The sequence below is a fragment of the Echeneis naucrates genome, chromosome 1 (genome assembly GCF_900963305.1).
Source record: "Echeneis naucrates chromosome 1, fEcheNa1.1, whole genome shotgun sequence".
Classification (NCBI taxonomy): Eukaryota; Metazoa; Chordata; class Actinopteri; order Carangiformes; family Echeneidae; genus Echeneis; species Echeneis naucrates.
This window is the reverse complement of record NC_042511.1, coordinates 21,542,968-21,604,887: the sequence shown is the minus strand read 5'-3', so window position 1 is coordinate 21,604,887 and position 61,920 is coordinate 21,542,968. Positions and strand designations below refer to the sequence as shown.

At 40.6% G+C, this 61,920-nt stretch overlaps 5 protein-coding genes across 5 annotated transcripts; 3 read left to right on the top strand and 2 right to left on the bottom strand.

Moving 5' to 3' along the window:
• Positions 1 to 7,192: 7,192 nt before the first annotated feature.
• On the bottom strand, positions 7,193 to 8,651 carry LOC115048715 (lecithin retinol acyltransferase). Its single transcript, XM_029510423.1, has 2 exons — positions 8,166 to 8,651; positions 7,193 to 7,348 (listed from the first exon to the last, which is right to left on the bottom strand). The coding sequence occupies exons 1-2, from the start codon at positions 8,649 to 8,651 to the stop codon at positions 7,193 to 7,195; spliced, it is 642 nt and encodes a 213-aa protein (XP_029366283.1).
• A 968-nt stretch (positions 8,652 to 9,619) lies between these two features.
• On the bottom strand, positions 9,620 to 11,200 carry lrata (lecithin retinol acyltransferase a). Its single transcript, XM_029510111.1, has 2 exons — positions 10,667 to 11,200; positions 9,620 to 10,096 (listed from the first exon to the last, which is right to left on the bottom strand). The coding sequence occupies exons 1-2, from the start codon at positions 11,198 to 11,200 to the stop codon at positions 9,944 to 9,946; spliced, it is 687 nt and encodes a 228-aa protein (XP_029365971.1). The 3' UTR covers positions 9,620 to 9,943.
• Positions 11,201 to 20,205: 9,005 nt separating this feature from the next.
• fgg (fibrinogen gamma chain) lies at positions 20,206 to 23,588 on the top strand. The gene is made up of 9 exons (XM_029508681.1): positions 20,206 to 20,268; positions 20,368 to 20,415; positions 20,516 to 20,702; positions 20,894 to 20,978; positions 21,363 to 21,493; positions 21,890 to 22,023; positions 22,632 to 22,816; positions 23,006 to 23,283; positions 23,404 to 23,588. The coding sequence occupies exons 1-9, from the start codon at positions 20,206 to 20,208 to the stop codon at positions 23,586 to 23,588; spliced, it is 1,296 nt and encodes a 431-aa protein (XP_029364541.1).
• A 2,226-nt stretch (positions 23,589 to 25,814) lies between these two features.
• plrg1 (pleiotropic regulator 1) lies at positions 25,815 to 32,131 on the top strand. Its single transcript, XM_029504784.1, has 15 exons — positions 25,815 to 25,949; positions 26,177 to 26,283; positions 27,000 to 27,136; positions 27,359 to 27,409; positions 27,892 to 27,985; positions 28,154 to 28,244; positions 28,344 to 28,442; positions 28,541 to 28,633; positions 28,867 to 29,016; positions 29,112 to 29,213; positions 30,300 to 30,402; positions 30,487 to 30,595; positions 30,899 to 31,038; positions 31,235 to 31,428; positions 31,532 to 32,131. Exons 1-15 carry the CDS (start codon positions 25,941 to 25,943, stop codon positions 31,589 to 31,591), a joined length of 1,539 nt encoding a protein of 512 aa, XP_029360644.1. The 5' UTR covers positions 25,815 to 25,940; the 3' UTR covers positions 31,592 to 32,131.
• A 4,511-nt stretch (positions 32,132 to 36,642) lies between these two features.
• On the top strand, positions 36,643 to 61,379 carry dchs2 (dachsous cadherin-related 2). The gene is made up of 20 exons (XM_029501100.1): positions 36,643 to 38,373; positions 40,402 to 40,593; positions 40,714 to 40,945; positions 42,082 to 42,318; positions 44,333 to 45,361; positions 45,457 to 45,644; positions 45,971 to 46,070; positions 46,175 to 46,338; positions 47,203 to 48,046; positions 48,144 to 48,383; positions 50,213 to 50,347; positions 52,753 to 52,962; positions 53,325 to 54,170; positions 54,247 to 54,360; positions 54,620 to 54,831; positions 54,922 to 55,073; positions 55,714 to 55,844; positions 55,922 to 56,208; positions 56,602 to 56,743; positions 58,777 to 61,379. The coding sequence occupies exons 1-20, from the start codon at positions 36,643 to 36,645 to the stop codon at positions 61,377 to 61,379; spliced, it is 9,789 nt and encodes a 3,262-aa protein (XP_029356960.1).
• The last annotated feature ends 541 nt before the right edge of the window (positions 61,380 to 61,920 follow it).

Sequence of the window (61,920 nt, the reverse complement as noted above, 5' to 3'; positions counted from 1 at the left end):
TATAGAAGCGCATTAAGAAACGTGGCATGGCTCAGTAACATCAGTGGACATTTTCAGTAGATACAGGATCAAACGTAGGTTAGCCAGGCTTTTAGCTAAGATAGATAAAGATCCGCTCACCTCAACCTGCAGAGTGAGTTTTGTAGATTGCCTCTCCAATGACGTTGTGACGTGTTTCTTTTCCTCCCTGTGATATCCAGGTGATGGAAAACAGTAGAAACCGTCAAATGTGGACGGAGCGCAACAATGTCCGGTGCGCACTGACGCCGGTTTGGCACCGAGCGCGCGCCACCTGCCCTGAGCTGACACTTAATGCACGAGGCGGGCAGAGCTACAGGGAGGAAACGGTCTCCCTCCCCAACCGGCATCCTGAACCAGAGAGGTGGTGTCTGCTGCCTGTTTGCCAGCGCGGGTTGCCGATGGCCAATGTTAAGTTTCAGCCTCTCTGTGTGAACAGTAGGAAGGATGGAGCTAAGTGTCAGTCAGTAAAATTACAATACAAACACCGAGAATTACCTGTTTTTGGTGTCAAGTGCCAGAGCATTAATACACTTCATGATAATGAACTTAAATTGATCTGTGTTGCTGTGGCCTGGGCGTGTCTCTGCAGACCAGTCCTTCAGACAGCAGCAGACACAGCTCAGCGTTAAGTGCGATGTTTTAGAAATGCTCGTTTTAGCGGCCTTGATGGATCATTGTTCTTGGAGAAAAAGAGAGATATTGGACTCTTCAGTAAAGACGTGAAGCTCCCTCTGGAATATGTATGTATTTGTATTTGTATATTTGTATGTGAACATGCACAGATTTTGTTTTCACTGACATTTTTGAGCAGTGGGATGATGAATGTATCAATCTATCCACCCCTTTGACAGACTGCCATAAATATTGACATTATATATAGAGTGCATTCATAGTAATTATTTGACCTGTATGTTTTTTGTTGTTTGGCTAAAGAGCAAAACCTCCTATCTGAAAAATGCACTTCTAACTTTTTACACCCAGAGTGTAGTCCACCAATCAGAAAATTCTGCAGATAGGAGGCTTTGCATTTCGGCCTTCGATATGGAGTTTTTTTTTTTCCCCCTTGTGAATGTGTTTTCCTCTCTGAAGCAGATGGAAGTGTTAGTCATCTACCAGACCTTCAGCTATTTCAAGTCACGAGTTAAGAATATAACTGTGATAAGTGGTGCTTCTTGGTTATGCTAACCTCTGCAGAGTAAAAGAAGTGACCGACATGGAGGCAGAAAGGCTTTCCACCACAGTATTCGGGGGTTAAAGGAAAGATGTTTGATGCAAAACATAGAAGATTTCTTTTAAATGGCAAATAAGTAGCTGTTGATGCTAATTTTGGTTACATAGGCATCTTTAAAGACCACAATCTGTACAACTGTAATAAAGAAGTGACTCGGAAGTGGAAACTTTCACAGGAGACATCATGTCTCCCATATTAAATATGTTTATGTTTAATTATTTGCATGATTGAAATGTCATTATCAAGTGGCACTCAATTGATAGACTAAAATCTTTCAGTAAACACGTCAGCATCACTTTCAGTAATTGAAGCAAATTTGGTAAAATGTTAAAATCCTTAGTCGTTATTGACATCAACACCCACAAAGGATCATTCTTAGATAGCTGGCTTTGTGCAGCAGTGCGAGCATCTGAGATTGTGGTCAATGAGCTGTGTTCTAATTTAGCTGATGCATTTCAAACTGTTGAGCGTCTGGATGGTAATCGGCCTCATAATTTTATTACCACTGTTAGAAACCAAGGCACCATGAATCCATTAGAAATTGAGTTAGTGTCAAGAAGCCTCTTTGGCAAAAGCATGTTTGGCCCAGAGTGCAACAAGACAGATGGTGAAATCACAAGAAAAATTTTCAACCCTGAATAGACTGGCATGCTGGAGGTGTCCTACTAATTGTGAGGCGATAGATTGGACTGTAAATTGTGGCCTTGGTTTAGCACAAATGACAACAAGTAAATATTTGCTTAATTATTTTTTTTACCTCTATAAGTACAATTTGTGTATTTGACAATTTTACTTATTATCGAGTCACTTTCAGCATGAGGAAATCTGTCTTTTATCAGAATCAGCTACCAGCTACCAGCTACCAGTTGAAATTATATCTACATTACACTATATTTCTGTATTGTAAATAATTCACTTGTGACAAATTAATATCCTACAATATTGCTTTGTGACAATTTCACCTTAATATGCAAATAGCATATTAAACATATTTCCTTGTTTAGTTTTGTTTATATTACATTGATTCTGTTCAGAATAGAATCATATTGCTCCAGTTCACAGCCCTGAAATTTGAACACAACAGCACAGAAAATGGATTGTGTATTGATGTTGCCCGTCTTTGCCCCTGTGATGTCATTGGGTCAAAATTAAGCAGAGAGATTTGGCGAGTTCTCCTTGAGTGACCTCAACATTAGAAAAAGTGAAACATTGTGTTTGAACATATTTTCCATCAAAGCTGCACCACCAGGGTACAAAAGTCATCCTCTGCTCATTTTGACCCGCAGGACAAGGGCAATGTGAAGACGTCGCAAGGGTTACAAGAATCATTCCTCCTCTACAGACTGCTGAAGTGATACTTAAATACCTAAATGCGTACACCAGTTGTTTTTTTTGTTTGTTTGTTTGTTTCTTTTTTCTGGCCCTACACTCTGTCTGAGGAAGATGACAGAACATTTATCATTGTGAACCACAGAAACATTAAGATGCAAAGCTACACATGACTAAGAATATCAAGGATATTTAATCATAACCTATTTGGTGCGAGTATTGACTATATATCTCCTGTTCTTTGTCATGAGAACCCCTACATGATGTCACAAAAATTATCGTGTGTGTATTATGGCAGAAGTATAATTATTTTTCCTGATGAAGTGCATAAAGGGATGACGCTTACTTTCTATATACAAACAATTTTTACAGGTATTTTATTCTTCATTTTGACAGCACAAAGAGAGAAATGAGGGAGACAGTATTTGTGAAAACATCCTCAGATGGACCTGCTGCATTGGACCCCTTCTAAGGACAGTTACAGAGGTATTTTCAACTACCCTGTCCATTTTTTCTTACTGTACTGACCCTTACCGCTGTTACTCTTGGCTGCTATTAGAGATGTCTTTTATTTGTTTTTGTTTTGTGAAGGTATTCATTTTGTTGCACAGAGAGAAATCAAGACCAACAGAGTTTCATTGTACATCTTCTATTAAGACACCAAATATTCATTTGTTCAGGTGAAGGAGAGCAAAATTCATTTAACTGGACGTTGTGATTTATAATCTTGTTATCAAGACATTGTTTGGTTTTGTTTTGTTCTTGTGTGTGTTTTCGTGTTTCTTCATCTATGTCCACAGACTGAACGGAATATAAATGGTGTGATCATGAGCCATCCTCAGTCATTCCCACAGCAAATCTGCTGTCAAGTAACAATAATCTGTTGTTTTTCAGTCTCACACACACACACAAGGCTTCCAGCATTTGTATAAAAGTAATTTACACTTGTATTACCACACTGCTCTCCCACAGCAAGGGCTGGTAGTCTTTCTGCCTGCTGCCTGACTACTCCTACCTCCATATTCATCACAATTATTATATTTGCTGCTATGCCATAGCTACCCTTAGCATTTAATGAATCTGTGGAAAAGAACAACTCAAAGGAAACCGAGATTCCTCTTTGGAATCAGCAGGCCTTTCTCTTTAAGATTTTATTTATATAAGCTACAACTAAACCATGTAAGTAAATATGTTTGGGGGAAGCATAATTACAACAGGTTCTGTTATGCTGTTAATTCAGCAACATGGCTAGATGTCAAAATCTTGATGAATAATATCTTCAATCATGATGCATCTGAAGAACAATATTGCTAAAATGGAAGTGACAACATTTCATATTTTCAATTGTGTAAAACCAGCAACATTGCTTTACGTAGTATTAATAATTATTGTAAGTGTTTCACATCATGAGCATCATCACAGGCCAACAGTTTGTTTGTTAAACTTTGGTTTAAACTCAGACAATTTTTTTAAAAACAAAAGCAAAAACCTTATGAGCCAGCTGCTTGTATTGAATATTTTGTTGCATTTCACAGCTTTGCTAGCACATTCTGGACCATCTGCAAGTGTTTCACTGTGAGCGAAGTCCTCCAGAAATGCACTGCAGGTGCTGAGACAGGAGTTAACCTGGTCTGGACTAAGAGCTAAGTCCCACTCTGAGTCAAGGAAGGCCTGATATTTTTTTTTTTATGTTGTATACTTGATTAGCGAACAAGGCAGGAACAGCAGATGAGATCGCTGCTCATCAAGCATGAATCAAACGACATCACTTTCAAAGGGAAGAATGAAAAGTTTGATTTTGATACTGTGGATCAGAGACTCTACAGACTTTCAGCTTTTGGGAGGTTTTGTTGAACAGTAGCATTCCTTTATCCATCCAAGGATATGTCAGAGAGTCACCTTAGTGACAGCTGGTGAATACATTTTTCTGACTGACTGACTGACGTTCACCCCCAAGATCAGCTGTGACTGTCCCTTGATGAGTTTCTTTACTGTCTCTGGGAAATTCTTCTCAGGATTCTGGAAAATCTGTGACCTAAAATGAAATATTGCAAACAGTTCACTGATGGAGAAATAATCATTTAATTGAATTACTGTCTTCACTGCTGTGGGAACTATTTCAAATTGGGAATGGCTGGATTCTAATACCCCTGGAGGCTGTGGCCAGGGGGAAAGGTTTTTAAATAAGGAAATTTGGAGTAACTGCTATGCAAAAATGGTCAATACAAAAGTACATCAGCGCTAAGAAAGCAGCACAGTTTTGTTTCTTTGTGGATATTATAGGCACCTTTATACTCAGAGCAAATCAATTTTCTTTGACAGTTTTTGTTTGTGCTTGTATTGATTCATCCACCTCTCTTCATCTTTGATTTTTTTAGAGCACCCACCTGACCTGTGTTTGATATATAGTCTTTCATAGCTTTTACATCATGCAGGAACTGAAAATCGGATTTCCAAAGCCAGTAAGTTGTCACTCTCAGCAGACTCTGTGTAACTGCACTCTGGTGTAATGAGCTGAAGCCCACAAGTTCTATTAAGCAGACTCTTCAATCAATATGTGGTGTTTGTCTGGAGGATTAGTGCATTAGTGTGATGGCAAAGGAGCTATCCTTCATTAAAACTGGTCTTTACTTGTAATGCTCAGGTCTAAGGCAGACGTACATTTTCAATTTTACCTTTTGAGATTTTAGTTCTGCCCATCCTGGGCAGCTAGCAGATACACAAGTTGGATGAAAAATATCTCAGATGATATTGTTCTCTATATATAATGTTGTCTAAGAAGCATTAAGTAGCACCTTGAAAATAGATGTAGACACCATAATGGGTTATTATGGATGCGGTTCAGTTACTCTAACAATGTAAAATAGTGACATGGGAACAGATGGACTGCATCTCTACCTCTGTTCAAAGATTGTCTTTGGCAGGATAGCTTGATGTTTTTCTTCCCATCATCTGACTTTGATGGCATCATCAGTTTTAGTCTTGATTTCACATCATGCTATGATCGTTTTAAAGTTGCCTGCATCAATAGATGTGCATTTTTTAAACTGCATCATTACGTTGAATAAATGTATGGGGATATTTGGATTTAGATTCTAGCCGGTTCGTACTTAATTAAACTACACTTCTCACATTTAACTTGAACATTTGAAATATTGTGAATTGAGGAGAAAATAAATTTTACTCGATTTCATGGTTTTAAATCGGTTGTGCCATTGTAGCTGTAGTTTTTTCCTTTTCAAATAGAATCAAATCAATTTATTTCTATAGCACCAAATCACAACAGTTACGTCAAGGCACTTTGCAGGTGCAGAACAAACTCCTTATGGAGGTGTTAAAGAGAGCCAAAAAAGAATGGCGTTACATGAACGAGCGCAGACAGATCCACCACCATCTAACTATGATAAAGACTTTGTTCTATCAGTATTATTCATCTCTAACTTCGGTGTCTCCTCTGGGTAATAAAGTTCTCGCTACTCTAACCCACACTTGCCAATTTCAAATTATTGAATTCAAATCTTGAAATAGATGAGCTGACTGAAGAGTGATTTTAAATTATATTTCTATATTACCACGAAGCATCTGCTGTATCCAGTCAGTCCATTTGGTTGTAACTCCATTTGGTTTCTTTTCTTTCTGTGAATTCTCAGGGTTTATGCTAAAAAAAGCTTTATGAACATTGTCCAGTGAATAATGCTATTCTTGCTGCAGTTACAATGACAGACAGTTGACCACATTCTCTAAACTAATGAGCAGAATTTCACTTGGTTTTTTTGTGGTCATTTCTTCCCATGTCTGGAGTCAGTTATATGTTCCCATGGAACTTTAATTCATTTTAAATAAAAGTTTAACTGGTGGTAACTGAATGTAAATAACTTTGATGGCAGCGGAAAAGATGTAAAAATAGGTTGTTGGTTTTTTTGTTTGTTTGTTTGTTTTTTTTTTTAAATCAGCAGACACCTGGAAGCAGGGAGAAATTCATTTTTACTGGACTGGCAACCACACGTATGACAATATATAGATAGATATTATCCATCAAAGTAATTAGCTTATTGTGCTTTGTCCAAACTAAGGTTAAATTTGCAGCATAATGTGATTGTAGTACTTTATTAGTAGACTTAAATCATCTTTAAGTACCAAAATTTGACACTTCTGTAATATCTAGCTACATAAGTGATGCATGTATCATTGCTTTCGGTGTTTGTTTTTTTTTTCATATTAGTCTGATACTGTGCTGCATGAAGGTTTACTGTATTATGCTGTATACCATGAGCTGCTGCTGAGTGACAATGAAGTTGAGTGTCAATCTGGTGAACACAATGATGAGTGATAGTAAAAAATAGGTGTCTAAAAGAAAAAAAAAAAGGTCTTACAATAGCACCATATTCAGAGGAAAATCCCAACAAGGTAAATAATTTTTTTTAAAAAGTGTACATATGTTTTTATAAAAAAATATTTAAAACTGGTTAAAGAATGTCAAACACGCTTTCATGACATGTTGTTAATGTCAACACATTTGTTTCCCAGTGTCTTTCACAACACAACTCCTACACTGGGCTTCATTTCATCGTCCACCAGTTTTTGCTATTTAAGTCTTTACTCCTGAGGCTTTTAGGCCGCCATCCAGATGGTGAATGAGATGAGCAAGGTTGATAAAACAGTCAGTGGTGTCACACAGCCCATATACAGCATGGTTCCTACACCACATAGTGCAGTCAGATAGGCACTCATCCTGCTGCAGATGATCTTCCTCACTGTTGTGCAGAACTGCAGAAGAAAGTGTGAGAAATTGACAGATATTGATGGCAAAATAAAGCATAAACCAGTAGAGCGGTGATGGGTTATTGTCAAAGGAAATTTTCATTACTTCCAGGATGGCAGTAATTTGGACAACCAGCAACACTAGATGGAGCCACTTACGTTTATAATAAATGACATTAATTTTGATTGCTGTAAACAGAAATTACCGCTCCCCCACCCCCACAATGGAAATATTCTTGTGTGATTGTAATGCTGTATCCAGCATTAACGTAGTCAGTTAGATTAAAATTGCTTCGCAGTGAGTGTGAAACATCAACTGTTACAATAATCTGTTTATCACTAAATCTCTTGGAAATAACTGCAGGCATTTCAAAATCCGCACGTGCAATAACCCAGGGTTTTGCACGTGACCTGATAAACGCGACATTCTCCAGGAAACACAGATAGAAACTTTTGTGAAGAATTGAAGGGAGCAAAAGTGATGCTTGTTTCTCTTTTATGGTCATTGAAAGTACATTCTGCTCAACCATCCAGAACATATCAAAACAAATGATATACCACAAGTTCCTAAATCCGCTTTAAGTCAACAGTATTTTCTCCTGCTACACTGGCTCCTCGCTGGAAATCTGCTCATCCAAAAATTTCAGCTGAAGCCAGTGTCAAGCTGCTTTAGTCTGATGAAATAGATAACTTTCTAGGACAGTATCTCTGTGGAAAGTTTGTTTATAAGGCTCAAGTGTGGACTCAATCAACCGCAGCTATTGAAAATAATTTCTGTGTGATGGATGTGTAGGTTTTGTCACAGAAGAAGGTGAAGGTCTACCTGGTATGTCTGGTAGCTGATGGCCATGCCGTATCTGCAGTACATGACGTAGTGTTCACAGTTGTACCATAGTAAGCTATAGGTGACAGAGCCCAGGAGTTTCTCTGCCCTCCGTGCCACCTCGTCCCCGTCCAGCGGAGGCTGGCTGCACACTCTGTCCATGTGGTTGATCAGGATCTCCGAGCCATAAGCAAAATCTGCCACAGAGTCCACTCTGACGCTGGCGACTTTCATGATGACCCCCAGCACCAGGCGGTTATTTGTTACCATCTTGGCAATTGCAGATTTGTTTTTAGAAATCACAGGCAGGATGTCTGGAATGAGATGAGCCACGCGATTGTCGCCCAAATAAATACCAAAATGGGTGAACAAGGTCCTCGGGACTTCAAGTAGATCACCGCGCTTGTAAGGGGACAGATCATATTTAGGGTCCTCTTCCTTTTTGGAAGCTGCAAAGAAGAAGTTGAGTAGTTGGTAGAGGAACATGATGCCAATGTGCAGCAGAGAGCCCAACACCTGAGCAATTTATCTGTTGGAGTTTGGAAGGAGGAGCCATTGTTGTTAGGAGGATTAGATATTGGTCAACATCTCAATTTGATTTTGACAGAAATAAAGCAGCTTTCTCTAATCACTTTGTTGCATGGTAGGGATTTTGAAACTCGGGCCTTGTTTGTGGCGTATTAAGGTCAAGGGTCCTCATTAAGAAGGTTGAATTGGCAACAAGTTAAATCCTCATTTAAAAGGTCATAGATATTGAGTGATCATAAACAAATAAACAGCCTTTGTTAGTCGTGAACCCGATTGTTCTGCTACTTCCTAAAGTAGTCTCATCATTATTCAGCACTTTTTTGAACGTTATGTTTATATCAAACTTTTATTTATTTATTTATTTTATATAAAATAAGATTCAGGCAGTTTGATCATACTGCTTCGATGTGATACTCAACCCAACCGGTCGAGGCAGATGGCCGCCCCCCCTGAGCCTGGTTCTGCTTGAGGTTTCGGCCTCTTAAAGGAAGTTTTTCCTTGCCACTGTTGCCAAGTGCTTGCTCATCGGGGGATCTGTTGGGTCTCTTTAAATAAATTTATAAAGAGTTTGGTCTAGACCTGCTCTATATGTAAAGTGCCTTGGTGTAACCTTGTTATGATTTGGCGCTATACAAATAAATCTGATTTGATTTGATTTGATTTGATACTGCACATTCACATACATGCTGCCATGCTGTTTTTGGTGATTTTTACACAAACCCAATCTGACGATTGACAAAATACACAACAGCACAAAGCCATGCCATCATTTAGACTAAGACTCTGCTTCTATTTGCATTCTGGGAGAGTCACACTCACACAAGAGAGGAAGATAAAAATAGATTGTTTATTCAGCATTTGTCATATTTACATCACTATATTACTGACACTGTAACAAAATGGCACTTTATATACATTTTGCTGTTCAAAATATTGTTGCTGTCGATGTAACGCTGTATATTCAATTTTGTGGTGACTCAAATGTTCCCAAATTCAATCACTAATTGGATGTAATTCCAACTAAATGGATGTCCAAGTCAATGTACTTCACCACACCTTTGAAGAGACATGTTTAAGCCTCATAGAAACCTATTAATGCACATTCAATGTTGCCAACACAATAAAATGAAAGTGTTGTTGAAAAGCAGATTTATAAGGCATTGCAGGACAGGAGTGTAACATTTGGATGAGATTCACGGTCGGTCTCCTTTTGCCAAGAAAGAGTTAGTTCTTTGTGTCGAATCTCTTTTTTAACCAGCCATCCACAGAGTGAAGGGGATAAGGATTGTGGGTAGTGTAGTTGACGGTGCCATACCAAAACAGATAATGGAGATCATCCCAAGCAGTCCCGAAAGGATCACACTGCGCTGGTCTCTGATGGCTGATTTCAGACACTCGCAGAACTACAAAGGAAAGAAAGAAAGTCAGTTCACATTTTTTGGTAGCAGAAGGTTTCAGTTGTGCCGTCACCTGGAGAGAGTTTCAGCAGCTACAACTACTACCGTAAATCAGCCAGCAGAGTTAAAGCCAGTTCACTTGGTGCTGGGCAGCTTTGTTCTGGAGTGATCTGGGTCATTCCTGTATTATCATCAGTCTCAATGAGTTCCCTGATATCTGCAGCCGAGTCCAGAGAAGATGTGTGAGGAGCTGGGTGCTTACTGATTAGTTTAAGTAAGGGTAAGGGTAAATACTTCAAAGTGGTTAAAAACCAGTGGACACGTGGCCTCATGGAAGTCCAGCACAGGACTAATATTTGAAGACTTATTTGTTTTGATTTTTGTGTTGTTGTTGTTGTTGGATAGTTGTGTGTCCTGTATTTATTTAATGACAACCAATGAACATGGTTCATCCAAACAATCTATGCCTGAACTGACTAGACAGAGAGTTTTCAAAAGCATCATGTTATTGAAAATACCTTAGATGGTGTCTACGTGTATAATAAACAGAGGTGAAGATGTTTTTTGGCTCCGTACCTTTTCTGTTTGGCGGCTGGCTGCCTGTCCGTATCTGCAGTAGGTGACGAAGTGTTCGCAGTTGTTCCACAGCAAGCTGTAGGGGATCGATCCGATTTGCCTCTCGGCTCTCTTGGCGACGTCTTCGTTGGGAAGCACTTGGCTCTTCATCGCGACGTCCATCCGGTTCACCAGGATGCTGGATCCGTACGCGAAGTCCTCCAGCGTGTCGACGCGCACCGAGGCGCGCCTCCAGAGGCAGCCGAGGATCAGCCGCTCGTTTGTTATCACAGAGCTGATGAGCTTCTGGTCACCGGTGACAGCAGGCAGGATGTCTGGGATCAGGTGGGCCACTTTATTGTCACCTAAATAAATACCGAAGTGGGTGAAGATGGTTCGAGGCACCTCCAGCAGGTCTCCTCTTCGAGGGGGCGGAGGAGGGCCGCGGCGCGCCGGGAGCTCCTGCTGGTCCGCGCCCAGCCATCCGGACTCGAACAGCTTCAGGTTGCAGAGGATGGAGAGCTTCTCCACCACGAAGGTCAGCAGCTGTAGCATCCTCAGGCCTGTCCGGAGAGCCGTCTGCAGGCTGCTCACACAAACGGGCTTTTTATCCTCGGTGGCACGAGCGACGAGGGCACGAGTGACCCTGTGCACGTGTGCGTTCACCTTGCCATCACGTCACGTTTTTGTTGTTTTTGTTTTTGTTTTTCCCCCCCGCTTCATTTTTTTTCATTCGCACACGTGATAACGCTCTCTGTGGAGAAAAGATGATTGAGAAAATGAAGATTTATTTAAATGTTAACTACAAAGAGCTTTGAAAAATAGATACACAACACGCTTTAAAATCTTGAAGTGGAAGATTTTTACACATGTAGCTTAAAACCTTATGAAGGCTTCAGAAGTTTTAACAAGAAACAAAAACTTTACAGCTCTGTAAGAAGTCACTGATGGTGGATACTATCAACCTCAGCCCAGAAGAGGAGCTGACTAATGAAAGGTTTTCCGTTCCTGTGCTGCAAAACAGAGTCACATTTTTAATAACTTCAAATAAGTATTTCAGAAGAAAAGTTGAGATGATGGTAATGGATGGTATCAATATAAATCACCAAATCACCAAACCTTAGTCTATATCTAAATTTTCATTTATTTATTTTTCTGTCATATCTGCTGTCAGTTTTTTGTTTATTTTTTCATGTTGTTGTTGATTGTGTCTCCTCTGAGCAGTGGTACATCTTCAGGGCAGATTGGTGACCACAGTGGCTTACTATAGGAAAGTGAGGAGATGGCCTGAGGGGTGCTGGTTAGGCTGCTGACTTCATTCGAGGAAAACACATTACGTACAGGTTAGGGATCAAGCCAAAAATGAGGTCTGACGTTGAAGTTGCAGCATCTCCTCTGGAAACAGCTGTTAAAGTCAACGTTGGTGTTAGTAGCAAAAGTCCCTGATAGCTCCTATGTACTGATGCCAACACAAATCACATACCGTTACAATACAGGGCCTGTTCAGAGACATGGCTACTGCCTTTTTAAATTGGCTTTCGCCATGTGTATTCGTTTATTTATTTATCTAAATTAAACCTGAAGAAACCAGGTGGAGTTGAAGAGGAATGGGAGGTGTAGTTCTGAGCTGCTCTGTGTTTTCTCAGGCAGGTCACAATGTTTACAGCTGTCAAACCCCAATGCATTAACTGTATAAGTGTCCTCTAAAAGGGATCATATTTTAAAAAATGTGCATTGTGTTTTTTTGAAGCAGACTTGAAACTTATGACTGAGACTATAAACTAATTAGAGAAAACATTTACTGAGCTAATAAATCAAGTGAGAAATCTGACTGATGGTCACTGCCTGGTGGTCATTAAATAACTTCCACACAATGACTTCCTGAGGAGCTGGGAGGTGTTTGACGTTGTAGAGTCACAGAGACCAGTCTGTTCTGTCCCGCTATCAATCCAGGATCAGTGCTGAAAAGAAAAAATCCCAGGCTGGGCTCCACGGCCTGCACTTTCTCTGGACCATATGATGTGGACCAGATTACCTTAATCCTTTGGCCTACAATTACACGCTCATTTTTTAACCCAGAAAATACCTTGAGAAACTCTTCAGACTTTTTGATTTTGTGCCTTTGAATGATTTGTGAGAATACGTTTTCTGGCCTAAATACTGTGAATTCCTTTGAAAAGGGATACATGACTAATGGTATTTAATTTAGGTCAGCTGCTTTCTCAGACTGTAGGAAAGCTAGTTTAATTTAATTGTGTGTAGGTTACCCTGCTTTACAGCACTATACTGCTAGTTTTGTGTTGGTAAAATGTTTTAAATTTTAAGAATTTTCAGTCCTCTGTATACAATGAAAATATCTAATCCTAACTTTAATTAATGTGCTGTCAATAATCACCACAAACATAAGCATGAGTAACAATGGCATTAGCCATTTTTTGGTTTTTATTTCATTATAATTAAAGTTGACAGATTGATTTGAACCAATTTTTGTTTTTGTAATAATGTGCAGCAAGCCAGGTAGCACACCAGCACAGTGGTTAGCGCTGTTGCCCCACAACGAGAAGGTCGTGGGGCCTGGACTGGGGCCTTTCTGTGTGGCGTGCATGTTCTCCCCATGCTTGCATGGGTTTCTTCCGGGTACGCTCGTTTCCTCCCCTCGGCCAATGTGAGCTGAGAGTGGCTCCAGCACCCCCCGTGACCTGGAAACAGCTAAGTGGTAGAAGATGAATGCATGAATGAATGTAACAAGGAAACGGATGCATTGACAATGTTAATATCCTGTGTCAGTTACATAAGTAGCAGATATAGAACAGCTGTAGGACCAGATGAGCCCTCGTCCAAATTCGTCACCAAATTAAACACATAAGCAGTAAATAAGCTAAATAAGCAATAAAATGATACAGAAAATGTAATAAATAAATAACATGTCCAGGTCACCTCATTTGCTTAATAACAAATTTACTGAAAAAATAAGACCACAGCATCAAATTAACTTTTTTTAATTTCCCCTGAAAGATTATATCCTTTCACACCAGAGGGGACAACAAAGTGTCAGTCTCTTTGTATGTTGTACCTCAGATAACACCATGTTAAGCTGAGCCGATTTACCACCTGTGACCGCAGGTTGAACCCTGAGGTGGCATTGCAACAAACCTTTGCCGCCAGTCCTGGGGAGATTTACACCATGGTCAAATGGTTTCAGACTTATAGTTGAAGCCGATGGGGAACCCTAACAAGGCTCTTTAAGTTTAGCTCCACGACTGACGACCTGTGAACTGTGCTGACTTTGTTTCTCAGCCTTGGACCTTAAGTTGATTACTGAAGGGCCCGTTTCTTCAAGATGTGAATGGTTTTTTGTTTTTTGTTTTTTTTGTTTTTTTTGTTTTTTTTTAAGGAAAAAAAATTATTCAGCATCACATTCCTACAGTTGGATTTTTAGGCTACATAGCATGTGTTTTCAGCTTGTTAACTTTCAAAAAGGAAAACTAATAACACAATACTGCTTAAATGTTGTTTTGTATGTTGAAGAGGTTGAGACTTTGTACGAATGTCAGCCTTCTATCAGCGTCTGAATGCATCAACAACAATAACAACCCAAAGCACATCTTAACTTCCTTTTCCTGTTGAAACTGTTCAAGAATTGTTACCATGTCTTTCATTGTACTTGAAGGAGGAGAGAGAAACTTTCCATCTGGTGTTTCTACACAAAGAGTCCAGTTCAGCAAAAGTTCAGCACTGTTTAGGTGCATGTCCCTGGCAGTTCATTCTCAGGTCAGCAAGGCTTTATATCCATCCGAGGCGTATTTTCCCCCCACACCATAAAACCAGGCCACACAGGCAGTTAAGGTAAGATTTATCATCTGATGTCAACATGGAGCCGACAAATTAAGTATTATTACACTTTATGTTGTCACATGTATCCTCACTGCTTGTTTTGATGTAATAAAAAGCACCGTGTTTGCCCTGTGCAACTTAAAGAATATCCACTGGACACACATTATCAACAGTTACACCCATGTTAAACTGTACATCTCACAAAATATTGGGTGGATAAACGGCAAAGTGGTTAGCGCTGTTGCATGTTCTCCCTGTGACTGTGTGGGTTTCCTTCAGGTACTCCGGTTTCTTCCCACTGTCCAGTCATTGGTGACTCTAAATTGTCCGTAGGTCTGAGTGTGACTGGTTGTTGGTCTCTGTCTGTCTCTGTGTGTTGGCCCTGTGATGGCCTTGCAGCCTGTCCATCACAGGGCCTACCCAATGTGGCCCCCCAGTGACCCAGAAACAGACAAGAAGCATAAGATGAATGAATGAATGATTGTTCAATAGCACAGCAACTATTGTGTGGTTTTAGAAAACATTTGTGTTTTATTTTCGTATATGTGGACAAATTATGTGTTTTCGTCATTTAATTTACCTTTACACAACAAAATGCTTTTACATTACATACATACATTTTGTAGAAAGAAAATCACTTTGACAGAAAACTGACCACATCTCAACTGACTCTGTGTTTGATTTACTGTGGCTCCACTCCCACGAGTGGTTTTACCTACAAGGGCATCCAAGGATATCAGAACCATCTACTAGACTGTGGTTACAATTAACATTGCATAAAATTATTGTCATTCCTTGTTAAACCTTAACAAATTGTCCTGCACAGGCTGCTCCTGGACTTCAGCACTGAGATGCTTTTATTTGAGTGGTGTAATGACGCTTATACCATGTGTTAAAAGGAATATGTCTTTGTCTCTTGTCAGTTTGAGTTATGGCTGAACTAGTTTAAAGCTGTTCAGCTGCCTGAAGGTTAAATACCTTGATAGGAAATAATGTTTCAATGGAACGTCCTGTTCAGTTAGCAAAATAAATAAATATATATTTTATAAATGACAAATACATAAATATTGGATGTGTAATTTCAGTACAACAAAAATTACGTTTGTTTTTTTCGTGAATCACAATGTTATATATTAAAATCAATCTTTTAACTTTCAAGTTATCATATATGCTACAGATAAAGTATGAACACTTGACTCAATAACTAATCATCTTAATTCTACAGTAAAAAGTTTATCAGAGCTATGACTGCTGTGAATAGGGCAGCTGACAACAAGGGAAAGACCATATGACAGCTTGGATAGACAGCTGACAGGATGCAAAGATCCCAAAAGTGTCACCATGGGCTAACAGTCCATGGTAGCTGTGGCAAAAGTTTAGCCACCTTGTCACAACCAGCACCAGCTACAAGTCAGATAAGGAAAATACCCCAAGGGTCAGCGAGAGCAAGGTTGGAAGATGACTCACAGGCACTACTTAACAGACACTGGAATGGTCAAGACTACGAGATGGATATGTGACTCAACAAAGGATTGAGCATGGGCCTATCCTCTAGGACTACAAGTGGGCAGAATAGTTTGAAGGGCAAAGTGAGCATGGCTGGAGAGAATAAAAATGGTAGATTAGAGGGAAAGAAGCTCCAGGTTTGTCGTTTTGGTTGGCAGAAAGTAACATCAGTTAGAGGCCTTAGAGTCATCAGAGACGAAAGAGATGTGTGGGGAAGGAAGGACCGTGTGGCTGCATCAATAAGGACTTTTTAAGAAGATAGTTGAGTAAGTCGGATGAAATCCAGCGATAGGTAGAAAACCACAGTTCGAAGGATATCAACCTCACAGCCACAGAGGTGGAGGAGGAGGTCATAAGAAGGGATGCAGCTGATACTGAGGTGAATAGGCCAGTCAGAGTGAGAAATAATGGAGCAGAAAGCTAGTTAAATGGCCTAGGGAAAATAGTAGCAAAGAATGGGAGACATTCAACAGGGACTAGTCAATAATTCTTAGCAGACTAGGAGGAAACGCAAGTGATAGATTAGAGAAGATGGGAGACATAATTTACTCCTATCGTATAGAAAGATTTGGGGTGCAAGATGGAAAAGGGTTGAAAGGGTACAGTTAGCTAAGTCTAGACGGCAAAGAGAAATGGAGAAATTCGTTAAAGAAAGAAGACAATTAAGGAAGCAGTGGAAAAGAGCTACAGAGGAAGAGAGGGAGAGAATTAATGTGTTGTAAGAGGGGTTGAGAAGTAGGCTAGCAGTACTCAGGAGGGCCAAATATCTTAGGAAAAAGAGAAAAAAGAAACAATAGGTAAGGACAGCGTTTTACAGGGGCCCATTCAAGTTTGTTAAAGAATTGTTTAACCAGGAAAAGAGAGGGCAGCTTAAAGCAATAAAGACAGAAGTAGAAGAGTACATGAGAAATACATATTCAGATTCTGAGCAGAATAGAGTAGTAGGGCTTCCACCTGACATGCCACCATTAGGGGAGATAGATCAGGAAATGGATGTTAGACCACCTAGGTGGAAGGAGGTTGAGGAAGTAGTCAGGCGTGCAAAGGCTTCTTCGGCCCCAGGGCCAAATGGAGTCCCCTACCGGGTCTATAAAAATGCACCTGATATCCTAAAGTTTTTGTGGAGGCAATTAAGAATAGTTTGGGAGAAACAGTCTATTCCCAGAGCATGGTGTAGGGCAGGAGGTGTTCTTATTCCTAAGGAGAAGGAGTCTTCAGACCTGAGTCTGTTCCGTATGATCTCTCTCGAAGACTAGCTAGTTTTTTAGAAAGGAATAGCTTAATAGATACAGTACAGAAGGCAGGACTACCAGGTTTCACAGGGTGTTTAGAGCACACTAGCATGATTCATCAGATTCAGGCAGCCAAGAGTGAGAAAAGAGACTTGTATTTGTTGTTCTTGGACTTAGCAAATGCATTTGGGTCAGTGCCACATAGCCTTATTTGGGAGGCGTTTGACTATTTTAGAGTGACTGGAGCAGTTGTCAATTTAGTAAGAACATATTTTCAGGATATCAGACTATGCTTAAGTACAGCAGGCTTTACAACAGGTTGGCAGAGATAGAATAGATAAATCAGGACTTCCAGGAAAGTGGAAGCTGTGGTGCTTGCAATTTGGATTATTTCCCAGGTTGATGTGGCCACTGTCAGTATATGAGATTCCAATATCTGCTGCAGAGAAAATGGAAAAACTAGTCAGCTTTTACATCAGGAAGTGGCTTGGTGTTCCGAGATGTTTAAGCACTGTGGCACTGTATGGGAAAGGCATACTTCAGCTCCCAGTATCTAGTCTAGTGGAGGAGTTTAATTGTACTAAGGTTAGGACAGAGCTCCTGTTATCTGGGAGTAAAGATGTGGTTGTTAGTCAGGTGGTTCCAAACCCAACCAAGGGGAGAAAATGGAATCCAAGAATGGCAGTGCAGGAAGCATAGCAAACTCTTAGGCATACAGAGATTGTGGGTAATGTACAAATAGGCCGGGGAGGCTTGGGGCTTGGCCCAGGCAACCCATTGTGGAGTAGAGCAGGTCCCAAAGAGAAGGGGAAGCTAGTTGTGGAGCAGGTTCATAGACAGGAGTAAATATTAAGGGGTGCTAGGGCAGTGGCTCAGGCTAAGCAGGGACAGTGGTTGAACTGGGAAGGTGTAGAGAAGAAAAAGCTTAGTTGGAAAGAGCTGTGAAGGATGGAGGAAAGTAGTATTAGATTCTTGACAGGGGCAACATATGATGTCTTGCCAACTCCCCAGAACCTAAAACTCTGGGTAAATGGAGACCCGTTATGTTCGTTGGTTCAGGTACTGGAACTCTAAAGCACATCTTGTCAGGTTGTAAGGTTAGTCTGTTACAAGGACAGTATACGTGGCAACATAACCAGGTTTTAAAAAGCTTAGCTGCAGGCATTGAAGAAATACGGAGGCAGGCAGATTTCGGAGGGTCTAAGACAAAGAGAGTTGAAATTCAATTTGTTCAAAAAGGAGGTAAATTTAACAAGATAACAAGGAGGCAAGGCAGCTTAGAGGATGCCAGTGACTGGGAGATGCAGGTAAATTTAGGAGGAAAGCTTGTTGTTCCCCAGGAAATAGCCTGTGCAAAGCTAAGGCCTGATATAATTTTGTGGTCTAGGAGTAGAATGAGAGTATATTTCATAAAGCTGCGCCGTGGGAGGATTCAGTTGAAGAAGCATATGAAAGGAAAAAGCTCAGGTATGCAGATCTAGGTAAGGATGCTGAGCAGCGAGGTTGGAAGGTTAGGATTTGTCCAGTGGAAGTAGGATGTAGAGGGTTTATAGCTAGATCTGCTGTTGCTTTGTTGAATGAGTTAGGAGGAAGGGGACAGAGTGAGAGGAAAATGGTGAAGGAAATGTCAGATGAGGCAGTAAGATCCAGTCAGTGGATTTGGATTAGAAGAAGTAATAGTAGCTGGGGGCCCAGCAGGGGGAGCTCCTAAAATAGACAAACTCTAGGGAGAAGCAGAGGAAGAAATCCAGGAACAGGAAGTGTATTTAAGTGGAGGGTGTGGCCTGTTTGAGCTTCTTTAAAACCATGTGGTTAGTCCAGGTTAGTTGATCTGTATTGGTTTGATTATAGGACTGCTCAGGTTTGGGTGCTGAATCTGCTAGTGTAGCTTGTCCTCCACCTCCTGCACCCTCTATACTTTCATACCCCCTACCCGAACCAGGGTCTGTATCCCATCCCTACTTTTATCTCCACCTCTTCTATTTCTCCCCCCTACCCGAATCAGGGTTGACAGTCGTGCTGCTTGAGATAGTTGTCTTTGTGTGAGGAACAGTGATAGCTGGCCTTAGGGGGCTGACTCTGGGACACCAGTGTTCACTGTCTAGCCTCCTGGAGGTGTTGTGGGCCTAACTAGACGAAACACCAGTGAAAGGAGGTTCCCACCTGATGACCCCAAAGATGTTAGCTATGTTAGCTATCACTGCACACTGGCCTAGTTAGATATTATCTATAGGATACATAGGGCAGTGTGAACGTTTGTTGTTAGGGAGTTAATCACTGAGTCTGGTCATGGTGAAACTACTTGGTAAAGGTAAGGGGAAGATGGTGGTTATGATTAAAAAGCACCACAACTGACTGAAAATAGTGACAAGTCCTTAGTGTCTATACACATTTTTTACTGTTGTCAGTGACTATTTTCCTCTTCTTACCTTTATTTCTTATGCTTCTATTTTCCTGCATATCCCAATCCTGTATTTGTCAGCCCATCCGTATTGCCAACACATTATTGTTAATGTTTTACACAGACATTTTATAATGACATTGTGTCTTTATAGAGTGAGTCATGTTATCATCTTTGATCTCTATCGTAAGATGAAAAAGAGATGTAGTAGAGTAAAACAAATTCTCAACCGAAGGCATGGGCATATAGAGCTGACTCATGGTTCTTTTAGACTTTCTCTGTCCTCCTCCCCAACACTGAGGTCAACATAAATACAGATTTTGTTCATGAGTTACAAAAGGTCTCTCTTCTGAAAGCTCAACTATTCCTGTCTGTCATGGACCCTGTCACATATTGGAAATGACAAATCACATATTGTATTGGACATTTGAGTCACAGCCTTGTTTGAACACAGTGAGTGGGATGTTTGCGTATGAGCCCCCTTATCAAGCACAAAGCTGATGGCCATGTTGAGATAAATATCCCCCCAAGTCAAACAGCTCTTCATTCTCCAAGCAGACAAGACCAGGACTGGTGGCTGAAGCAACATGGTTCCATCACTTCTCGCAACAGCAGGAGGACTTCTTTTACTTTTTTCCTTCTCATCAGCAGTAAGTCTCCGAATTTAGATTTTAGACTTTAGATTTGGTACACAGTTCTGTTTAGCAAAAAAGAAAAAAAAAATCTAAATCCAAATCTGTTTTGTGTAGGTAATAAGAGGAGACAGCCTTGAATATTGCAACCCAAATGATGGCTTTGTAAGTAATCGGTTATAAATAATACCCTTTTTATGTTTTTGCAATGTTACATCAATTATATATTAATGCTATAATTTACAATTTCCTTTTGTGCACTCAGGGACAATACTGTCCAACTACATGTGGAGTGGCTGACTACAGGTGGAAGTATAAGGAAGACGTGACAAGGGATCTGGATCATTTGCAACGAGAGCTGGAAAACATTGCTAATTTGACCCATGGGGCAGAGATAAAAATTGACTACATGAAAGATTCTGCTGTGTCAGCTCAAAAGAGTTCTCCCCAAGGTTATTAATGTTACTAGATATTTGCAGTCTGTTACAGTCATATATCTTTTTGAATGTGTGTAGTTGTTTTTTTTGTTTGTTTTTTTTTTTTTTTTTTAATAAAAAAACATTAACTAGGTTTGCTTTCAGCACAACCTGGCTTGTATGATTTGAGTTATGAGTCATTTAATAGAACTGACTTTTCATTTCAGACTCATTCTACAAAAAGTCATCAAATATTCTGGAGGATGTCCTTCGGTTTGAAAAGACCATCATTGCACAGGAACAGCAAATATAGTAAGTTACCATAAGCAATCCAATCTGAATTATAATTAATTTGGTCATCTTACATTTATTTGGCAGCTGAAGTATTTATTGAAATTTTGACATGTCACAAGCGCTACGACTGCCCACGCTTTCAGGTCAATGCTTATCAATGTGCCCACGCTGTTCAGGCTAATGATCATGAGGCATTTGGCCCCTGAGCTACTTTCTCTCTAGACTTGCGGAACTCAAACTGAAACTTTTTTGGAGGGTGATTTGTCATTTTATTGACATTTTATTCTTATTTGATCTGTTTACCTGTTGAGTGTCATCATATTATGTTCCTCACGCCTGAGATGACTGTCTCACTGAATAAGAAATTCTAGCATGAATCTGAATTCGTTTCCATCTTCCCAGTGAACTTCAGAATCTAATTTCGTCGAACGAGAGGAGAATGTTAGAATTGAAACAAATCTCCATGCAACTACAGCAGAAATGCCAGGAACCATGCCAAGACGAAGTTGAGATCAAGCCCATCGCAGGAACAGGTAAAAAAAAAATCAACTGTGACCCCCTGACTGTCCCTATTTCGCAAGAAGTTTCCCAATCTTGCCTTGTTTAAACATTTGCCCTTGTTTTGGTGTTTATTTAGAATCTAAAATCAATATGCTGCATCACTGCAAAGTAAACACCTTTATTCCAGATGTGATTTCTTGTGACCTCTTTGGGAAATTTCAAAAGTTTATAATAAATGTGGACAATATACAGTATATGGTTCAGACCAACAACTTAAAATTAATGTCATGGTTTTAGTCAATATTTCTCATGAATAGCAAAAAATAGATTAACGATTCAACCAGATACATTTATTTGACCCATTTTTCTTCTTAATAGAGTAAGTAAAGATGGATTATCCTTTTCTTTCTTACTTTATTTTTTATCAGACTGCCAGGACATTGCAAACAAAGGTGCTACCAGCAGCGGCCTTTACTATGTGAAACCACCAAAAGCACCTGAGCAGTTCCTGGTCTACTGTGAGATCGACAACTTTGGACGCGGCTTCACAGTCTTGCAGAGGGTATGTATCACTAAGACCATTAAGAGAAAAATCCTCTTTACTGTCCTGCAAATTGCACTTAATTAGTCCATCTAGTTTTGTAAAATACATTTGCAGGAAAAGCCAGATAAAACATACATTACATATACTGAAAAAAATTAAATAATGTATATTGACAAAAAAAGTGGGCACATTAAAGACTGAAAGAGGTAAAGCAGAATATAGTCCAATGTGACATGTATACAAGGGAAGTTTAGATGAAATTTTTAGTTATTTATTTTAGGAATCCAGGAGGACTTGAGTCAAACCCTGTGAATGAGAGCAGAAGAACAGATGTTCAGTTAGCATTCGAAGCCCTGATGGCAGTGAAGGGACTCGGGGCTTTCTTTCCTCCAAGAACCTATATAAAACAGTTGTCAGGAGTAATTGCCTAAAAATAAAACAGCTCTTTTCTCTCTTTTCTTCACTACCAGAATTCATACAGTCCCCCTGTGAGACACTCTTTCTTCAGTTGCATCAGAATTTGAGAAATATTTTGTTAACCAATTTGAGAAACAAGGCAAAAGAATAATGAAGATGTATTTGATGAACAAATTTGTCTGTAATTACATATTTTTTTCTTTTAATAGAGACGTGATGGAAGTGTGGACTTCAACAAGAACTGGATCCAGTACAAGGAAGGCTTTGGCTACCTCTCCCCAGATGACACTACAGAGTTCTGGCTCGGCAACGAGAAGATGCATCTGCTGACCACTAGTACGACCATGCCAATTGTGCTGAGGATAGAAATGGTTGACTGGGATGGTAACAAAAAGTATGTACACTCCCCCCGAACACACAAGCACACACATATTCTCACAAACATACATGATAACAGGTTATATAAGAAGAGAGCAAAGGGTTACAAAGCAAACATGAACCCAGTTGTGCAATTCCCTTAAAGAAAAGATGCCTCAGCAAGATTACCATCAACACAAACTCTGTCATGCTGTCCTTTCTCCAGGTATGCGGATTACACCATGTTCAGAGTGGGATCAGAGGACGACCAGTATCGTCTGACCTACGGTTACTACCTTAGTGGTGATGCAGGAGATGCTTTTGATGGCTATGACTTTGGAGACGACCCAAGTGACAAAGTCTACACGATGCACAACGGCATGCAGTTCAGTACCTTCGACAGGGACAATGACAGGTATGACGGCAACTGTGCCCAGCAGGACGGCTCTGGCTGGTGGATGAACAGATGTCACGCTGCACATTTGAACGGAAAATATTACCAGGGTAAGTATTCCTACACAATTTATTTATTCTAATTCTGTGCAATGGCCTATAATTATGTTTTCAGTGAAAAATCATTTTAAGTCTATTCTGAGGTCAACTCTAAACTGGCTCTTCATCCAGGTGGCAGATACACTGAAAAGGATGCAGGTGAATATGGCTTCGACAACGGCATCATTTGGGTCACATGGCACAACCGTTGGTATTCTTTGAAAGAGACCACCATGAAGATCATTCCTCTCAGCCGCATTACAGCAGGTGGACAGCAGGCAGGTGTGAAACAGTTTGGTGGACTTGGAGATGCATAAAAAGTAAACACGTGTTTGAGATCTGCACTTGAAGTGTTTATCACAACAACTTTGGCATCACCTCAGCTCTAATAAAAAGTCCTGATGAAAAGGTTTCAGACCTCATGATGTGTCTCCATGTAATGTTTGCATGCTGTGGGGATTTCACCCAGCTGGACATAGATGTTCATATTTTCCTTTCTTTCTTCCTTCAGTGTTGTTTTGAACACTAAATAAATGTCATTTCTTTATCACAAATTGTTTTTCATTACTTTACTTGATGGTCTTTGGGCTCAGTTGTCCCCAGCCTAGAAACATCGTCATAAAGTCCATATGGCAAACAGTTGTTATAAAACAATACTGATACAAACAATACAAAATATGTCTGACTTAACAAACCTTCAAGCAAATTTCCTGCAGACATTGAGTAATAAAAGACCTGTGTCTACTGCAGTGTTTACTGGCCTGAAATAAATACCTTCTTAAGTATTAGTAATTTGTCCATTTCATTTGCTTCTGATATATAATTCAAAGCAAGCTATTTGGATTCAATTGAACTCTACAGGGGTTTGTAGCTTTCTGACAACGCTCTTATCGGTAACCACAAATGGAAACAAAAGGCAAGGCAAGTTTATTTATGTAGCGCATTTCATACTCAAAGGCAATTCAATATGCTTTACATAAATACAGAGAAAAGTAAGTACAGTGACATGCATAAAATCATAAAATTATTACATTTAAATGATTAAAAGATTATGTAGATGTCTGGATAAGTTAAGATAAGTATAGTACAGGTTACATGCATAATGGCATGAGAAAAGAAATATTTTTACCCTGGATTTCAAAGTGTCAACATTTGGTGGAGTTTGATCCACTTGTTTGACTAGCTGACCTGAGTCTTGGTAGGCGTTGCAAAATAGTATTTTTGTTTAATGGGTAATTTGGTTTCACAGAGAACATTTTAAGGAAATTGGAGAGGGCCTTGCTAAAATCAGCTGGCTTTAGAAGCAGTAAAATGCAATTTATCAGCATTCGCTTGTTTCCTTATAATTGAACAATATTGAATATAGGCTGGGAACCTCAAAGCACTTGGAAATATGTCACTGTAACTTTAAAAAGGGTGTAATTAAATTATTTATGTCCTATTTCATATCGGCGCTGTTGATTGGTATGCATTTTAACTACGTAACCTCACTAAAATTTCAAGCTCAGCCTGATGAAATTATTTACACTGCGTAACTTGCATTGCTTTTTCCAGAGCTGATAGCAAAACGTCAATGCCAGCTGCAATAATACCATGTAACACTGACCATAGGAATAATAATATAATCAAAACAACTCTGTGACCAAAATTTGGTTATAATCAGAACATTATACTTGTTATCAGTATTTTGATCCACATTTGGACGGTTTATTTGTTTTTCTTTAAGTACTGGCCGTACTTGTTGCCATGACTCATCAATACCTGTGGAGTCCAAGTTCCATCCAGCTCATTGTGGATGATTGGACTGAGATGGCAGATGCCTTTGTGTGGCGTCACACTGGGTGTTTGTACAAAAGAGTCACTCCTGCTCCTCCTCCTCCACCTCCTCAGTTCACCAAGGACAGTTACTCCAAAAAAGGATTGTTTCGTACTAGTTGTATTATGCCACAATGTGGCCACCAACGCACTAGATTGGTACTTTTGTTTTTTTTTTTTGTTTGTTTTTTTCTGGCATTGATGGTTTGGAGAACCATTAATTCATGTACTTTGGTAGGTAAACAGGACCTGGAAAAGAATACAGGAAAACTACAGTCAATAAACATATTCATCCCAAGGCAAAATTCTGGTTTTGTACAATAAATCCCAATCCAACATGTATATATATATATGTATATATATATACATATATATATATAAGAAATTACGTATATGCTACACTAAAAGACTAATATTTAAGAAAAGAGCCAAAAAACATCATAAATAAAAGTGAAATGATTCTTACTGCGGCCATACTGTAGACTGTTACCACCACAAATTACACTCATTCAAATGACATCCACTACACATCATTATAAATAATGAATAAATAATAATAATAAATAAATGTTCCTGTTTGTCCACTGAAGGCTGAGAAGCAGATAAAACTTTTTTGTTGTATTTGTTTTGTTTACTTCCTGGCCGGCAGGTGGCGCCAAATAATCACTGACTTCTGCCTTGTTGTTTACTTCCGGGTCACGCGGTCGTCACTTTGTGGTGGCGGTGCTCATGTCTTTACGATTGTGACACATTTAGTTTTTTTTTTTATCGAGTTTACACTAACGATATTTGCTGGATATAAAAACGTTTTTTCTTTTCTTCTCGCGGGTCACATCGGGATCTTTTCCAGCATAATGTCGGAGGTAGGTCGATGTCTGAAGTCCCGTCCGGCTTCTTTATTTCGGGCGCCACCACTCCGGCTAACATCGGCTAGCCGGCTAGTTCCTGCGACGCGTTGCGTTAAAGCTTCGTCTTTCTCCATGGATCATGCCCAGTAAAAGATGGAGTCATGTTTAAACATGTTGTTTTAATACTTTATTTGCTCGGGTTTAGTATAAATTGAAATAAAACGCGCTGTTTTCCTTCACAGGATGTGCAGAAACACTCGGTCCACACTCTGGTCTTCAGGTCTCTGAAGAGGACTCATGATATGTTTGTGTCCGACCATGCCAAATCCGTTGCACTGGACGAGGAAAGGTAAATCAGTTTGAATTAAATTAAAACCAACAGAAGATCATCTTGAATGCTGTTGTTTTTATTTTTACCAGTCTTCTTCTGGTTGTAAGATCACTCATGGGTCTCGGCTGATTACAGTCAATTTTTCTCTGCTTTGTTGATATTTTCATCTCCGTTATTATTGGATTAATGACACTGATGATGAAGTTTACTTTGTTGTGTTAATTTTACATTTTGTTATATTTTCGTGGGTTTGAATTGCTTTTTTATTTCACTAACTTAACAAATGAGACAAAAGCTAGATCAGATGATTAATGTTTTTTTTTGACGACTGATTATAGAGAAGAAAGCAGCAACTAAGAAGAAACCCAACTAATTGGGTTTCATGCAAAACTATTGAACATATCTATAGTGAAGCAGCATCTCATTGTCATATATAATGAACTGAGTATGTTTAGATTTAGACTTTGGGTTGAATGATTGTCTGGTTAATCAAAAATTAAAATATTTGAAAAAAAGTTTAATTGCTGTCCCAATCATCACATAAATTTTATGATATTAATCAGACCAGATTTAATCTGTATCCTCCAGTCCTAACCAACTTATTACTGATGTTTAAAGCAATAAAAACTCATGGTTTGTTATTATTTTGTGAAATACCAACATTAGATAGATTGAATAATTTTCCTTTTCAATAGAGAAAAATGTGATGTGACCTTTGTCTCCTGTGTTTGTAGCCAAAAGATAAAGATGGATGTGAAACTGAAATCGGATTATGGGGCAGTCTTACACATGCCAGTCCTGAAGGAAGGGAAAGACAGAGTCTCGCATCATCCAGGCCACCTGCAGAGCCACCAAAGCTACACACAGCCAGGTGAGGAGAAATCAACATCAATATGAAGAATAGAGGGAGACAGTTTCATATACAATCATGTGTGAATGTGGCTTTAAACTGAATTGGTGACATTCCCACCAAAGATGGTCCCTCTTTTCAGTCTGTTTTCTTGGTTGGGCAAACCGGCTGATGTAGATGATTTGTACGGATTTTAAAATCTTTTCTTTTTGTATGAAGCTTATGTGTTGTGTATTGCTTTAGATGATCCAGAATACCTAATCACTGGGACACATGCTTACCCCTCTGGACCTGGTAAGTACAACATTTTTATTTCAACAAAGCTGCAGTGCTCCGCGTTAATGAGTTCACCCCCTTTGAAAAGTTGAGCATTACTCTCGGTCCAGCCTCCAGTCTCTAAAAGAGGTCATTCTTGAAGAATGGAAAAAGATTGATGTTGCGAAATGTCGCCAACTAAGCATTCCATGCTGTCATTAAAAATCATGGAGGCCATACAAAATACTAGATGTACAGTTTTTGTTGTGGGGTGTACTCATCCTGATTGCACCACCCTAATTTGAATAAATAGTACATTTGATTAAAACTGGAGAGAAAAAAAAACAAAAAAAACAGATGTTATATAAAATGCGTTCTTGTCAACATTTTGGAAATAGTTTTTGTGTTTATTGAGATATTGTTTAAAATGTTACATTTCGAAGGGGTTTACTCATTTACACTGAGCACTGTACACATTTATCAACACATTCACTGACATGCACAAGTGTTTAATTGAACAGGAGTGGCCTTGACTGCTGACACAAAGATGCACAGAAATCCCAGTGAAGGTGGAGTCCATTCAATGGCATTGGCTTTGCCACCCTCACAAGCCAGGTAGACTTTTATTCCCCCCCGGCATATAGAGGTTGAGTAGCTTATTGGTTATTAATTTCTCTGAAACACTTGAACTGGTGTAAATGTTTAGAACTTTTTTATAAGGATTTGGCACAATCTGTAGACATTGACGATAATCACACTCATTCATTTGTTGTTGGATTACAGACATGATACGAGCCGCACAGGAGCCAGTGTTAGTGACATCCATCGACACGCAGGAGGAGCAGAGAGATCCCACGCTCACTCAACTGTTGTGGTAGGTTACAGAGTATTTCAACATTCACACCTAGTTCAGTTGAAATTCCCGAACGAAGTGCAGCTGTATTTATTTATTATTTGTCTCTTTTTATTTCAGTCACTCATGGAAGGAGGTGGCACCAGAAATTCTGCACTCACGAGGAAAGCACCAACAATGCCCAAGCCCCAGTGGCATCCACCATGGAAACTGTTTCGGGTAGCTACACATAATTTTTTCAATTAAACATGTCTTTTGCTTCAGTGAGGTCTGGGTCTGGGGTGTTGTTTTGAACACAAGTCTGTTTTTTCTGATAGGTCATCAGTGGTCACCTTGGCTGGGTGAGATCCATTGCTGTAGAACCTGGAAATCAGTGGTTTGTCACAGGGTCAGCTGACAGAACCATAAAGGTGAGTAAAGTGGAAGATTGCAATTTTTTTTCTCATTTATTTAATTGATTAACTAAGTGCGACAAAGGAAAGGAAAGTGAAGTTAAACTATAATAAAACAAGCATAAAAGCGCCTTTTTGATTTATTTTTTTTCTTGTTCTTCAGCTTTCATTATAGTATTCCTTTTGTCATCTCAAGGTGTCAGTTTTATATCACAATCCTAATGTGGCTGGAACATTTGTTGTTGTGGTAGATCTGGGACTTGGCCAGTGGGAAGCTGAAACTTTCCCTGACCGGACACATCAGTACAGTGCGTGGTGTGGCAGTGAGCAGCCGTAGCCCCTACCTATTTTCCTGTGGTGAAGACAAGCAAGTGAAATGTTGGGATCTGGAGTATAACAAGGTACACTCTTGTAATGACCTTGTGGACAACATGTGTTTATTCAGAAGGATTTATGCACTAGCAAAGTCCCTCAATAATGTAAATGTCTGTTTTAGGTCATCAGGCATTACCATGGGCACCTGAGTGCTGTGTATGACTTAGATCTACATCCGACCATTGATGTGCTGGTGACGTGCAGCAGGGATGCCACAGCAAGGGTAAGAAGAGCTCTGTGTGTCCTGTCCTGTGTAATAAGCAGCTTCACTTGTCACAGTTAATGTTTTAACGTGATGGTTTACTCCCCAAACTAACTTCTTCCAGAGGATTGTTATTGAATACATGGGTGGATGAAGGTGGAACACTTTTAAAACAAAGTTCTAATTTGCTTTAGAATTGTATGATTTCCCAATGTTCAAATACTGCTTCTTTTTTTTTTTTGATACTACTAAGTATTTAGTAGATTTTTTGTCTCATTTTGTAATCTTTTAAGCTTTTCCCACAGCTCCAGACACAAATTGTCCTGCAATGTGACATGACAATACCATAAAATTAAATTATTAAAGTATTATTGATTTCAAATACAAATAAGGTATTTTTTTAACTTTAAGAAGCATTCTTTGAGAATGAATATTAAAATTCCAAATTGTTTTATTTTTTCAATTCTTTTCTTTACTTGAGCCATTGTTTATCACTTGTTCCAGTGGAAATATTCTGCAAAATTAGAAAAAATGTCTGAAATTTTTCTTTTTTTCTTTTTATAGTTAAATTATGTCAAATGCACATCAAAATGAAAGCTAGTTAACATAGTAAAAGTAATTTAATTGTATTTGAAATTATGTCACACCACATGACGAGATTAGACACTGTATGGACATTTTTAGTAGAATTTACTAAGTACATTTGTAACAAAAAATTCAATTAGCATTTTATTTTAATATTAGCCAAAATGTAACATCTCATTAAAATATTTTTTCTGAATGCATGAATTTTAAATGAAAGCATAGTGAACAAGACATGCTGAATAATTAATATTTTGGAGGCAGTTAGACCCATTGTCATAAAGAAAACTATTAATTAATATTAATTATCATTGTTTAACTTAAAACACAACAAATACCTTATTTATCAGTAGAATGTGGAATTAAAATCATGTTAAAATCAATAGTACATTAAAAGTGTAATGAACATTTAACTTTCTGGCATCACTTAATATCTGTTATAAATATAACATTTTAAAAATAATACAACAATCTTCTTTACTTACTACTTTACTTATTACTTTCATTTCCTCTCTGTCCACACAGGTGTGGGACATCAGGACGAAAGCGAACGTTCACACACTAACTGGCCACACCAACACTGTGGCCACTGTGAGATGTCAAGCTGCAGAGCCACAAATTATCACTGGTAAATACTCCAACAGTTAAACTGCTCATTGTTTGCATGTCTTCACCATTAATCCCTGACTGGTGACTCATGAACTTCTTGCAGGGAGCCACGATTCAACAATCAGGCTGTGGGATTTGATTGCTGGGAAAACAAGAGTGACACTGACCAACCACAAGAAGTCTGTCCGAACTCTGGTGCTGCACCCTAGACAGTAAGTTAACAGTGAGTGTTGTATAGTACATGTGGCATTCAGTGTTGTGCTCAATCTACAAGGCAGAGAAGACAGTCAACATAAAATGAGGGCAGGGATATTTGATAAATTGTTGTTGATCACTAGTTATTATGAAAGAATTTTATTATATCTCTGAATGGAAATACTGGGCTTTTTATGTGACTGTTTAGAAAATGAATTATCCGGTATCTATTACACAAACAAATAAAGATTTTTTTTTTTTTTTTTTTTCACAATTATACCATGACAGAAAGAAATAAGTTTATTTCCTCTTTTGTACAGATACACATTTGCATCTGGTTCTGCTGACAACATCAAGCAGTGGATGTTCCCTGATGGCAACTTCATCCAGAATCTGTCAGGCCACAATGCTATCATCAACACTCTGGCTGTTAACTCTGATGGGGTGTTGGTGTCTGGAGGTATTAATAATGATTGATATTGGTGCTTTCAACTGCTAACAAACATTTAAATCTACTAATAAGAATTACTGACGAATAAGGATTTTTTTAAAATTTGACTCAGTTTTGGCTTGATTTTACAGATTATTTCAACATTTCATTAGAAAACCATCATCATTTGTGATTCATTACACACATTGGTGTTTTGTCTCTTTAGCCGACAATGGAACTATCCATATGTGGGATTGGAGGACCGGCTACAACTTCCAGAGGATTCACGCAGCAGTGCAGCCCGGATCTCTGGACAGCGAGTCGGGTATCTTTGCCTGCTTGTTCGATCACTCAGAGAGCAGACTGATCACAGCTGAGGCCGATAAGACCATTAAAGTTTACAAAGAGGACGACACAGCTGTAAGTTTAAGGGTCAAATTTAAAGTTGTTTTATATGTTGCTGCTAATTCTCAGATTTGACAGATGTTTTTTTTTTTTTTTTTTTCTCCTCCCCCCCTTACAGACAGAAGAAAGCCACCCAATAAACTGGAAACCAGAAATCCTCAAGAGAAAACGGTTTTAAAGTTGTTTTGTTTTGGGTTTGCTGTTGTCACAATAGCAATGTTAAATTTTATTTCTACGAAGCCTCCTGTTGTGGACACACCCATCAAGTCTCATTCATTAGTATTGTCTCTTTCATTAGTAAGATGTCTTTGACAGAGGCAACCTAACCCTAAGAAATTCCAATTTGTCTACTTTAGTCTAAAAACCATTTGCAGTCTTGATTATACTGTGTCAATGCAATGAGGTGGCCATTTTGGACAGCCAGGAACCTCCCTGAGTGCTTGTGTTTGATGACGACAGCTCTCCGTTGGCTTTGGTCTGTCTCATCCACCAGAAGCAACCACTCCTCAGACGCTGAAGGACTTGCCTCAGAGTGGACCATGTCCCTGTTCTGGTCAAACCCTGTGGAGGGAAAAGCAGTGTGTTGAAAAACTGGCAGAAAACTATTATTTTGTATCATCATAAGAGTTGTACAGGCCTGGAAACAGACATTGCCCTTTTTCTAGCTTGCAATGTGAAATTTATTTTGCTCCATTTAATAAAGACCACATTTTTCACATTCCTGATGAATTCCTGTGCATACCGAGATATCTGTTAGTACCAACGTTCCTGTAGTATTTACAGCCATGAGCCTTAATCTCCTCCCAGTAACAGCAATCCCCAGGCATCTCTCTGAGTTTCACCATGTTTCTGTCATCTGTAGTCACACACATCATCTTCTCCCCTGTAAACACAAGTTTACAGGTTTACGCATTGTTAACCACAGAGTTGAGTTTCAATGTACAAATGCCTTAAGGCTGAACCTTTTTCAAACCTCAACAGCAATTTTCAACTTATGCTGACAAAAAATGGTGAAGTTACTGCCACAATTAATCAGGATAACACACTGACTTCACTTTTCATTGGTACTAAATTCTACTAAACAAAATGTCCCAAGAAACATGTTAGTTATTTTTTTCGATGATGTGAGCTCTAAACAAGACATTGTTCATCTCTTATTTGGGTCAAAGTCGAAGTTTGGGGTCCTGAATGTTTAAATTCTGTAGTAAATTTTCCATGTGGAATTTTGTTCTCAGCTAAGCCCACAATTAATCAAAGGATAATTTTATATATAAAATGTTTTCTACATCAACTTTTATGCCAGGTGTTATAAGGGGTTCTGAAAATCAGTCACATTTATACAAAGTACAAGCTCATCTTTTTCGCAGGTCCATTTTTCTAGCTTCAAGGAAAGTAAAATAGCCAAATGATCTGTAACCATTTGCTCAATTTTAGTTCTCATCCTAACAAACCAGTTTTTTATGGTATTTACAACTCATATTTATTGTTTTAGCCATTAAATTGAGTTGTATAATTTTCTATGATGTGAATACCAGTCATGTTAATAAATGTTGAGTATTCAGACCTACCTGAATCTTGAATGTAGCACTCAGAGAGTGCGTGGCGAAACCCTCGGCCCGGTCTCTTCCTCAGACGGGGTCTTGATGGTTGTGGCTCATCCACCACCTCTGTGGGAGCTTCCTCCACCGCGATGAGGTGGCCAGCGTTAAACATGATCTCCTCCTCCAGAGAGCTGAGACACATCTCAAAAACCACGTCATCCTTTTCTGCATTTCTAGAAGATGGCAGCATAGAGGGTAGATGTATCAGACAATTAAGTTGAGGACAATTGTCTTCAATTACTATGTAATATTGAGATATCTACATAATTGAACACAATTATACTATTTAGATATGGTTATTTATGGTTGTTGATGATAAAGATCATAGTATGATAGCACTTTATTTTCTGAAAACTATTTAGGTGTTGCCCCTGTCCCTTTTAGAGGGCTCCTAACCTGAAGTCCACCCACAGCAGGCCTGCAGTGATCAGTCCCAGCCATTCACTGGCTTCCCAGTTCTTGGCCAGCATGACTGGCACAATGATGACCTCCCTGGTGTCTGCATAGCTCAGCTCCTTCTTGCAGCTGCGGGATGCCTGGTATGCTGGAGTCATGAATGGACAGATCACTACGGCCTCCTCCACACCTGTAGCCATCCTGAAAACACGCACAGCTTTTCCATAAAGAGCCTGAATAGATCTGAAATTATCGAAAATCCAAGATGTAAAAACCACACAACCAATTTATTTTGTACTTACGAATCAATGATGTTTCCTGTCACCCCTCCTTCGATGTCCATCCATACCGGTAGCCCATCATCCTTCAGGCGGTTGTAGATCTTTTTCACAAGAGCCTGGTCATCCCACTGGTAAGACAACATAATATGAGACGGCATCTTATCTCTTTACAGATCAGATGTATTTGAAGAATCCTGTGTGAAGATGCTGAGGGAAAGCTGTCTGATTGCTGAACAAACCCAATCAGACAAACACAGAGAGTGGTTAAGGGGGATTGTTTACTCAGGTAGGCTGCTCAGGTTGCATGTGTTGCCTGGTTACATTACCTGCCTGCACCAGAGGGACGACACACATGGCTGTTAAAACCTGCAGGAGCAGGAGGAGGAACAATCAAGTAATCTACTGAGATCTTATCACACAACTATACTGCAAAGTTTTCATGATGACTACAATATTAACACTATTATTGTTTTCATTTGATTATCAACTAACCTATTCAGTCTTCTCAAAAAGGCAACCAGCTCGAGTCGGTTCAGCTGGTTGTTTCTTCCTGTTTATTCCTCTCCAGTGTCACCAAAACCTTGGCAGCCATAATAAAATTAGATCTGGACCTTTACCTGTGCAGTGGCTCCACATGATGTGTATTTTGATTTGGCGCTATACAAATACAATTGAATAGAATATTTTATCCTGTAAAGATAAAGGTACTGCTACGCTGAGTGTTTTGGTTAAGTTTCAGACACAATTTTTCTACAGAAATATATTTATTCAATATTTATTCATTACATTCTGTAATTATTTTAACATACGATTTAATATATCCCAATATTATTCTAACAGGATAGACCTGTATCAGTTTGTTGAGCCTACTTTGGGCCAATTTCTTCTTGCTGGTCTGTCTTGCGGACCAGGCTGGTTCCATTCTGCACCTTGTAGTGTCCTCTAGTGTAGCTCTGTCCTACATCAAAGACTGAGACAGTTCATTAAATTTAGCTGCCATCTGTGTGCTCATGTCATCCCATAACTGTGATTTGATTTGTTCTGAATCCTTCACATTTGGTGCATTAGCATGATTATGTCTCTTCAATGTTCAAATGTTTCTCCACGTGCTTGCTCCCTAATAAAAGTTCTGCCTTGATGGCATTGAATATTAGACTGCCATAAACTCCCCCCTTGTTGTAGAATCTCTGTCCTTAAATCAGATGGTCTCTAAATTCAACGTCATCCATCAGGCCTCTTGAATCCTTCTTTTTCAGCCTAAGAGAGTCCTCCATAGTCTCAGTGAAAAAGAACTCATGTCCTCATGCGCCTCCTGGCGGGCATTGGAAAACTGAAAGCGCAGGACCGAGGTTTAGGCTTTTATTTTTTATTAACTTAGCTAATTCATTGCAAATCAACTCAGCTGTATTGCACTTTTGTGCTGGTAAAATAAAAATTCCAGCTCTAAATTTTATGGGAACTCCTAACAAAGCAAAAGTAGTATAAGGTGATTTTTCCATTCTCTCAAACTAATATCTGAGTGCCGCCCATAGGACCCACACTGCACTAGGAGCTGGGTTTTATCTACTAACACCAGGGTGAGGTTCACTTGGGTCAGTCATCTTGATTTTGCCCACCACTGATCTCTTTTTAGATCAATCCTGCCAACAACACCAGTTGTAAAAAGCTAACACTTGAGGTGCAGGTTGACCAACTGGTGTGTAGGAAGAAGTGGGCAAAGCCAACAGACAGGAGTTAAGAGGAACGCTTTATTTCAATAAATGAATGAATTCAAAGAAAATTAAAATAGGGACAAAACTAGGGGCTTTGAAAGTCGATAAGAAAAGGCTAATAGCCAGTTCAGCAAAATAACAAAAGCTCTCTGTGGATAGGGGTCTGCATCATGCAGCTTTCAAGTCAACCTAGCAGTGTTTTTTAAGGACCAGCTACCCCCCTACATACTGCTCAGATAAGAAAAAACCAACCCTACTGGTCTGCCCTGTCACATTGTACTGTGTAGTTACCTGAGTTGCCATGTTTCCCCTCTCTCAATATCTCAATATATTTTTTTCCCTCTTGTTTGGAAATGTAAACATGCACAGTTTAACCAATGTTGACGCAGAGCTTTATTTTCATTTAGAACATCCAACAACCTATTGAATTTAATTCCTAAAAACTAATTAAGTTAAACAAATAATTGGGAATATGAATATCAATTTGATGTTAGTCTCTCAGACATAAATTCTATTTATCAATTTAGACAACGGTTAGTTTTTCTGACGTTTCATTCTTCTTCTTATTGTTGTTGTTCTTGTTGTTGCACAAGCTGTGATCTTTTGACATTCACTGACTCCATACTGGGCTTGTCTTGGGGGTCTGCAGTTCTCCTTTGTACCAGCGGAGAGAGCCACTTTTACACTATAAAGCCACGTAGTGCCAAACGTCAATTGGTTTTCTTCCAAACTCTGCACCAAGTGGGTGAGAACGAAATCCTGGAGTGAGCCAACTGAGTCTTCTGGTTACATTGGACTCCTCCTGAGTTGAGTCCCACAGGTCAAACACACTATGCCACTTGTCTAATCTGTCAGCCTAATTCGGTTTTAAACACGCAGGGCCACAGATGGAGCCAATCAGCTGGGACTCGCCGCCCGCCTGCAGGTGAGCTCAGCGCGCGCAGCCGGGACTCTGCGGCCACTTGGTGCCAAGATGCGTGATCGGAGAGGCAGAAGGGGATCTGCGCTTTGGGGTGCGTGGATTTTATGTGTCCAGAATCACGCAACAAGCTGCTGAGATCATTGTAATGGAGGATGACTCCCGGATGAAAGCGAACGGTGCGTTCACCTGTTTTTTTTTTTTTTTTTTGCTAAAGTCCAGTGAAACGTCAGCGAGCGGAGCGGAGTCTGACAGGAAAAAATGCAGCCAGGATTTGGACTCTAAATCTTCGACATCTTGGTCTCGTGTGGAAAGGAGGAATGGGTCTCCGAAAGGCCGTAACTCTGCTCCTGAAGACGCTCGTCCTGTCGGTGCTTTGCGCACGATCGCTGGGACAAGTCTTCAACCTGACTCTGTCCGTCAAAGAGGGTCTGCCCGCCAGGACCATCGTGGGGGATCTGGGAGCGGGACTGACCAGACCCAGCACCGGGTTCTTCATCTCCGAGAGTAGGGACTCGTATGTGTTCAAAGACCTGGAAATAAACGCAGACACGGGGATCATCTCCACAGCCGTGATCCTGGACAGAGAGAGCCGGGACAGGTATGAGTTTGTTGCAGCCACTCTCACAGGTGAGATGATAAAAGTGAAGCTGCAGGTGGAAGACGTGAACGACCATTCACCTGTGTTCCCCTCAGAGGTGGTGGACTTAGACATCTCAGAGTTGAGCCCCCCAGGGAGTCGGTTTCCGCTGGAAGGTGCCAAAGACAAGGATGTGGCTGAGTTTGGCACCCAGGGATACCGTATCACTGAGAGCGACATGGGGGAATTATTCCATCTGGATTATCGCCACGGATCTGAAAACCACATGACTCTGGATCTAGTCCTGGATGGAAACGTGGACAGAGAAATCCAGGACTTCTACTCCCTGACCATTGAGGCCTTTGATGGAGGCATCCCAGCTAGGACGGGGACCCTTCGGCTCAACGTCCACATCTTGGATGAGAACGACAACCCCCCAGTGTTCAATGAGACTGAATATCACGCCTCAGTGCCTGAGGATGCTCCGGTCCTGTCTGCTGTTTGCCAGGTGCACGCCACTGATATGGACCTGGGGGACAATGGAAGGATCACTTACGAGATCAACAGGCGCCAGAGTGACCCCAACAAGGTTTTCTCCATCAATGAAACCACGGGGGTCCTGTACCTCAACAAGCCGCTTGATTTCGAGACTCAGGCTTTTCATGAGCTGATCATCAGAGCGAGCGACAACGGGGCTCAGCCTGAGTACAGCAGCACTTTTGTGGGTGTCAAAGTGCTCAACATTAATGACAACAGTCCCACCATCAGCATCTTGTTTCTCAGTGAGACAGGAGATGCAGTTGTGTCAGAGTCGTCAGCTTTTGGGGACTATGTGGCCCGGATTTCAGTGTCAGATCCTGACCTTGAGGAGGACGGGGTCACTGTCACACTAGAGGGGGGTGATGGGAAGTTTGCCCTGAAGCAGACAGATGATTTTCTGTATGCTTTGTGTGTCAACGCAGAGCTCGACAGGGAGGAAAAAGATCTGTACGAGCTGAAGGTGCAAGCATCAGATTTTGGGAGTCCGCCTCTGAGCAGCGAGGTGGTCTTCCTCCTGAAGGTGGCCGACACCAACGACTGTCAGCCGGTGTTCGAGAATGACGCATATGTTATCAGCATCTCAGAGGACGTTCCTGAGGGGAGCTCTCTAATCCAGATGCAGGCCCAAGATGCAGATGAAGGGGTCAACTCAGAGGTCAAGTACTCCATTCTCAGGTCCAGCCAGGACACTCTGATCCGCATCGATCCAGAATCAGGATTGGTCACCACAGCTGCAGCTCTGGACAGAGAGACTCAGATGGAGCTGTGGTTTCTGGTGTTGGCAACAGATGAAGGGGAACCGGCTCTGTCATCCACGGCTACAGTCACAGTCCTGGTGGAGGACGTCAATGACAATGAGCCGGTGTTTGAGCAGCAATTCTACAACGTGTCCATAGTGGAGCACAGTGAGCCTGGCAGCTGCTTTTTACAAGTATGTTGGATAAATACGGCTTTTAAAAGATCAATACACAGAAATAGCTTCTCACATATCTTTAAGGAAGTTTCTGGCTCCACTTGAGTTTTTTTTTGGACATTTTTATGCCCTTTCATTGAAAACAGATGTTTAGAAAGTTTCCACCGAGGACATGCAACATCTCATGCTCTCTGTCTTGCAATCTCTTTTTCAACATCGTGCAGGACAAAAGTAGGCTTTAGTTTGCATTCACAAAGCCAGCAGTGTTCCTGCTAAACACACACAACACACACCCTTTGGCTTTTGATATGACAGAAGTGATGCCTGGTACCATTCTCCTGCTGCCTGGCACAAGCTTCAAGTTTGTTACAAAAGCAGCTCTGTTTATCAAGGTCTTTTCTGTTAAGTCTGACTTTATATATATGGACAAGCAATTTTTTTAGAGTTTTTTCAGTGATGCCTTGGGTTTTGTTGATCCAGCATCAGACTGACCCAAAAGCTCTGTTTCAAAACAAAAAACCACAAGAGAAGTGACAAACTGCTAATGGGGGAGAGCATAACAGTTTTAATATAGATTTATAGGAGCCTTTATGAAGACAATAGACACATGCAGCTTTAATATGCAGAATGATGATTTCTCGGAAACAGCGTGGGAGAAATAGTGAAAGCCACTAAAGCTGCTTTATTCGGTTTTTATCTATTCGCTCATTTATGACCATTATTCAGGCTATACATTAGTCATCCCATCAAAATTTTGTCAAGCAAAAGGCAACACTTTGCTTATGTTGAAGATTAACATTCTAAAACCAAAAGATATTCAATGTATAGCTGAAGAAGCAAAAAGAAGAAGATAATAAAGGCAAACTAATTTGAACAAACAGATTCAGACAAGACAAGATGTGAAAAAGAAGATCACAGTGCAGATGTCCAGTTTGTTACATCTTTGCTTTAAATTATAGGGGTTGTGCACTGATATAAAGAGACATCCTGCTTCTTCTTCTTCTTGTTAATTGTTTTATTGGAAGCTGAAAATACATCAAACTACTTTCTCTTCTGTATCAGTGTCAGATTCATTTGAAAGCAGACCTCGATTAGGAGGCTTCTCTTAACATGTGTTTGATACGTATATAGATAAAGTAACTGTACATGAGCCTGTGTGCTTGGTGTTGTGCACCCAATTAGACTTTGACCTGTGTCTGCACAGCTTCCTTCGGTCAGAGTTCATACAGCCTGATGTGATATCATATTTATGACTGGAAAGTGAGCGGTCTGTGTGTCTCTTGTTGCCGGCACCACAGAGACATGAAAGGGGTTCTGTAATAGGCATGTCTTCACACTGCCATATGAATGACACTTATTTTCTGCCCCATTGACACTCATTTAGCCATTGATCAAGGGGACTTTCTCATTTTTTATGTGTTTATTATGTTGACCTTTTCAGGCAGAACAAGACTACTATTATGATTCAGTTAAAACAGAGAGTAAATTTAAACATTGACAGATGATGCTTTTACTACAGTGTTGCAATATTGTTGATAAAAGATTTACAGTCACAAAAGGAGCTGCAAAAAACACAAATTCATTGTAGATTATAGGGTTAGGGTTAATAGAGTAGAGTAGAGTAAATAGTTTATAACAGAATACTGACATACACACTGATATAGAAACTTTACAGCTGAAATAATTTCTCATATTACGTGACAGCTAATTCTGTTGTTGTAAATAATTTACCTCGCTTGCTCCAATTCCTCCAATAAAAATATTTTCTGGTTTGTTTTCTCATGTGACTGAAAATTGCAAAATCATGAAAACCCTGGAAGTTTTAAACTCTATTCCTATTCATGATTTGTTGATTCTAACAACTCAAATTTTAAATCTATTGGAGTAACTTTCTTTACTCTTTTGTTTATATGATTTTTATTTTTATTTTTATTTTTTGATGAACAGTGAATGCAGCAATATTTCTTACTCATAATTTTCCAGATGTTTATCGCAGGGTTTCAGTTGCTTTGGACTTTTATCTGTGTTTTTTCTTTTCTTTTTAAGGTTATTGCCACAGATGCAGACAGCCCAGACTTTGGCAGAGTTCTCTATTCTTTGTCAAATGGCTTTGACAAGCAGGACAAACACCCCCTCTTCCAAATCCACCCTCAAACTGGAGAGCTGTGTGTCTTTCAGGACATCGATCGAGACGAGGGGCAGACTGTCCATGATATTCTGGTCAAAGCTGAAGATCCAGTAAGGGGCTACGTTTAAGAATAATTGATTTTTTTATTATGTACATAATCATATTACACCATTGACTGCCTTCACTTAGGATCAGGTTCCTAACTCAACTGTGATTTTGCCACATTTCAGGGAGGCTTAAGCGCTCAAACCTATGTGCACATTGAGATAGAAGACTTGAACGATAACGCACCGGTATTCAATCCTGACGAGTACACCATGAGCATCAGCAGCCACGCGCAGCCCGGTGCAGAGATCCTGAATGTTATCGCCACTGACCGAGATTCGGGCAGGTTTGGACAGGTCACCTACGACATCCTGCCTGGTGACATGTCCAGTTTGTTCAGACTTGATAAACACACAGGTAGGCGAGCATAAATGAACACTTAAGCACTGAAATCATCAGCTATGTTTGTCCATGTAGCAGAAAGAGTAAAACAGTGAAAAGAAAGTGATGAACAATAGAGCAAAGGGAAACCAGTTGAAGCTTTAAACATTTAAAGAAACGTGTGTTGGTAAACAGTTGAGACTGTTGTGATAAATTTATAAAACACAACAGCACAAAATAAAAACATGTATAAAAAGTGACCTTTCAAAATTCATCAATAAAATAAAAACACAAAATAATTAGTCTTTAAATAGGACCAAAGTTTATATAGAAATTTGTCTGAGATACATTTAATGTTTTTTGTAATAAGTTGCTGTGTTTTGACCTTCAGGGCCACATAATAAAAATTTTCATAGTTCAATAATCACAATCACAAACCAGTAATCGCAAAAATTAACACTGTATTTAAAGTACATATGGATCACGTCTAATGCTTCAGTGATTTGTGGCATCAATCCACCTACCACACTTTAAGTAACTTGTGTGACTTGCATGCCTAGAATTGAGAGATAAACAACCGCTTACTTGATCTAAGTCCCCTTGATATGATTGGCGGTGTCACAGCTCAGCGGGAGGGGTGCACAAAACCCAAAGCTTTATAACCCCATATGGCAGAGTCCAAGATAAGATCTAAACTCAATGTCAGGCTCCTGCAAATTTTAACTAAAGACTACAAGAGTACACTTTAAATCTGTTTTTTTGTAATTTTAAGTTACTCTACCTAAATGTGACTAAATGCATTATCGGTATTTTTGATTTCCTGTAGTTCCCTGTAAGAGATCCTACAATGTTAATGAAATTTAAGATGAATAAAACTAAGAGTTGTGTTGAGAGTTGTCCATCTGTTATTTCACTTCACAAAATGGTGACAGACGTAAACCTGGTTATTACTGATGGACTCTCTTACAGATTGTGGACCAAATTAAATTTTACACTGAAAAACTGAAAAAAAAATCAGTCTGCTGCCACGTGAAACCTCGAAATTATTACAGTGAAGAAGTTAGTCATAGCAATCCACTTCTTCCTGTTCTAAGAAAGTGAAACAAACAAACAAACAAAAAAAATGTATTGATTGGATGACTTCATGACCAAAACCTAACTTGTCGCTGCAGGAATGCTGTTCCTGTCCTCCACGTTGACCCACCTGGGCACCGCCAGCGTGAAGCTCTCGATAACAGCACAGGACGGTGAGGGCCTGACCTCAGTCCAACCCGCAGAGGTCACAATCAATGTTTTACGCAGTTCTCAGGCTCCAGCTGTGTTCCAGAGGTCACACTACACCTTCACTGTGCCAGAGGATGCACCGCCAGGGACTGCTGTGGGGTTGGTTCAGGCCATCAACCCTGTGGGTGAGTCTGTTTTTGGCCATAACGTGGTAATTAACTTTACTGTTAACATCATATGATCCATTCTTACAAAGTACTGTGTCTTGATGATTCTCAAGCTACCTCAAAATTATGAGAACCTTTATTTTTCTGTAATTCCTCAGCTCACATTTTGACCACTCCAAATACAACATAAATTATAATACATGTTCACATTTATGACCCTCATTGTCGCAGGTGAAAGTAATGCCTCCTCTTCACATCCAGTTTCCTCTCACAGTGAAGATAAATGCACAAAGTGCTTGTCAAGTTAATATTGGAATGAATGTAAAAACTACTATTCACACTTTGAGTGCAATTAATATAAATGAACAGATGAAGCATGTAGACTGTAATTTCTAGTAACTCTAACTTTATTCCTTGTACCCAGTTCATTAAACAAAAATATAAAAAAAAAAGTATTGAAATGTATCAAATTAAAGGGCAAATAAAGATTTACTCCAGACAGGTGACTGTGACAAAAACAAATTAACAATAATTATCATTGCTCAAATCTCCTTCCTGACATAAGAACACCAAGAGGGAGGCTGCAGTTTAATCTTTAATCCTCCTCATCCTCATGAGATGACAGACAACAAAAGGGATCAACACAACTGTTCATATTTAATCATGGTGTAAAAGGTCAAAGATAATCCTTAATTAGCATCCAGTGTTTTTATTTTCCATTTGCTCTCTAAGATATTTATTGTTGTGCTGAATTTGTATGAGTTTATTCAATGTTATTTGATGTAGTTTTAGATAAAAACGAGGAAGAGTTTAAAAAAATCAAAGAATAGGATTCTGGGGGAAAGGAGATTATTTTGTTTAATATTTGATCAAATATAATCTGTAGTCTCCACTCGCAGGATTGTTTCTCAGTTCCTCGGTTTTCCAAGATTATGCCCTCATAGTCCACTTTTTATGTGCCACAACGCACAAAGTCCCTTCAGCAGCTAGAGCACTCTACTACAGGAGACAGTCACTTAAGGTTGTCTCATCAATTAACAGATTAGTGCCTCAGCTTAAAGTGGAAACAACAGAAATGGGTCTGTTCGACTCTTAAGCTCTTTGCTTGCTTCAGTCGTTTGTTGTCACCCTTGAGGAGTCACAAGCTCTTGGAGGGGATTAACAAGATCTGCTGGCTGATGCTGTAATTACTTAATGTTGCAGTGTGTGTGTGTGTAGTGTATGTTAATGTTAATTAACCATGAATTCAAAACAAAACATAAACAAAAAATCCATCTTTCACTTTTCTCACCTTGCTGATTTTATAAAAACTTTTTAACAAGATGCTGTGGTGACCCCATACTACATTAGAATAAAGTGCTTTCTTTTTACCTCATTTGATATCTTTTGTTAAATCTTTCTTTCTCTCTTTCTTTAACTGCGCACACATCAATTCAGAAGGGGACACCTTCACACTATATTTACCACTATATATTTACCTGTATATATACAAAAATACATATATATATTGCTGTGCAATTTATCCATTAAACGTTTCACATATGCACTTGTTACTACAGCTTCCTGCAACTGTCATGAAGCTATTCCATCATTGTTTATTCTTAGCTCTCTTAATCATCCACTGGTGAATGTTTTTTATAACGTCCAGTTCGTATAAACTGTGAAAGTTCATATCTGATCAAGATTAACATGTAATAGACACTTAACAATATATGATGTGTGAAATTTAGACACATCATATAGTGTTGTGTTTAAAATTTAATTTGTCGGATTTGCCACAGCAAGTCAGCTCTGTGACCTGCTAAATGATTCGGCCACAGTTTTTATGCCAGATACCCTTCTTGTCCCAAACCCTCCCCCATTCATCCGGGCTTGGGACCAACACAATACCACTTGTTTGTGTTGTGGCTGGGTTGTCCTAATCAAATGAGGGCATTAAAATGTGAAAAATAATTTTTGTTTGTAATTTAGGTTCACCACCATGTTAATGTTTGGTTTTTGAACTATGAATAAAGACGCTCTTTCTTCACAGACTCTGGTGAATCTGTATCCTACCGAATCTCTTCTGGAGATCCTCAGGGTTTGTTCTCAGTCCACCCGGAGTCCGGCCTCATCAGTAACATCAGACCTCTGGATCACGAGTCGCAGCCATACGCCCTGCTGGTTCTTCAGTCCTACACCGACACGTCTCCTGTTTACAGCACCGCTCAAGTCAATATTACAATTGCAGACATTAATGACAATGCTCCCGTCTTCCCCAAACTCAGCGACACCATCACTGTGTCCCAAAACACCCTACCTGGCACCGTGTTGTTCATCGCTCACGCACATGACTATGACAGTGGTGCCAACGGGCAGGTGCGCTATTACCTGAAGAGTAGCAGAAATTATATGTTTGCCGTCGACCCAAACCTTGGAACAGTGACATTAAATCGGGGTTTACAGGTGGATCATCAGCAGAGGTATAGTCTGGAAATCATGGCTAAAGATGAAGGAGAGCTTTCCCTGAGCTCCACATTGACACTAACAGTCAATGTAGACCGCACATCTGCAGAGGACAGCCTGGCCTTTGAAACTTTAGTCTATCAGGTGGAGATCGGTGAGGGTTACCGTAAAGACTCGAGGGTCATCCAGGTGAGGGCGCACCGGATCCGGGGAGCTCACATGTCGAATTCGGGCCTCGCCTACTCTTTGGAGGCAGAAGCCGGGTTCCCTCCTGCTCCCTTTCGGGTTCACCCAAAGACGGGGTGGTTGTATCTTTCCCAGAGCCTGGACTACGAGACAGAATCCATGTACCGTTTTCGAGTGTCAGCCACAACCAGGGAGGCCCCGCTGGTGAACACCACAGTTACAGCCACAGTGATTGTGCTGGTGCTTGACATCAATGATAACGCTCCAGTGTTCAGTGATGAGGTCTACTACTTCACTGTTTCAGAGGGCTCGTCGCCTCAAGGCCTGGTGGGAACAGTCAAAGCTGTAGATAAGGACTCTGGGAAAAATGCCCAGCTGTCCTACATCCTGCTCTCTGATGGGAAGTTCTTCCGGATAAACACCAAAACAGGTAAAAACATCAGTGTCCTCATCTTGAGATGATCTTGTGCTTTACTCTGTGGTTGTGTATCCTCACCTCGCGCTGTCATCTTTACACACGTCCAGGGGAAATTATCAACTGGGTAGCACTGGACAGGGAGCAGCACAGCCAGCACAGTCTTAAAGTAATGGTTACAGATCAGGGTCACCCTCGTCTCAACGCCACCGCCGTCGTCCAGATCCTGGTCACTGACATCAATGACAACGCTCCACAGTTCACGCACCTGCCTGCTGCCAAAGAACTGAACGTGCAGGTAAGTATGAATTTGTCTGGTGCTGGTGGTCCCTGGTGCTGTAGTGGTTATAGAGACATATCATATAAACACAATGCCCTTAAAGACAACATACAAAAAGAAGGTCCGTAGGCAGTGGAAGCCATGAGGCCAATAGCTAACAGTGGTTGGGCGTTAAAACCTATTGTCTTACTTTATATAAAAATCAGAAGACTGACTTCTTGTTTTCTGTTTAACGTCAGCCATAAACTGTCTACAAAAATGGTCTGAAAAGTGAACCTGATACAGAAGTTGCTTGAACCTTCAGTCTGTCTAATGACAAAAAGGAACATTTTCTTATATTGCAGATTTGGGCTGGTCTACCAACAGGATCCCTGGTGACTAACATGTTTGCCAAAGATTTGGACGCAGGAGAAAATGGAACAGTTACCTTCTCGTTGGTCTCAGGTGAGTCCGGGGAGTCGTGATTTCTGCAGACCTTTATCTGACAGTGTATACAGATAGTGCTATATGCCAGTTATCGCTGAGCCCCTAACATTTTGTCTTCTTAGCTGATTTTGAGGATCTTGGACACTTTGAGATCGACAGTAAAAGCGGAGACATCAGAACAACAGAGCTTTTCAGCCAGGATGCTGAACCGTACTACACTCTGAAAGTAACTGCCGTAGACAGTGGAGATCCACCCCAGGAAGACATGGCAGTCATACACGTACAGGTACACTGATACGCAGGTTTCATAATGTGACATGTTTATTTGAAGTGCAACCCCTACTACATGGGGGCTCCATTGAAGCAGTGATTCAGCTAATATTCATATTATTGAACAATTCTAATTATAAACAAATTATATAATTAGACATATATATAATTACTAATTATAAAATTGTAATTATACAATTAGGATATGTCACAATATTAAACAGAACTCTTGCAAACTTCATAACAATACACTCTATATAAAAACACAAATGAAGTCCAGCCAATGCCTGATAGTGTGCATATAATAAATAATTTTAGAAATGCATCAGTAGACGTAAATGTGGTGTTGTTAGGGAGGAGGCAGCACATTCCACAGTTCTGAATATAATTCTGGCTTACATCTTTGTACTTTTTCATGTTTTGCACATTTTATATTTCCTATTTAGTTGTATATATTTTGATTATTTATCCTGTACATATATCTCTTATTTCTCATTCTCACTTCTACCTCGAAAGCACCTTTGAACTGCACTCAAATCTCGTTGTAATGTAAATTACAATGACAATAAAGGTGATTCTGATTCAAACTCCGGCACCAGGGGGAGACATTTGTTATATTTTTTTCATGGCGAAATATCAGTGTCCTTAAGTGTGGCAGTGTACGATCTGTTTCTCCTCAAAATTTTAAATTAATAGTTTTTTTCTCAAATCTCCTTTGAGATTTTTTTTATTTATTTATTTATTTATTTATTTTGTCTCTTGTCTCTCTTTTTTTTGTCATTTAATTTTCTTAGTGTTACAATTAAGCTGTCTGGTATAATGTTAACCTCTGTCTGCATATAAACAATTGTATTATATTTTAATGTGTTTGATTTTTTAGGTCCATGGGTTGGCAGCTCTGTATGGCCCCTCTGACCACCCAATTGTGAGACACTTCACAGTGAGAGAAGACGCAGAACCGGCAACTATCATCGGCTCTGCTGGTGTTTCAGATAAAGGAAAATTCCACTATTGGATCTCTGAAGGCGACGGAAGCGTTCACTTTGGTATTGACAGCTCTTCCGGTGACATTTACTTGAACCAGCCTCTGGACTATGAGTCGGCTGTGCAGTACTTCCTCCTGGTTCAAGCAGAGGATGCAGGGCTCACTGATGGAGCAAACATCTCTGTTCTAGTCAGTGTGATGGTAGAGGACGTAAATGACCACACACCCTGGTTCCCTGATAAACTGGTCACATTTGGCCTGAGGGAGGACGCCGCAGTCGGATCCCTGGCATTTGCCTTTCATGCCAGAGATGCTGATGGGACCTTTCCTAACAGTGCCCTCCGCTACACTGTGACCTTTGACCCTGAACCCAGCACTTCATCAGCACGCCTCCCCTTTCAGATCAACCCTCGCACCGGCAGCCTGACTGTAGCAGCACCTTTAGACCGCGAGACCACACCCAGCTTCGCCTTCACTGTAACAGCCACCGACCAGGCAAAGAGGAAGGATGAGCGCAAACAGACTTCAGTGACAGCTCAGGTGTTTCTGCTGGATGTGAATGACAACAGACCAGTGTTTTTATCTGCGGACACGGTTCAGGTGATGGAGGACGCAGAAGTGGGGAGTCTGCTGCATCACTTTGTGACCATAGATGGAGATAAAGGTGAAAATGGGCATGTCTCCTTCTTCATCATCGCTGGAAACAAGAATGAATTCTTCACACTGGAGGAGAAAACAGGTAAGACTTTTATAATTAGTTACTATTTGTGAGCCACACAGATTAAGAAAATATTCTTCCTCCGGCTCATCATTTTCTAAGTCCATCTTTTTTTTAGGGCTTCTGTTTCTTGCTGCCTCTTTGGACTACGAAAGGCAGCGTTTCCACCGTCTGACCATCCGAGCGGTTGACCATGGCCTACCCTCGCTTTCCTCCACCCAAACTCTGACAGTGGAGGTGGGGGACATTAACGATCAGCCACCCGTCTTCACGCAGACTATCTACAATGCCAGCGTACCAGAGAACAGAGATGCCGGGGAACCAGTGGTCCGAGTCTCTGCCACTGATAAAGATTCAGGTAATTATTATGTGCTTTTCTCATCATCGGTGGGTCATCATTCAGTCATAATATTAATTTCTTATTGTTGGAAATGACAAGATGAACTGCAGGTCACCTGTGGATGTGATGTCTCCTGTGGAAGTGGAGCTTTGGTAATGTGCTTCCAAGGTGCTAGAGGGCAGCAGCAGCACGTGACTACAGAACCTCACAACCTGTCTGTTAATTTTTTCTTCTGACTTGTAAACCTGACACCTGATTTATTTTTAAATATGAGGTTGATTAAATGGTGACAAAAGAAAATTCCCATTCAATCCTTTCAGAGGTGACCACCCTTCTGTGTTTTGGTTAAACTGCTGAGCTGCAGTGAATCAAGGTTATTGTCTGTTTAGTTTCACTCCATTAGCAGTTTCATTCAAACTAATCTCTGCCCCTTTTTCTTCCTCATGTGTTCTTCTGTTTCTATCCTTTTTTTTTGGGGGGGGGGGGGTTCCTTCACTGTACATCCTCTCAAATCTCATTCATTTGACCCCCCAATCACATTCACAAATCTGCACTTCAGCCCTGTTTATTTGAACATGTTGTGCACGGGGCCTCCCCAATCCCATTTCATCCTGCCCTGTTGACAGTATGAGTAGCGGAGGTGGAGGGCATATGTGCAGGACAGGAGGGGTCTCTATGCTGAACTAAAATTCTTGGGGGTGAGAATTGTCCAAGAACAACAAGCACACAGCTCCTCTGGGAAAATTGAAAGGTCCTGTCTCATGATGATTTCCATAATCCAAGCCATCTGTGCCAATAGGCGCCGTGTTTTCATCTGTCTCCTCAAATTGCATCGTCTGGCAGCTCAGCCTTCTCTCCCACCAGTCTTATTTGATTATCATTTGTGCTGCCCCCCTCATCACTCCCCAGAGATGACCATTGTTTTGTGCCTGTGTTGGCCTGTAGATCCAGTTTCCATGTGCTGAAATGAGTCAGAGGAGATGTGCAATATTGAGGAGGAGTGACAGCTAGTCTTTGTATTACTCTGGATGTCCCAGATTTCACTCTGTGGAGCAAAGGTTTATGTGTTTAGACGGATTTGTGTTTTTAAGAGCTCTATATTTGGGATCAGAGGGAAACAAGTGTGGTTTCTATTGGCCATAGTTAACTTTCATGGTGGGATTTGATCACCACATCAGACCTAGCACATACACAGTTTCACAAAGAAGTGCTCATAGACAACAGATGAAAGATGCTCTCCCAGACTCCCACATAAGCAGGCAATACATTTGTGGATGCATAAAAAAAAATAGGCTGTATATCAGCAGATCATTTCTGCTGATCATCCACAGCTTTATCATCCACAGCTTTGCAGCTAACATATTAAAAATCCATGAATGTAGTAGAGGAGTGAGATCCAAGGTTAGGTCAGGTTATCAGGTTTTAAAGGTGGCATCATAGTTCTATTTCCACTTAGATAAGGGTTTGTTTTTTTTTGTTTTTTTGTTCAAGGGAGAATGCTGCAAAACTTAACTCACCTGCTGAGGTCCAAAACTGAATTTGAATGAAATGTTATTGACAGTATATTATATCCAAGGACAAAATTGAAATAAAATGTTTTAATTAATATAAAAGGTCTAAATAAAAACTCATTATAAAAGACTCATTGGTTGTTTTATTTAGTTTGAAAGTCATATATTGAGTTGGCTTTTTAATTAGTAGATTTTTGTGGGGTTTTTTGGTGGCTAAAGCATCTGACACAACAGGCAATTTTGGTTCCGTAAATTGTTTTTCTATGTATTTGTGATAGGTAATTTACAGTCCGGCATGTGATCAGCTCTATTTCTCTTGTGTGTCCATCCCATCAGAGGAGAACGCAGTGGTGTGGTACAGTCTGCTGCCCGGCCCAGGTTACGAGCTCTTCAGCATCAGCCCTTACACTGGTCTGATCACCACCACCTCCTACCTGGACAGAGAGCAGCAGCAACATTACACACTGAGGGGTGAGACACACAAACCAACACAAGATGGTCTTCACACAAAAACACACTCACATTTTGGATTAGATTATATTAAACAACTTTATTGATCACAGAGAGGACAGTTCGTTTCAAGTTTATCCCGTCGAGTGTTGATGTTTCTCATATGTCATAAATAATTCAGCATAAAAAAACACACAAACTGATGTCAGAATAGGAAAAAAATCTTTTAATATAAAAAAAAAATAAAATTTACAAAAGAGAGTAAATAGATATTGTTACATGATTATCAACTGTTAAAAAATCTATTAAAATGGGTAGTAGCAATTTAATCAGCAGAAGGAATAAAAGATTTGTAGAAACCTCAGAAAATTTTACACGCATGTAACACAGACGTAGCAACAGCACAGTGAGTAGCAGCAATGGTCAGACAGTGGTAACTGCACAGCATGTGATTTACTCGTACATTTGGTTCGGCTTAATTTTGATTTCATCAGGATTTCATCATCAAGATCAAGCTCTCTTTTGCAAAAGGATACAACGCACAAACCAAAATACAAACATCTCTGAAACTCTTTAGAAATTCAAGATTAAATGAATACAGTGACATAATGCAGAACAACCCATCATTACATATATACATGAGTGTTTAAACTGTTGGTATGTAACAAGAAGAGATGAGTCAGATTTGCTTGATTCAGCTCAGCAGGTGAGGGATAGATTGATCACGTCATATGTTCGGTACCTAGTGATTAATCAGAGGAATATGTTGTAATGTCCAAGGGAAAAAAGTTTGGCAAGGTTGTGAGAAACAGCCCAATCAGTCACAGTCCAGTGCCGATGTCTGTTTTGGAAAAACAACTCACAAACCTTTGCCGTGGCAAGTCGGACACAGGATCCATTTCACTTCTTTACTTCTTTTCTATGAAGAAGGAAAGTTTCAAGTCGATATATTTAGTGTAAATGGTTGTAATCAGGATTTGCCACTTGACACTTGAGATTGAAACATCTTTTTAATTAAATCTTTTCTCTTGTGACGACTATCAAGGACATCATCTCAGTCAAAGCCATTGACAGTGTTTGAAAGCCTATGATTGCATTCACTGCACAGAGCTCCTCTTTGGCCACATCATAAAATATCTTTTAACTAAGAAAGTATTTTTCTATCAAAAGTACCTACATTGAACCATAAATCTGTCATCTGTAGTATCTATCAAACACAGACATCTCTGTTTCTGGTTCTTCAACTCGAGTCGTAAAGAATATAAGGTCCGCCATCTGTGCAAATGCAGATTGATTTATGTCGGAGAAACAGTAGACTTTTAATAGGCTGAGGTACAGTATGTGTGACCTCTGCTGACTGTGCTGCTGTACCCTGAGCCTTTTGAAGTGTTTGCTTTCCCTCTCTAAGGGGCATGCACAGTAATTACATTCAAGCTGTGCCGCTATGTTTAGTCACAAACTACTTTCAGATGTTTTATCATAATATCATATCATAAACAGTCGACAGCATGATGAACAATTAAACTTAATAACAAAATATCATAATAAGCGAGCCCCGAATGTCTTCAAGTTGTGCCAGAATCACACAGGGCTCATTGGGAAATTCTGCAATATGTGGGGACAATTTTCTCTGGCTGCCGGATGAATTTGGAAAGAAATAAAATACAGAGTTCTTTTCAGCAAGTATTAAAAGCTGTCGCAGTATGCTTAATGCTGACAGATTTTTCTTCATTCCTCAATGCTTTGCTCTTATGAAAAGTTGAATGTGGCTTCAGCAGAGTTGGAACCAATAAGACTGACTCATTGCTGTGATTCGAGATATTGAGCAAAACTGTCTACTAGCACATACAGCAGCATCGATCACTCCTGTTTTCATTACATTCTCCTATTATTGTTATTATATGAGTCTGCGTGCTAGCAGCGTGGATCTAGTGTGGCCATGTTGGTCAGCTGGTCCACAACTTTCCAAAACATTTTTGAGACTTTCCTCTTAACACTTGAAGTATTTATTTGTTGACTGTTTTTAGTTTATGACCAAAAACCAGCAGCAAATGATTTTCCCATCAGCCTCAGCTCTTGGAACTAAGAGCAGTATGTCATCTTTGTGAGCATGTTGGTGAGCTGATGTTGGGGAAAGTGATGTTTTGCTGTAAGCGCTCGAGCTTTTCCCACTTTTGCTTGTTTGGAAGTCCAGGAAATACAAACAATATATAGGGGAGAAGTTGTGAAGTTGCCTGTTTTACTTCTCACCACCATTGAAACTGCTGTCAGCAATGGCAATCAATTTCCATCTTACTGTCAAATAAAATCTCATTTACTATTTAAATAACGTCAAGCAGCATAAAAGATTAGTACTGATTTCCCATGAGAATCAAAATTTTAAATTGTGTGAGTGTGTGTGAATTAATTTCGATTCCTGCCCTCAGTCCAAGCCCATGACAGCAGCACACAGCCTCTTTCGGGCACGGCCACAGTGTGGTGCTCTGTCCTGGATGACAACGACAACCCTCCAGAGTTCATGCAGTCATCTTTCCAGATCAGCCTGCCAGAAAACCTGCCTCCTGGCATCGTCCACATTGCTCAGGCCTCTGATCCAGACCATGGCGAAAATGGGACTATACACTACTCCATACTGGGTGAGGAGCACAGATCATGCTCTTCATATCAAGCAGTTTGATAATTCATTATTATTAATCATTGTTATCCATCCCAGCATACAAATAGACTATGATTCATCAATACGCTGTCACGTAGTTGTAGTTGTACACGATATGTTTTTATTTGCACCAAAGTTTATTAGAAATATTTCTGGTGGGCTCACTGGTTGGTTTAAGTCCAAATAGTTTGCAGTTGGTGTACAATGTTTGGCGTACAATGTTACTTTAGTGGATATAAATGACGGGAAAAATGGCAAAAATAAGAGCTGTGACAAAATGTAACCATTCCTTGAAAATTTGTCATTACATTTCCAATTGTCTTGTAGGTGAGGACTACAGAGGTCTCTTCACCATCAATGGTCACACCGGTGCTGTCAGCACCACAGAATTCCTGGACTGTGAGGACAGGCAGAATTACACACTCAGAATACAGGCCCGAGACTATGGCCCCACCCCGCTCAGCTCCACGACACAACTCTATCTGGTGCTGCTGGACCAGAACGACAACATCCCCTCCTTCACCCATAAGAACTACCATGCCTCCATCAGCGAGAGTCTACCTGTTGGGGCTGAGGTCCTGCACGTTACCGCCTTCGATCCCGATGAGGGGCCCAATGGGGAAATAACCTACTCGCTGATGGAGGACAGCAGCCAGGGTACTTTCTCTGTGGACCCTTTGACAGGGGTGATCCGCACCACCAGGACTTTGGACCGAGAGAACAGGGCTCAGTACACCTTCAAAGCTCTGGCTACCGATGGCTGCTCGCAGGGACCCCTCAGCTCTATGGTGCCTGTCACCATTGAGGTGGAGGACGTGAATGACAACATGCCTGTCTGTGACCAGAATCCCATTAACGCCTGGGTTACCATGAGGACTCTCCCAAACCAGATCATCACCACTGTGACAGCGACAGATGGCGACCAAGGTGAGAATGGGACCGTCCATTTTGGGTTGACTGATGAGGAAAATCTGTTCAACATCGACTCAAAGTCTGGAGAGATTTTGCTCAGGAGACGAGTGCGAGCCGGTTTCTCGGGGAGGAAGCTTCAGGTTGTGGTTTCAGACCAAGGGCAACCTGCTCTGACCTCAACCTGCCTGGTTTTTATCCACCTGAAGGGAGAACATGAGGGACTCCAGTTCACAAGCAAAGTGTACAACACCACCGTCAAGGAGAACAGTAGGGCTGGTAGGTTTTGTCATCTCTATTAATGCTGTTTTCACTTGAAAGAGCTCATCAACCTTTTCATTTTCTCTTTATCAAGGCACTTGGATTGCTAAAGTGGAGGCCAGTGGCCAAACCAACAGCAGGCAGAGGATCACCTACACCATTTTCAGTGGAAATGAAAATCACATTTTCTCCATTAACCGTCATACAGGTGAGAAAAATAGGAAAGGAAAACATTTCTTTCATATTTCCTGTCATCCATCCAAAGTTCAACTCACTGATTATTATTAGCAGATTGTGTTAATTTGCACAAACGTGCTTTCATTGTTTAAGTTATGCTAATAGAATAAATTCTCATTCACTCATCCATTTCATTTTCCACAAATGTGGACTTCCCCTTTGAGTCCTGAACTGAACTGAACTGCAATGTTGGTCTGAGAGCTGTTTTCCTGCATTAACATGTCATGAAGGTGAGATCCGGGTGCAGAAAGATAACTCCTTGGACTTTGAGGTGAGTCCTCAGATCCATCTTGTGGTGCTGGCTGACAACGGACTGCAGACGGCTCACTGCAGGGTCTCCATCACGCTGCTGGACATCAACGACAACGCGCCACTGTTTGACCTCAGCAGTTACAGAACGGCTGTCTGGGAGGGACAAGTGCGCAACACCTACATCATGCAGGTTCGCTCTGCACACTTTGACATCAGAAACATTAGACAAGTCTGTCATTATTTTATTGTTGCTTTTTCAAACTTCCCATACTCTCTCCAGGTGTTTGCGTCTGATGCTGACAGCGGAGTGAACGGACAGATTGAATACTCCATTGTGTCTGGAAACCACAATGAAGCGTTCATCCTGGACTCTGTGCAAGGGATCCTCGTTACCAATGTTTTACTGGACCGTGAGATCACTCCATCCTACAAGTAAACTTACACATTGAATACTGTGATGTAATGTTCATAGCAGGCGTGGCCTATGAAGGCTGGGGTCTCTTTCAATTACTTTATAAGACTGCACTTACATGAAAATAGTTTGCAGAGGGTAATACAAATATTGCTCTTTCTTCTCCTCTCTTTCAAGAGTAATAGTGTGTGTGGTCACTGTGAACACCATTTGCGTAGATCAGAGATAGTGGCAGGATCAAGAGTCCGAAAATCTTACAAGGCTTTTACAAATGAGGGCTGGTTAAATATATCTAAATGAGCAAATTATTTTCTATCTCATGTTGCAAAAACAGCTTGCCTCTTGTATATCTGATGAAATGGGCCCCTGATCATAATGGCTGTGCTTCAATGACAAATTTGTTGAGGAGGTAAAAAAGTCATATGCAATGTCCTCCTGATTCAGCCCTAATAACGTAATTGTGGATGGCTGTGTTATATTCAAAATGACAAATTTGAAATAGTCAAACAAAAATCTTATTCTTCATTTTAAAGTTTATTTCTGTATTATTATTATAATTATTTTTATTTTAAATACATGTTGACTGGTAAATTTCCAAATGTCATAGACATATCCAGAACTCTCTGCCAACCAAGTGAAATTATTTCTTTTCCATTGAAGGCTGGTTCTGCAGGCAGCAGACAGGGGGAACCCTCCACTCAGTAGCACCACCACCATCAGGATCCAAGTGGTGGATGTCAATGACAACAGCCCTGCCATTCCTCCCATGGAGCCTGTGGCTATAGCAGAGAGTAAGGCCAAATCTCTTTCATGACAAATATTTATCTCTCTCTTTGAGTGCCTCTCCTCATGTTTTTCTTCTATGCAGATCTTCCAGCGGGTTACATGGTCACTCAGGTCACTGCAAATGACGTGGACCTGAGCTCAACTATTACCTACAGCTTTTCAGACAACAGCAGCACCAACAGTCCCTTTGCTATCGACCGATATACTGGTGTCGTCACTCTAATGCGAGCCCTGGACTACGAGGAGCAGACCGAGTACACCTTGACAGTCTGGGCATCCGATTCCCTCCACCAGACCACTGGAGAAGTCAGAGTTCAAGTACTTGACACCAATGACAACACTCCAGTCTTCAACCAGGCCTCCTATCAGGTACAGATGGTATATTTATGAATAAAAAGCTTGAAGACCCAACGGGTTGGGGTCAGCAAGGCATGTGAGATATATATATATATAGTGCTCAGTGTAAATGTTACCGTCATGTTATAAGTTAAGCAGATGTTACATAAAACTTATTCATGAAAACATTTTGTAAATGGTTTTTGTTTTCATTGAGATATTGATTAAAATGTTGCTTTTCGAAGGGGGTGAACTCATTTACGCTGAGCACAGTGTATATGTGTTTGTGTGTATGCATATGTATGTACAGTATATATATATATATATATATATATATATATATATATATACGCTAAAAGTACAACTTGCTTCAGACTGGAATCGCAAATGCTGCAGATTCGACTCATTATTCTTCTTTTCTCAAAGGTGGAGTTGTCAGAGTTGGCCTCAGGTGACACACTGGTTGTGTCGGTATCTGCAACTGACAAAGACTCTGGACTCAATGGCAAGATCACCTACAGACTGCTTTCATCGCCTTTACAGGGCTTTTACATCCAGCCAGACAATGGTAAGAATATCTCAGCTACCAGAAAGAAATCCGCCAACGGCGCTCATGTAGATGTTACAGCCAAAATATTACTGTGTGGATATGTATGTGTCGACATCACTAGAGGAAAAAAAAACAATGATCTAAAATGTCCCATAAATTTTCTGTAAAAGCTATTACTTGACTCTTTTCAATTTTGATGACTTATGTCTGTGGTGGTCTGACTCTCATATTCATCCCTCTTATTCTGTCCATTAAAAGTTTTTCTGGCATGGTGAAGGCAGCACACGCCAAAGAAAAGGGTAGAGAGAAAGTCTCTGCCCATGAGCAGCTCAGAGTACAATATCAGAGGTTGCTGAGAATTTTCATTGTGCCTGTAGTCATAAATTTCGCCATTGCTTATATTTTTGAAGTCTTGGGTAAAGTGGTTTAAAGGAGTCATGCCTATCCTATTATCTGTCTTTTAGAAATCCCCAAACTCAAGAAAGAAGATAAATCCTACAGAGTTGAAACCAAACCAGTGCTCCTCAGCACTGCCCAGCCTTTTCCACTCATGAGCGATTTATAGACTTCTACCATGTTTGAACCTCAAAGTTTAATATCAGAGAAATGTGCTTGACGTGTTTTGTGGTGAGAAGCATAAACGGAAAGTGAACTATGTATCGACACTGACCAAACCTAATCTAACTAGAATCCAAACTCCTCGGTTTTTCCATGTCTGTGCATTTCACAATACAATAAGTGATGCTGCTTTAGAGCAAAGCCTCAGAATTAGTAAGGTCATCCTGGAGAAAAGTTCAGATGGCAATGAACTGTAATAGTAAACTGGATGTACAAACATTGTCATCCAAAAGTAAAATTTGTTCTTTCAGTCTACACATGGAATTCATTTAAGACTTCTCATACAGGAAATCATGTTGCATTGTGGTGTCTAATGACAAGGGCAACTTTGATTTATAGTAACTCAATATATTGTCTTGCAAGCAGACATTTGCAGATGTTTTACAGCTCTTTTTCTGGAGAGAAACACATGCAGGAAAAATTTGCATATTTGTTGAAGTCATTTTCAGAGGGGTTTTATATTTCATTAAAAGTGTAATATGTTTCAGAAATTGTGTATTTAAGCAATGCATCACGACAGGCCGTGGTATATGCTCATTATACCACAGCTGAGGGGCGTTCTTCAGCCTGACGCGAAAGTAAAAGCAAACCTGTTACCCAAAAATTCTGTCACATATCCTAACATGAACATTGATTTAGTCACTGTATTGTTGGCAAACTAATGAATTTGAGATCATCTCTTCTTTTTACCATTTTTACTCCAAACACCTGGCTCTTCTGCGTTTACACAGTGGTCACTAGTTAATCAGATTGTATAAGTCGATTAGAGGATGGATGATTTGCGAGCAAAAAACAGTAAGTCTAAAGCTAATCAGCTGGCTAATCACCCCCAAGGGTGCCAAAGCTTGTGTCAGATTTTGGCTGATTTCCAATAACCGGACTGTACAGTCCATGTTATCTACACCGGTTGTCACCTGTCAAGATTTAGCAAAGTTGGAGGCTAAAGCTACATATTCCAGTAGAAAGTCAGCAGTTTTTTCTGGAATATGTAGCTTTTGCCTCCAACTTTGCCAAATGCAAATTCATCTATCCATCTTCTACCGCCTTTCCATTTCTGGGTGGCGGGGATGCTGGAGCCAATCCCAGCCAATGTTTCGGGTGAGGGGCAGGGTACACCCTGGACAGGGCCAACACCCAAAGACACACAGAGACCAATTTAGAATCACCATTTAACCTAGACATGCAAAATATTAAATATTATATATGTGTACCACTGCCTATAATTAAAGAGTGTAGGTTGGTAAATCTGCTGCAGTTATCAATGGAATCTGTGTTTGTGAACAGAAAAAGCTCCACTGCAACAGAAACAAAGGTAACAGGGCTTTGCAAATCGTCAGCTGGTTCCTTTTTTACACATTCAGTGGATTCATTGCTGATTTGAAAATATTGATCAATACGGCAAAAAATTTTATTTACTAATTTTTGTCTTGCAGGGTCCGTTTTCACCAACAAGCCCCTAAAAGCCATCACAAACAGCAACCTGATCCAACTTTTGGTTGAAGCAAGAGACGCAGGCGATCCCATCCACTCCACTGTCACCTCCATAGACATACTGATTCAAGACACCAACGACCATACACCTTTGTTCCACCAGGATATATACACCCTCACTGTGCCAGAGGACACCCCCACAGACACTACCCTCCTCACACTGTCTGCAGAGGACCAAGACTGGAGCTTGGAAAATACCCATTTAGACTATGCCATCATCAGGGGAAATGAGGAAAAGCTTTTCTGCCTGGAAGTGAAAATGATACAAGTTGAGAATCAGATGAAGAATTTGGGGAAACTTGTTCTGTGCAACCCTTTAGACCACGAAACCACAGACAGCTACACACTGACAGTGAGTGTGTCTGATCGGGGAACACCTCCACTGAACAGCTCCGCTCTTGTCATGGTGACTGTGACAGACTGCAACGACAATGCCCCTGTCTTTTCCAACAAAGAGTACCATGCACACGTGAGTGAAAACAGCCAAGTAGGTACCAGGCTGGTCCAGGTCAGTGCTAAAGATCCTGACCTCGGAATCAACGGTCTCGTGCAGTATGACATTATCTCTGGGAACAGCAAAGGTCACCTCAAGCTCGACTCTCGCTCTGGTCTTCTGGTGGTCAATCACTCCCTTGACTATGAGGAGGACTCAAAATACACCATCACTATCAGAGCATCTGATGGTGGTGAGATATCTGAACAGCGTCATGTGGCTTTTACAGTCGTCTTCATCACAGTGCTGGATGAAAATGACAACACTCCATACTTCACGTTCCCAACCGTTAACTGTTCTGTGTCAGAGAACCTCCCAGCATTTACCCACACCTGTTCAGTTCATGCTGTCGACAATGACTTGGGCCACTACGGTCAGGTCACCTACTCAATACTTTCCTCCTGCTTCATGGACTACGGCAGCGGCAGCCCTGAGAGGAAGGAGGCCTTTGCCATTGACCCTCTCACAGGCGACATTCACACCAGACAGACATTCGATTTTGAGCGGGAGAGCGAGTACTGCTTTATCGTAGAGGCCAGAGACAAAGGCGATAAAACAGCTACAGTGAGAGTGCAGGTGGCCATCAAGGGAGTGGATGAATTCAGCCCCATCTTCACCCAGAAGCAGTACCATTTCCTCCTAGCAGAGAACATCAAGCCCGGAGAGGTAGTCGGTTATGTGATGGCGATGGATCACGATGGTGGGGTGGATGGGATGGTGGAGTACTCACTGGTGAGCCCGTCACCATTTTTCTCCATCAACAAAACAATCGGTGCTATCTTTGTGTCAGGCCATGTGTTTCGCAGAAGAGGTCATTCCAGTGAGGACATGGCAGAGTTGGTTGTGTCTGCAAGTAGTCCCAGATTTGGCTCCAGGTCTACCACCTGCCGGGTTTTGGTCAATATCTCCAACTCAGCTGAAGCACTCACCGGGGTCCCCCTCGATTCACACATGCTCAGTCTGAGTATTTCCCTAACTATGTTGCTCCTCATTCTCGTCATTTTTGTGGGACTGGTTCTTAGGTACAAAATCAAACAATTTGCAATCAAAAAGGCAGCTGCCGTAGCTGCAAACTTAAACCATGCCTCTGGCTCATTCCGCAGATCCAGTAGCTCTAGTTCTATCTCTCTGCACCAGATTAAACGACCAAGCATCTTAGTGAATGGTAGGGATGTATCAAACCCGTGCCATGAGTCGGACTCTAGCGGCCGTGGATCAGCAGAGGGTGAGACAGCCGAGGACCAGGAGATCAAGTGGATTAATCAGTACCCCTGCCATAAAAAACAACACTCTGTGAAAGGAAACCAGACCACAGAAATCTCAGAGTCTGCATTAGCTGGAGATACAGTCTCCTGCCACTCTATCGACGTAGGGCCAGAGCATATTTTACCAGTCAATAAATGTTTAGTCTCTGGGATGGCCAGCATAGAAAGCCTCCACCACTTCAAAGAGGAGGGAGGAGGGGAGGGACTACTTCCTGCAATCCTCAGGGTGAGGGATTTGGAGGAGAACATGGGGACAAAAGGGTACGCTCCTCTTTCTGAAGCCAACGGCTCTGCAGATTCTCTCTCTTCACTGGTGTGTCTGGACGAGCAGCTGCAGGGAAGCTACAGCTGGGACTACCTGCTGGACTGGGAGCCCCGCTTCCAGACTCTGGCATCTGTCTTCACAGACATCGGGATGCTCCCTGACGAGGAGCTTCAAGGCGGCCGCGAGGACTTGGCAGCAGAGTCAAGCTGTCTTATGTACCCCCCACCTCTAATAACGGGCGTGGCTCAGCCTGGCATCAGAACTGTGCCTCCACGTAAGCCAGGCCGCATGCCAAGTCTGAGTAGGAAGCCATCTTACCGCAAATATGCATATTCCCCCTTAGCCAGGAACACAGGACTCACCCCTTCAGCCATGACGCCAACTTTCTCCCCGTCACTCTCTTCTCTCACCATGAGGACCCCCAACGCCTCGCCAGTTGTTTCTGAAACTGGAGTAGGGGGCATCAGACTTGACTCAGGGCCGCTCACTGCGAGCTTGCTAGAGGCAGAAATACAGGTGTAGGCAGAAAGTGAGCAGGTTTAACTGTGACGTTATTCAATTCCATCTTCCATTCACCATCAAAAGTTATTTTCTGTTGTATTTTTATGGCATTCTCTACTGTTTGATTTTGCTGTAGGTCAATTAAGGACAATTTAAAAACATATGAAATACATCGGTGTTTTCAAGGTTAAACTAATGAAGTGCTGGACTTTTTGCCATCATTGTCCCAGTTTTTCAGTTGTTTTAAATTGATGGGTTTCATGGGTCCAGGCCCATGAAGGCGATACAAAATTGTCATATGAAGGTAATTTAGTCATTTAATTACTTAGATTCATAACTTTGTTCTTTATTAAAAAACTAAAATCTAAAAGAGCCCAAACTCAGCCTTGCATTATATTTTCATAATGCACGTCTTTGAATAGGAGCAGATGTTTGAGTCAGCAATTAATTATTGACTGCTTTATTGTAAACATGTCTACATATGCAGAAAATGAAACACTTTGTTATTGCAGTTGGTTGCAGCCTCTAAATGGAAACTTTTTCAAGGTTGGTTTAACTTAAA

Coding starts and splice junctions, on each gene's coding strand:
- LOC115048715 (XM_029510423.1), bottom strand. CDS start 8,651: ATGTTCCTCTACCAACTACTCAACTTCTTCTTTGCAGCTTCCAAAAAG. Junction 7,349..8,165: donor TCAGCTACCAGACATACCAG/GTAGACCTTCAC, acceptor TTTCTTCTGCAG/TTCTGCACAACAGTGAGGAA.
- dchs2 (XM_029501100.1), top strand. CDS start 36,643: ATGGGTCTCCGAAAGGCCGTAACTCTGCTCCTGAAGACGCTCGTCCTG. Junction 55,845..55,921: donor GCCTGTGGCTATAGCAGAGA/GTAAGGCCAAAT, acceptor TCTTCTATGCAG/ATCTTCCAGCGGGTTACATG. Junction 56,744..58,776: donor TTACATCCAGCCAGACAATG/GTAAGAATATCT, acceptor TTTGTCTTGCAG/GGTCCGTTTTCACCAACAAG.
- lrata (XM_029510111.1), bottom strand. CDS start 11,200: ATGCTACAGCTGCTGACCTTCGTGGTGGAGAAGCTCTCCATCCTCTGC. Junction 10,097..10,666: donor CCAGCCGCCAAACAGAAAAG/GTACGGAGCCAA, acceptor TTTCCTTTGTAG/TTCTGCGAGTGTCTGAAATC.
- fgg (XM_029508681.1), top strand. CDS start 20,206: ATGGTTCCATCACTTCTCGCAACAGCAGGAGGACTTCTTTTACTTTTT. Junction 22,024..22,631: donor GCTTCACAGTCTTGCAGAGG/GTATGTATCACT, acceptor TTCTTTTAATAG/AGACGTGATGGAAGTGTGGA. Junction 23,284..23,403: donor GAACGGAAAATATTACCAGG/GTAAGTATTCCT, acceptor CTCTTCATCCAG/GTGGCAGATACACTGAAAAG.
- plrg1 (XM_029504784.1), top strand. Junction 27,410..27,891: donor TGCTTACCCCTCTGGACCTG/GTAAGTACAACA, acceptor TTAATTGAACAG/GAGTGGCCTTGACTGCTGAC. Junction 29,017..29,111: donor GGGATCTGGAGTATAACAAG/GTACACTCTTGT, acceptor TGTCTGTTTTAG/GTCATCAGGCATTACCATGG.